Source organism: Passer montanus, unplaced genomic scaffold, assembly GCF_014805655.1.
Source record: "Passer montanus isolate IOZ18808 unplaced genomic scaffold, ASM1480565v1 scaffold2, whole genome shotgun sequence".
NCBI lineage: Eukaryota > Metazoa > Chordata > Aves > Passeriformes > Passeridae > Passer > Passer montanus.
This window is the reverse complement of record NW_024366591.1, coordinates 15,144,470-15,216,558: the sequence shown is the minus strand read 5'-3', so window position 1 is coordinate 15,216,558 and position 72,089 is coordinate 15,144,470. Positions and strand designations below refer to the sequence as shown.

Here is a 72,089-nt window from a genome sequence, read left to right as displayed (position 1 = left end):
CAATTTGAAGTGTGCAGCCTTCTGGCTACAGTTAAAATCACAAGAACAGGAAAACATTCTTGAGATTTGTCCAGGTTTTAGTCCAGGTCTTCACAACCTTTTCTCCCTGTTTAAAGCTGAAACTTAACTCAAGGCAGTGGCAACAACCATGCTTTTCAGCCAGACCCATATCAAATGAGAGAAAGAATCAAAAATCTTCACTCCATCGTGCACTGCCTTCAGAGTCCAGAAAAATAAATTCTAGGAGAGAAATCCCACAAGGCTGCATATGCGCACACACATGTGAATGCAACAAATCCGCAAACCCAGATTTTTATGAGCTGTGCTGTCAGCAGGGAGATTGTTTATAGTTGCCAGTAATTTATTGCTTTTAAATGTAATGTGGGAATGCAAATAACTTTCGCCATGCCTTTCCCTCAGTTATCTGCTCATGAATAGGGCTGAGAATCAGAGACACCACTAGGGAGGATAAGGAGACAGGGAATGACTCAGCCTGTTCTCACTTTCTCCCAGCCTCTGGAGATGTCATCCCCTCACCATGGGATCTGCTCCCAGCTCAGTGTGAAGATTTACTTGGTGCACAGCTGTGTGGGGCATGATGCTTAAAAACTCCTATCCCAGGCAATGAAATGGGAATAGTGCTCAACCTACCCTGCAGCAAAAATACTTGAAATGGCATTAAGCAAAAAAGAGCCCACGCTTCTGGATTTTTGATGGGAAGTAAAGGTTTTTCCTTTTCCCGCAGGATAAATATCCATCCTGATGCTTCTCTCTTTCTGCTACCTTTTCAGATCACGAGGATGGAGGAGGTATTGAAAAATGCCTTTCCATGCCTTTGGTGCCATTCAACATCAGAGCTGCAGACATCAATTCTATCACTGTTTTGCGCTGGCACTACAATTTGTTATCACTATCAGAAATGTGCTTTCTCTTTATGCAGTTACAGACTGATTAAAAACCTTCCCAAGGGTGCTCTCCCAGGCAGATGCCTTTGCCCAGCCTGCCCAAAAGACCAGATTGAAACCAACTGCTTTGCTTGCAGATCTCTGCCAGGTTTGAATGCAGACTCACAGGAAGATATACAAAATAGGGAGGTCAGCGAGTTACTGTAGTACTGTAGTACTGTAGTCACGCTCACAGTGCTAACAAAAAAGGTTGTCTGCAGAGCTTTTAATCTCCATTCTCTGGTGATTTCATTGTTGGGTTTTTTTTCCTCCTCCCTCCTCCCACAATGTCAGACATTTCTATTCATTTATATCTATGACAAGTTACAGTTTAGATTCCATAAAACATTTTTGGGACCTACAGGTAAAAAGGCAGGATAGCCTGTCAGATACTTCTGAATAAACACAGAACTAAAAAGATCTGCCTCATCTCTCAAACTGGTGAAAAACAGAAAGCAATGAAAGAGTTAATGGGATCAGGCAGATGTGAACAAAACTGTCGGACTTATCACAATCAAAAATAGCAATAGCTCATTAACAAACATTTGAGTTGTCAGGCATCTTAGAGAAATAATGAAGAAGAACTCTGGGCCATTAACTGTTTAAAAACAAAACACCAAACCACAAAATAAACCAAAACAAACCATAGTGAGTGTTTTAAAATGCTTAAAAAATGAACAATATTTTGAGCTTAATTGAACACCTATGAAAAATCTGAAAGTTTTTTTGGAGGGCAGAACTTTGGAGCCAACTTTTTCACCTTCTCTTCACCACTTTGTGGACAAGAAAATCCTGTCTCATTTTGAAGCCCAGGCTTTGCTGTGCTCACATGGTGGCAGGGATTGGGTTGAAGGACGCAATTGGATTGGATTGGTGAAGGATTTGAAGGGAGGCAATAACATCCCAGCAGCTGGCAGTGCTGGGAAGAGCTGCAGGGCAAGGGAGTGGCAGCTGGCTGGGGAAGGCCAAGGGGAAAGGCTGCTGGAGACCGAAGAGGGACACAGACTTCATGGTCACCATGTCACTTTGTGACTCAGTATTTTTTTATGCATGCCAATATACACATGGATAAGGTCAGAGCAACACTCTCATGCTAGAGCTAGCGTGAATGGGCCTTGGTCTGATGAGTTTTGGTTTTGTCACATGGCAAAAGAAATTACACTATCAACCCCTTAATTATTTTTATTTAAAGATAACAAGTCCAGGGTTTTAAGCACTTCAAACAATTTGAACTACCACAAGTAAACTATCTATATTGTTGCTTCAATTGCTTCAGATAGATGAGTAGAAAATGAATTTTGCTGGTTCTGCTAAACTGAAAATCTCTGCAGAAGTCATCTTTTCACAGAAGACTATCAAGACCTTTATTATAATTTTAAAAAACCTGAAAAGCAAATAAAGTGGACACTAAAAACTACAACATCCAGCAAGTTCATTTACAATCAGGAAATTGTAAATATTTACCTACCACCTAAAAAATTCAATTTGTCTGTTAGAGGTAATTTAAATTTCTTTTTCATTTTTCTCATTTTCCTTCATTTGTTTTTCTATAAGGACCCCCAATCTATGAGGAAGTTCAGAATTTAAAGCTATGCCTTTTGGGAGAAGTGCAACAACAGGGAGATGGTGAGAAGTGTGACTGTTCTCACCACTACCAGGGCACTTGCAGGTTATGGTGGTGACTTAGGCCCTGGAAAATCAACCTCCAAGACTCACTCGTGAGCTCAATCCAGTCTTATTGAGATTTGCTTGGACCTGTATTTCTTGGGAATATTTCAGATTTGTCAATTCCTCTGCTTCCAAGGTCTTTATGGAATTCTAAAAGTCACAAGTACTTTGTAACCCCTACATATATGTAATATGTAGAAAGAGGGTTTGCTGTAGAAATGTATGCAAACTGGAGCTGGATTGATCAGACAGAATGAAGGTAAAGAAACCAAATTAAATATGTCATTTGCCACAGAGGAAACTCTATAGTGTGCATTTGTTCATTTTTAATTATACAGATAGTGGAAATTATGCTATGCAGCAGAGACAAATTAGGCTTCAGATGGAAAGCATAATTCAGGTCAAGTATGTAGCTAAAGGAAAAAAAAGGATATAATTATATATTGCCATTTGCATCCTTAAGATTCAGATCTACTAGTTATATGGAAGAGGTATTCAGATTCCTCCAGACACTGTGGAAGTCTCCATTTTGGCATCCTCCTGCACAACACAGCAGGCTGTTCTGTCCTTGGAACACTGCAAAATACTGATGTTCTATTCTGTGGTAAGTAAGCAAATTTATAGAAGTATTCACGATGGAATCCTCTGGTTTCTTTGAGCACATTCTGCTGACAAGATCACTGTTATGACAGTCATTTAAACTTTAATGTCGAAAACAATTTCAAATAAATGAATCATTCCTAAACATACTGTAATGTTAATCAAAATAAAATAAATATATGTGAGGATATAATTATGTGATGATTATTGTTAAACAGCTTTTTGGTTTTTGGTGAGTGAAATAACTTTTTAATCTATTATTATTTCATCACTCTGGCAGAAATAGAATATATTCTTTATTCAGAATATATTATTCAGAATAACAAGGGTTGATGTGTATTTTTAAAGTCAGATTCAAAAAATCTCTTGCTTTTAATAGGCTAAAGGCAGCAGCTTCCTTCCTATTCAGCATTTTACACCACGTTTACCCTTCTGACGAACGCTGTTAAATACCAATTGCCACAGCCTCTCTGGGACTGCCCAGAGAATTGCAGCCTGTGCCCGCAGTCTGCTCAGCATCAGTTCTGTATTCTGGTTTGATCCTTTGCTAAACTAACTCCATGTGTATTTGTCTGGTGGCTTAGGATATTGTTCAGAAGATACCTATGAAATTATAACGCTCGAGACAAAAACACACAGAGCAACTATGGCAGCAGAGCTACTGTAAATGTCTCATTTGATACTTTGGCAAACGGTAATGTGGAGAAGGGACAGAGGATAGCAGAGTATTTCACGAGAAACATGACTATGCTGTTCCTGCCCAGGGAAAATCATCCCATCTCTGAAATACACCCAAGATTTCTTTATGAAACTGAAATGGATTCATATCCATTCAAGTAATTTTTAGTGACTGAAACTGTAAGATAATCATTGAATAGACTTTCAATACTGATCCTTACAGCTATTATGCTTTCTTTTCTCTGCCAACAAAACCATTGAAAATAATTTATTTTAATGTTCATTTGTTATATAGCATGTTTTCTTGTTAAAGAGCATGCTAAAAACACATTGCATCAAATTAGGCTGTTGTGCAGTGTACACTGCTTTTTGTTGTAATCCTTTGTAACCTTTGCTGCATTTGTGAGATTTACTGTATAACAGTAGCAGAAAAAATGAAGGAAGTTTTAAATTAAAATTCTTAGGTAAAATACACTGTTCACTGTGTACCGCTCAAAACCCAAAGACAATGCGCTTCTCAGTAATTGTGCTCTGTCACTCTCTGTCCATTTTTGCAATCTTTATTTGAGAAGAGAGCTGGGTTCTTTCCCAGTCACGTCTCCTTCTCTCCCAAAGCTTCCAGCTCCGCAGAAGCATGTGTCTGCAGAAACGGGATTGTATGATCAACCCCATCCCCTCCATGGGACGGTGCACCCCTTATGAGCACATACCTCAGTGCACAAGCAGTAATGAAATAATTGCTTTTCCTAACAAATTAATGCTTTTCTTTTACACTACTCTGCAAAGCATAAAGATATCCCTCAAAATCCAGAAGAAAGCATTTCGCCAACATCTTCTTTCATAACCATAAGCTGAAGCACATCGCAAGGCACGTGTAGCAGGGTTTATCCGATGTTCACCAGCACTCGGACCTGGGCGGTCAGTGCCGCTGCCCGCAGGAGCGCCCTCGGGGGATGCGGGGATGGAGCCCGGCTCTGCGCTCCCCGGCCGGCCCGGCCTGGCCGCTGTGTTACAGTGACTCCAAGTGGATTTGGGGAGATACTGCCGTGCCCGAGAAAGGAAAGGATACTTTGGGGCAGTTTCAGATACTTCACTTTACTGCCTCCTTAAGACCCTGCACGGCTTTATCCAGCAGTGGCGACACCGGGGTTATTGGCCCCACTGATTTGAAGTTTATGTTTAGGTGCATGCCTGCTTCTGAGTCCTTCCATTCGGGTTATATGTAGAGAGAGATGCAGACACAAAGAGGTTCTGAAATCTAATTTTGTAAACTCTTAAGCACATCTCTGTCTGTTGAGATTGTACACCAGGACTGGCTGTGGGAGGTGGCAGGCACGGGTCTGCCCAGCTATGGGCCGCCTGATATCCCCTAAATACTCTATGGCCTCTAGCAACCAACTTGCCATGAATTTGCCCCTGTAACCTTCATTCATTACTTCCTGAGATTTTCTGAAAGGAATGGTCCATACTGATAGATGTCGAGGTGGTATCTAGGCCATTTTTCTTGGATAATTTTTCGTCCATGATCTTACAGGAATGGCATCTTTATAGAAAATGTCCACATTTTAAAGCAGAAAGGAATACCTTTCACAGCCACCTCTGGAGGTAGACTCTGGTACTTCTCCATATAATTTATGAATAAGTTTGTTATGATAAACAAGCAGTGAGCAACCTACAGAACTTCACAAGATCCACTGTACTTTAAAAGGCTTCTTTGGGCACTGCCAAAAAAGTATTTATAGAGAGAATGGATTTTTTGAAGCATTCATTAGTGTCCAGGTAGCTTGCTGGGATTTTCAGCCCCAGGTGAAAGATATTATTCACCTAGCAAGCACGGCCTCTGTCAACATTTGTAATTGAAGCTGCAGGTGTTTGTGGTAGGCAGTTGTCTGCTATCCTTTCATAGACCTGCACCCAAATCCAGATCTGCAGACCAGAGCCTTCCAAGGGGAACGTACATGCAGTAGCAGGACATCACAGCCAGCTGTGAGCTACCCCTGCCCAGCTGGGGAACCTCTGGAGGCAGAGGCAGTATGCCCCTGGGGGTCCTTACCCATCCACCACTGCCATCAAGATAGCAGGGCTGGCCACCAAAAGTCTCTCTGAATGTGCTCAGGTCATGGGTTACAAAAACTAAGTGGTGCATCTGCATTCTCTGTCTTTGCCCTTATATGAAATAGGTATGAATAATTTCAAAGGCCTGGAAAATTCTGATATGGGAGAGCCTTAGGTGCCTTTTGCACAGGTCTAAAATACACTCCACACAACTTCTCTGGCAGCTGTGCTATGCAGTCCAGGTTTCTTCAGGTTTCTCTTACCAACAAGTTTCAGGAAGAATTTTAGGCACAATAAATATCCACCTCCTGATCTTCCAAGGTAAGAGCAAGAGTGTGCCTCCAGTAAATTGTTGGCACCTAATAAAAAGGCTAAATCATTCCATGGAGCCCAGCTTGGCTCATTTAAAACAGAAAACAACTCACAGAGCCACTACTGCTCCATAGTGAGCAGTCATTATTAAACGAATTCTCAGGGGCAAACTTGGTTGCGGTTGGTCAGTCATTTAAATATTCCTGTTCGGCAGCCTTCATGCTGTCCAGGACATGAAGCAAATGAAGCCTGGCTGTTACCCAGATGATCCACGATGTTGTGACCAGATGGAACTTCACTTACAACATGTGTAGGTGCCTGCTGGACAATAAACAGGCTTTCGCTGTCTTTTGCTCTGATGAACTCAAGGGGGTTACTGGCAGGTTAAAACAATCACAGCCCCAAAAGATTTATTATTATTTTTCAAATTTATGCCAGATGAACAGAACAGCAACAACAAAAACAAAAGGTTAAATGGATGTTTATTTTTTGTATTAGTGCTGATTTCTAGTTTTCCCACTTAACCTGGAATCAGTAAAAAAACCAAACCGGTGTATCTTTGCCCATATGTTTGAAAAGGTTAAATGGATGTTTATTTTTTGTATTAGTGCTGATTTCTAGTTTTCCCACTTAACCCGGAATCAGTAAAAAAACCAAACTGGTGTATCTTGCCCATATGTTTGTGTTTGGGTTGTTTTTTTTTTTTTATCACAAAAATGTTGTGATAGCTGCAAACACAGTTTACTGATAAAACAAAAAATGTTTATAGCCTCATTTCCATTTGAGGAGGAGTGCTTGTGTATGTGCACACAGGAGTGACAGTCCCCCCGCCCCCACCATGTGTACTTCTGCACTAGTGGTCATCCTCTTGTCCAAAAGCTTGGAAGTTAATTGGACAACTTTCATTAAATACCATGTGAATTCTTACAAATATAATGAAATTTTTAAAAATAAATAAATAAATAAATAAACAAAACAGAGATAGAAGGAAGAAAGATATTCTAGCTTCTGCTGGAAGGAAAACTCTCCCCTTGCTATGCAGCAGAAATTTGAGAAAAGGGAGAGATGTGCACATAAACACATTGGGACTCTTCCAGTAGCAGGAAAGACCTTATTAGACACCAGAGGAGATGCAGATCCATGGCTAAATAAGCTACAATGGCCCTACTGTGCTGTTCCTCACACCATGGGCGTGCCAGAGGATCACAGCACCATTTATGTTGGAAAAGACCTCTAAGATCAAGTCTATCCTTTGACAGATCATCACCTTGTCTACTAGATCACAACATCCAGTAATTTCTTGAACATCTCTAGGGGTGGCAACTCTACCACTTTCCTGGGAACTCTATTCCAATGTTTAATAACCCTTTCCAGAGTTGTTCCATCACAACTTCTCCCTGATGTCTAACATGAACCTCCTCTGGTGCAACTTGAAGGCTGTGTTCTCTTGTCCTCTTGCTGGTTGCCCAGGAGAAGAGGTCAAACCCCACCTGGCTACAGCCTTCGTTGAGTGACTTGTAGACAATGGTCAGGTCCCCCCTGAGCCTCCTTTTCTCCAGGTTAAACACCCCCAACTCCCTCAGCTGCCCCTCGTAGCACTTGTACTCCAGACCCTTCACCAGCTCTGTTGCCCTTCTCTGGACTTGCTCCAGGACCTCAATGTCTTTATTATAGTGAGGGGCACAAAAGTGGGCACAGGATTCAAGGTGGGGCCTCACCAGTGGTCAGTACAGTGGGACAGTCACTGCCCTGATCTTGGTGGCCACAGCATTCCTGATACAGGTCAGGATGCCATTGGCCTTCTTGGCCACCTGGGCACAGCTGGCTCATGTTCAGACACTTTCAATCAGCATCCCCAGGTCCTTTTCTGCTGGACAGCTGTTCTGCCCCCAGCCTGTAGCACTGCAAGGGATTGCTGTGACCAAGGGCAGGACCTGGCACTGGGCCTTGTTGAATCCCACACAGTTGACCTTGGCCCATTGATCCAGCCTGTCCAGATCCCTCTGCAGAGCCTTCCTGCCAGAAGATCAACACTCCTACACAACTTAGTGTCATATGTGAACTTACTGGGAGTGCACTTGATCCCCTCACCCAGATCATCAACAAAGATATGAAAAATATGAAAGAGGACTAGGTGTAGAAGACAAGAAGGACTGGGCAGAGATCAAAGCTTATGCAGAAACACCAGTTGTTCTCTGCACCCTCAGGGTTTTTTTGTTAGTTAATGAAGTCTCTGGCTATTCTCAGGCACAGAAGGGATAGAACCAAACAACTTTTAAATTTAATTTCCCCACTCATTCAAAGGGTGCAAAAGCTAATCCCAACACCCACACTTTAAATGAAACTTTAAAGGTCAGTTGTTTTATTGCCCTCTGCTCAGCTGTAACACCCAGCTGAACACTGATGGGTTGTATGAGCACCCCCAACCTGCTCCAGGAAGAATTAGTCTTGCTTAGCCGAAACCACTGTTGAAACTTGCACTAATATGTCCAGTTATTAATGTAGAGAACACCCTTCAGATCTGTTCCAGCAGCTCAGCTGTGTGGGGACCAATATCCAAATGAAAAGTTGTAATGAACAGCTGGCAATTTTTTCAAATGCTTCTGCTGGCTCTCAAACAATTACGTAACAATATCTCTGCAAGAACTGAAATATCTGCTTATTTCAAGAAAGAAGGTGGAAAACAGGCACTGTTCACTATAAATCATGTTATTATCCTGTAGATCTTCACAAAGGATATGTTGATGTCTGAAAATGCCTCATTTGTACTGCAATGATTAAAAACAAATCACAGTTGCCAGAGCAGATGAACTTGGCAGCCTATGCCTTTTAGTGATGCCATTCTGATGCTAAATGTGTTGCGAGCATGTATCAATTTAATTTCCATATTTTCCTGCTGTTAAATTTTATTCTGCTAATATTAACTGTGCTGTTCTTCCTTAAAAAAAAAAAAAATCTAAAGAGGTATCACATGTTTGTGAGGTTGAGAAGGACAATGTTCAAAGGTGACTGGTGCATTTGTATTTTCATTTCCTTAAGCCAGAAGGAGTAGCATAAGATGACAGGAAAAGTTTAAGCAATAGTAGTATCTAAAACACCAAGACTTATACAGGCAGACTAAGTTTCTTGTTGCCATGGATAGCTGGTGCCAGAATGGAAATCATGCCATAGAAAACAAGGTGTACTGTTGTCAGGGTTGTGTCAGGGTTTCCTAAGGAAGGTATCTGTGATGGATGCCTGATCAGTCAGAAGGGGGAAAAGATTTGTCTTTTATACTAGTAAATTCAAACACTTTTAGTAAGAAATGATGGAGTAGAAACTAGTTTCTAAAACCAGATAAATCTTGGCTTAGAAGTGTTTCCACATCGAATGTTTAGCTCAGAGGGATAAATTACTTCAAACAAGTGGATATCCAGGAAGAATGCTCATTTGAAATGCTCTTGCCATTTGGAAGTAGAGAAGATCTTCAAGACAGGATGATCAGCCTTGGAGACAAAAGAAGACAGAGGTTAAAGATACATGGGAAAGAGGTATGCAGAGATGAAATTACCTGTCTCGTGTGTGTGAGATGCTGTTCCCTCTCTGTTGGACAGAACACTGCAGCACCAGACACTCAAGTCCATTAGAGATGTGCAGGTAGGCAGTGGGCAGTGAAACCCTTGTCTATGGCTGCGGTGTGCACATTATGCACAAACTGTTCATACCAAGCCTGCTTTCTGAAGCCACTTCTGACCAGACTCCAGCACCAGCTCATGTCCGTCTAATCCTGAGTGAGCAAAACCTCCTTTCAGTTCTGTGGGATAGAAGCCAATGGTAAGGAAAGTGATGGAGGAGGTCAGTCAGGCTTTGAGAAGCTGAGGGGAACCAGCTTCTAAACTTTGGAGGACTGAGCTTGTAGGCCAACACAAGACAGAGATTTTGGGTAATAGTGATCTGTGGGTAAAGGTATCTCCCGTTTCTGCAAAGCTAGCATGAGGACCAGGTCTCCCAAGCTACATTGCTACAGTCTGGGCAATAAGGCGCAGCTCCCAGCAGGAAAAAAAGTACAAAAGCTACATGTACACTGCATGAAAGCAAGTTGCATGAGAGCAGTAATCTAAACCTTTTGCTACTGTATAAATAGCATCATCAAGCATTTTGCCATCACCACAGCACCTCTCTTGTCTCAAGAGACAACTGCAATGGTTTTAAGAACTCGGAAAAAATGCCACACGCGCACACAAGACCCCAAGAACAAACAGGAAGATTTCCTCCAGCCCTTCATTGATATATAAGTGTACCAGGACTCTGGCCTGGAATGTGGTCAAGGGACAATGTCCTATTTGCAAGGATTGAGAGGGGGAATCACGTGGTGCTTTTGGTGTTTGTGAATTATGCTAAAACCAGTCTGGGTCTCCAACCTCAAATCAACATACTGATAGTGAGGAAACTGGAGACCTGTGACTGGAAGTCAGTCACTTTATACTATGAAAGTCCAGTCTACTCTCATATGGTTCGGTTCTTCTAACATATTCCTCCTTGGAATGGGTGGGGATTCCTCCCTTGGGTAGGGGACCTCCCCCAAGGAGACCGCCTCAAAGACTGAAAGAGATTACGGCCTTGGTTGTTGGTATGGGTGAGTTACATCAATCTCTCCTTTAACAATTGTTTCTTTTTGCTAGCTTTAATATAATTGCTTTGATATAGTGCACTAGCCTATCCACTATGAGTAATTTAAACTTCTACTAGCAAATAATTCTGATTAAGATCTTTTTGTCTAATCATTTGTTATAAGAAATAATTCATTTTCATAGATTTGCCATCACTAAGACTGTGGGACAAAGTGTACAAAGATCACACCTCTCTAATTCCTTAAACTTAAACCATTGACAAAGTGTAGGGCTAAGATTGGATGTAGCTGCACCTAACACTTTTCTCTGATAAAGCATTTAGAAAGCAAGAATGTGCTTTCTAAATGCTTTATCAGAGAACTGTGGTTGAGCCATTTCTCTGATAAAGCATTTAGAAAGCAAGAATGTTTCTGCACCTCATGGCTCAACCACAGGGCTTCTCTAATAAACTTCATCTGAAGTCTACCACTCTCCCCACACCAACAAGTTAAACAAACCAAAGCAAAATAAAGAAGTTGTGAGACATTATTGCAAATAAACATGTTTTTGTCAGGAAAATAACATGCTCTGTCATCAGTTCTCCTTCCTACAAGAAGCCTAGAAATCTCTAAGGGTTCTCATGTCTTCTGCATGTCCTGTGGTGTGTAATCTCACTTTATTTAGGAACTGAGGTTCTCTTCTATTTTTTTACAGTTCTGCAGACAACACAGAAAAAGGATTTCAAAACTTCTTAAGGGAAGTGGTAGTTGAAATGTTCCCTATCATGTAACATTCTTGCACAACTCTTTACCAACCACAGTTGGTAATTTTTGCAGATTCTCATGTATTCTTGTATAATTGAATTGAAGAGACAATCATGATCACCTAGTCCACCTTCATACAGTGTGACCACTTCTTAATTCCTGCATTACACTTCTTAGTTTCTGGACTAATCCTAGAACTTCTGTTAGGCTATGGCATATTTTCAAGAAAGATTCTTGATCTTGATTTAATATTAAGCACTAAAGATCTTGTCTGTTTTCTGCTTAATTTGTTCTGATAGGACATACTGTTAATAAATATGTAAATACCTTTTATGAATTGCATCTGTTTACAACATTTTCCCTAGGCTGAAGATCTATCTTCTGTCAGAAAACTCTTCACATCTAGGGAGACCACAATTTGCCCTTTGCAAGATAAACTGCACTAACCAACTTGTTTGCTTTCTTTTCACCAGAAGCAATTTGCAGATCTCAAATTACTCTTTCCTGGATGCACTTAAATTTTTAAGCCATATAGGCAGCATAAACAGTCACGACATTGAAGCATGCAACAGCACAAAGGCCTCATGATCCTCTTCAGAACTCTGGGGCATGCAGTGCATCGCTAATACATCAACATTCAGATTGCAGCACAAGACATGGTGAAATATTTCAGGACATGGTAGGCTGCCATAGGAAAAAAAAAATTACAGAAGCATTTTTGGCTTCCACCCAGAAAGAAAAAAAGTTAATGGATAGCACAGTTTTGCAAACAGGGACTGTTTTGCAGCCCAAAATTGCTGGCAAACTTCAGACTTAGCCCAACACCACTGACACATACTATCCTGTGAAAAGCAGTACTTTCATGCCGTGGCTTAACAGCTGAGTAGTTTCATTGTATGTCTTAACATTTATTAAATTTTTTTCAAAATGCATAGCATTAGGAGAAAAAAGATGAAAATTTAAAAAAACCCATTTTTTTCCTTCATAGCACATTATTGGTATTTTGAGACCAATATGAAAATGAAGAATTTGTCCTTGATCTGTAAAGTGAAAGTAAAGTTCATATTTACTTTATATTAACATGATTCACAGTGTATGAAATGCTGTCTTGGGTCTTCATCTCGTATCTGCTATTATTTACTGAACACATTGGTACTGCTTTTGATTCTAACTTACAGAAACTTTCAGGGATTTTGGTTTCCTTTATAAGCAAAAAATTAAGATTGAGCATTGTTTCTTTTCTATCAGAACCTGAAAATAGTAAGAAGCAAACCTCAAGAAAAAATGTGTTTTCTAATACAGTCAAGCTCCCTCCAAAGCACTGCTCTTCCTAAAATGTTCCTGTTCTTTGTTTAATTCCCTATTAATTATTTCCTCTGTTCATAGTTTCAGGGAGTTTTCTACTTTTCCTTCCTCTTCTTCATACCCTTCTGAGTATTGTTTTCTGCCACATGTCCCTTACCACCGTGTTCACAAAGTTCATCTGACTTGCACAGGGCCTCTGTTTGAGCAGTAGCTCTGGCTGTTTCCACCGCAAAAGGTATGCATGCCCTTGGTGCACCACTGCAGTTGTGTCTGCCAGCTGCAGTGAACTTTTGCAGTCTCAGCAATTAAAACACCTTCTCCCTCAGTTCTGCCCATCTTCCCAGTGAAGTTCAGAGGCATGACATTCTGTATGGATCAAAGAAAGTGGAGGGAAAAGAAATAACAACAGATTGCAAATAACAAAAACTATTATAGAGAAGCCAAAACTCTTAAGAGCATTCATGTACAAACACCCCGCCACACACAGCCTTCAAAAATTATACATTTTTGCTGAGCAAAACCTTGCTGTTGTCCAAGGGGCTCCAATGGAGGCATCTATGCAGGATTCCAGAGGGTGGCACTCCCCATGCTGAAGATGCACCTGGCCAGGGAGAGGGGAAGCCTGGCTGTGAACGCCGGTGATCAGAGGCCTTCAGTAAAGGGGAGTTCTGGTCCTTACTGGCAGCAGGATTACACTTTTTATGTACTCGTTAGCATACCAGGGAACAGTGTGGCAGCAACCTAGTTCACCACCCCTTCTAGCCAGCAAGCATCAATGCTGTGCCTTTTGTCCTCAAAAATATCTGGAAACAGTATCGTCCCATGAACACTCTTCAAATTTTCTTGATCTTCACTCTTTGCTACACAATCCTGAGCCTCCCCATACATTGTCAACCTCCTTCAACAGACTAAAATGCACCTGACCAAAGGTAGCTGCATGCCCACACACTTTAATTTCTTCCCAGTCCAATCTCAATGTCTTTATTTTTATCTGATATCTCAGGAAAGCAAAATTCTCTACAGATCAATCAGACTTTCAAGTTATGCCTCTTATTTTTCTCTGTCAGATTAATTTCTGGTTCCTATTAAAGTCTTATCCCAAACTGGATTAGTAAGATACTTTCCTGTGTTTAAATTCTCCTGGATCTCTCCAGCTAACATTGACATTTTCTATTCATTTTCACTGATGTTTATTTGCACCATGAAGTCTAGTTGAGCTGAACAAACCTCATAGAGAAACCAGACCTGTGCTAACAATTTTTTTATTAAGTAAGTGTTGGAAAATGGGCTCACCTTTGCTTTGTTTGGGTTGGAAGGGATCTAGTTCCAAAACCCTAGATTTTGCAACAGCTGGGACTGTAGGCCAGGGGGAGATCTGGACTAGGATAGCTACAGGAATGGGATAAGGTGTGCAAATCCCTGTGGGAACACAGGCAAAGCGATGCATGGAGGAGCAAAGAGGGAAGTAGGCAGAAAAGGCTATGAAGAGACCTGTGAAATATAAACGGGTCCTATGAGTGTGTTTGTCTGTCTGAGCCCTGTGCATGAGCAGTCTGTCCCTCCTAGGGGTGAGTGAGCTGAGTGGGGCTTTGCACCAAGGGCGGGGAAGTAGGCAGAAAAGGCTATGAAGAGACCTGTGAAATATAAACGGGTCCTATGAGTGTGTTTGTCTGTCTGAGCCCTGGCTCTGCACCAAGGGCTGGAGCAGGGCTGTGGGTCACAGCCTGGATGCCTGTGCCAGCTGCTGGGGGTGAGTGTCTGTATCTTCCCCAAAGCAGGGGGAAAGGGGTGCGTGTGCTTACCAGCAAACTTCAAGCTGGACCAGGCAGTGAGTAAGGGGGCCTGAGGCTGGGGCATCACACTGACAGGGAGTCAGTGCTGCCATGCCTGAGGGCCTTGTGAACAAGGGGTGTCTGTGGAATGAGATGTGAGTGCACGCATGGGTGTTTGCAGTGAGCCTCAATCCGGACCAACCAGCAACTGGGAGACCTGTGGGAGAGGCAAGGGAGGGCTGGATGCAGGCAAGTGACCATCAGAGGGGTCATGCTGGTGCTTGAATGAATGCATGTGTGCTTATGCACCAGAGAGCATGATGTGTATGTCTGCACCAGTGACTTTTTGCCTCTGCCAGTCCAAGCACAGGGGACTTAACTGTCTCTATTCTATGTCAGCTGTTGAAGGCAGTGCCTTACCTTGTTGCCACATTTCTCTTCATAGAGAAAAGCAAGGCACAATTCTTCCCAGGAATATTTCTGGGTTTCACATTCTCTGAACATCGGAGAAAGAAAACACAATGCTTATATTACTTGCTGCGCCTGTGTTGTGCCAGAGTAGAATGCAATATAGGGATTATTTACCCAAAGTAAGGATGTTTTGTTCTCTTGGTCTATCAGGGCCAAGAGTTGTGTGTGTCAGACTGCCTGCTGACAGTCACGAGTTGATGGCAGTTCTGTGCAGTTGTATGCAGAGTGAGTGCATGGCAGATTCAGTCTAGATTAAATGTATATAGCATAGTATAATAAAGTAATTAATTACCCTTCTGATAAGACAGATGCATCATTCTCTCTCCCTCACCAACGTCTGGGACGTTATTGTCTTGAAACTGCCTGGAGGAGGAGGCCACTCAACATCACTTGACACCTTATTTCCCTTCCAGACAGCAGAAGGAATTAGTGATTTGTGCATCTGACTTGCATTTTTTTCCATGCTCATCTTCCATTTTTACTCTGCAGATGATTATAAGAGAGAGTAGATGACTCTAATTAGGAATATCAGGCAAAGAATAATTGCTTCTCTACAACCTATTCTGTATGCTTATGAACCTTCATGTGTCTCTACAAAAGCATGTACTTGCATACTGAACATTTGTACTGGAACAAGAAGTTCAAAGGTGCATTTCTTATCAAGGATACCAGAATTTTTTTTCCTGGTTGACTTCCACAAAAATAAATGATGAGAACAAAGACTTTGATGAGAACAAAGATTGGCATATGATTTTCTGATGTGATTGTGGGTATTTTTTCTTACTCATTCACTGTGTAGATTCAACTATTTGCTGAAATGTCAGTGAACAGTTTTCCTTTGGGAAGAGGGTGGTCAGGGAACCAAATTGTGAAATGGTCCATATATGCAGCCAGCAGCTCTACAACATGGTTTTCAAGGGTGTTGTTTGATTTATAGAAAGCTTTTTCTCCCAAATAAAATACACTAGAATGCAAAAGTTGCAGTTTCACCTTGTGGTGCTGTAGCTACAGTATGCACACATCCCTCTGTGATGTCTGGTTCCTATTCTCTCTCCTGTAAAACTGACTATTAACTCTGCGACTGAACATCAATAGTTTAGAGAAAAAGCAATAAAAATCTGTACCCGTGTAGTCTGGCATGGCCCTGCCAGCTTTACACATTTCAGAGGAGTGATTTTATCTTCGCACATCATTTCAGAGATCCTCTTGTTGTTCCAAAATGGTTCTTTCACCTGGCGTGCAAGAAGCTGATTCTCACACAGGACTGAGGTGTTTGATGTACTTACAGCTCTGAGCAGAAAGTGGTGCTGGGTGGCAAACCCACAAAATCAGCACATTGACTCAAAAATTTTTACTATTTATTGCATTTCAGCAAACAAAGGCATTAATGTTCACTGGCTACAGATTACCTACTTTTCTTATTAATTAATACTCTATCTTAATTGGTTGAACGATTTCTTTGCTTCTTATGCTAATTAGTGAGTATGCTCAATCTTTCTCTTCAGTCAGTGGGTTTCTTGCGTTGGTGGTTCATGAGTTGGTGGTTGTGGTCTCTCCCTGCGAGAATTCCTTTTTAACCAGCTGGAGAGGATTCAGCACAATTGCTGAGTTGGCTCTGTTAGTTTATTCCTTGTTTTGTGAGTTTGTAACAACCCACCCTTAGGAGTTCTCCAAATGTCCCTGTGGCCTGTAAATTCTGTATTCCTTCTGTCCACTATCAGTTGTTCATCCTTCTTCCTAAGCTTTGGTAACCTCCACCGAGGACTGAGATCACTGAAGCATGTCAAGCCCTAAACTTTAACAAAACAATTCTGCCAACAAGCAATTTACCTTTCAAAAACCCGGACACCACTCCATTTCCTGACATGTGCATGATGTTTAATTCCTTGTCTTTATAAGGCTCTCCTCCCAACAACAGAAAACCACCACAAATTTTGTGCTGTTCTTTAGCAAAACCAAAAACTGTAGAAAAGTTTAGGAAAGTTTTTTCCTCAGGAAAAAATCAGGAAAACAAAAGCACACAAACTACTAACTGCCTGTTTGTTGAGTAGCAATTATGTTCTACTTATGTTCTACAATATGCTTTATAAGTTTGTTACAGATCAGTCTCAGGCACAATTCCACAATCTAAACCATTCCTGACATTTTTCTTTTTAACAACAAATTTCTTAGTTGGTGTAATGAGATATGCACCCCTTAATTGATCTTACTATGTCAGAATTGTGCCAGTCTGTGTGCAACTCTGCAGGGCATTTTGTTTCAGTATGCTTAAATGAAAAACATGTTCAGTAGAAATCAGAAATACTTCTTATTAAATAAAGTGCTTTTCTTCTTCTTTTACCAAGTTTTAGTTCTCTTTTGGCATTATTTCAAAGTATTGTCAGAAGAATTTTTTTATTTATGGAGATGTAGTTTGCTTTTTGTCTACAAATTCAAAAAGAAAAGGTTTGGAGGCTAGCAATAATAGACTTTACAAGAAAAAGAAGTTCTAAAATACAATACTCTTAGCAGCTAATATTTATATACATTCTTCAATTCACTAGTAATCCAGATCGATTACCAGAAATCTTTTCACTGCCATAGCAGTGAAACATTCTTTAATAATTATTCGTTAATAATTAGTTATAATATAAACAAACTTTATTACACCTAACTAGATTTTTATTCCCATTAATCTTAGTCTGAAGCTGTTCCAAGATCTAATCTCATGAAAATTAGAAACTTTCTTGTAATTTTCAGCCTTAATTCAGGCAGGAACATTTTGTATTTCATAATTATGTTTAAACTTTATCTTTTGGTTTAAAAATTATGAACATAATTGCAGAGAGGAGATGTTTCCATTTCAGCTTTTTCTTTTACCAGACTAGACAAGACAAGCACTTTTAGCCTCTCCTCAGAGCACCCACTTTCAACTGTTGATCAGAATAGCTCCTTTCAGCCCTTTTTCCTGACTGTAACATCCTTTTGGGACAGACATGGGCAGTCCAGTGCACTGCTGCAGAAAATATCTGCTTCCTCAAATGCTGGACTTGCTGTTTCCCTCTCTCTACTGGATTGAACACATTTATAATTTATTAGCCTGCTGCTAATAAATAAACAGCATCTGATAACATTTTTCATAATTAATTTTCATTAATTATCACACAGTTCAATTGTGGCAAGTCTCCCAACACAATAAATTATTGGATAGAATAAAGAACAGGTGTCCTGGCTTCAGATGAAGTCACAGTTTCCTGACCCACCACTAATTTATCAAATATCCTTTTGTTATTTTTAAACAACAGAAGCCAAACAAATTATACCTAATAAATGGCCAAGATAACAAAAAAATGTTGATAAATTTCGAAATGTAGGTATCTCTGTAAGTCTCTGCCATCTGAGTTTTCTCCAAGACTATCTCTTACGTCCTGGAAAAGCCCAATCATCTCCTGCTCAGGAATAATCCCTTTCCCTGTAGGATCCTGAACTGATCCCTACTCCATCTCAACCTCACCCAAGGGTAACAGCTTAACATTGTGCTCAAATGAGTAACTGAAGATCTTTATTTTCCTCTTCCTGTTCCTATTCAACTGCAGGACACCCATTGCAATGGCTGCTTAATTCTCCTTGGGCATTTATGAAAAAGAATGAAAGCTTGGCTGGTATCAGTGCGCACACTGGCCCTTTCACTTATTGCTTCATCTATTTGACTTCACCTCTGCTACTCATTCCAGTTACTGTTTATTTGGCCTTCTCCCTTTCCACATAATAGAACTTGCTTCAGCAAACACATATTCACATAACAAAACATTTAATGAACAGTAGAATTAATGAAGCCTGCTTTTCTAGTGATTGATGTTGCTGATTCCCAAGTTCCAACATTTAATGAACAGTAGAATTAATGAAGCCTGCTTTTCTAGTGATGTTGCTGATTCCCAAGTTCCGTGCTCACATGTTGTGCTCCATGATACTTTCACTATGCAAAACCAGCACTTTAAATGCCCAGTGTGAGTCATATACCTGCTGCTTGGCTCAGCACTCTACAGCCATTGCACAGTCAGTCAGATATCAAGATCTTATGGTTGTTGTCAAGGAGAATGTGCTGCATTCCTTTGCTGACCAGATAATATTTTTTAAAATATCTTAAAATTAAGGGGGCTCCAATGGAGTTCTCTGTTTCCTGGAACTGTGAATTTAGAAAGAATGGGTACCAAGGAAAATAAAATTGTGCATGCCTTTGAAATGACTGCTGGAGAGTTAGGAATGATGCTCCTGGAAGATCAAATGTGTATTTTACTGCAAGTGTACATAAGAAGATTACTAAACTTCCCGATAGATTAATGGGATGTATAGAAGTGAAATTATTACAAATGAGCACTTTTTAATTTTATTTCATTTGGGGCTGTGTATGTGTTTAATTGCTTTTACCTTTGGAAGGCGAGCACAGCTAGTGCTTTTAATCACTAGGGGAAGTTCTGGTTAGACATAACTTCTCTGTGTTTGTGATTTCTCTTTATGATAGCATTTAAAGAAAATGTGGTGCTATGACTGTGATATTGAATCAAAGTAGCAGCCATTTCAGTCTAAGTGAGGTGAAAATCCCGTACCCACCTCTTCAAGGATGGCAAAATCACATGGAGGGCTACTGCACATGCACATGAAGGCACAGTAGTCCTGTGAGACAACTAAGGACTAGCTAAGAAAACAAACAAGCAAACAAACAAGCATGCAAAAGGCTGTGGAAATTTGTCCCATGATGTGTGAACTTGCTTGTCTTGTCAGGACCTTTTCTGGCAGAAAGGCACATGACAAGCACTTGGGCTGAGAGTGTGAAGAGCAAAGGAGGAAGTTACAAGACAGTTCACATATTAGCCTTTTTTTTTATCCCAATGTGTAATACTTCAAGACAAGGATAAATCTGAGCAAGTTGGCAATGTTCTTTGGTGGTGACAGACTACATTTTCTGCACAGTGAGAACACCCCCTGCCAGGAACTGTATTCATGGTTCTGGTGGCACAGGCAGCAGGTACACCAGGAACAGCTCCCATAAGTGGAATCATATTTACTTTCTCCATACAGAGCTGGCTTAAATTGATTTCCCCTTTCATGTTTTTTCAAGTCTCTGAAGAATTTTCATAAAACACCCACAACCTTATCGAGCTCTGTTTATGTGACAGCCACCTTAGATACACTGTCAGCCTTTGATACAACTGTCAGAACACCTGAACTTCATCCAGGGCTGGTGATGCCTTGTTCTTAATTAATTTTGTGTAAAATATAATTTCAATCACAAAATCATGTAGGTTGGAAAAAAAATGTTACTATCACCAAATCCAGCTGTTATTGAAATCTTGCTAAGTCCACCACTAAACCCTGTCTCTAAGTGTAACATATGCACTTCCTTTATCCAGGGATAGTGACTCAATCACTTTCCTGGGAAGCAGTGTTCTAATGTTTGGCAACTGCATTGACGTAGAAATTTTTCCTCATATCTGATCCACACCTTCTCTGTCACAATGTGAGGCAGTTTTCTTCTCTTCCTGTCATTATGTGCCAGAAAACACCATGCAAGCATGACATCATTCAGGCAGTTGAAATCCACAGGCCAGTGCATGCTCAATATTTCAGTCAAGGCAGTTAAGTGCTTGTTGGCTGTAAAAAGTTTGCTATTGCACTGCATTCAGCACAGAGGTCAGTCTATGAGGGTGGTTTGCTACAAAAAGTCAGTGTATTTTCACAATCCATTTTCTTCAGCCTTAGATCAGCTGGGAGGAGATGTTAGCTCTGTACCCCACACTGATTCTACACCCCACAGCACCCCTTCATCACCTCTGGGAACACTTGATTTCTGAGGCCATAACAGTGAGGTGTTTTCTTCAGCATCCCTTGCTAGCTTGTGACCTCCTCTCTCCTTGCTACTCATTCCTTCCCACACAGCAAATTGTGGTGTCTCGAATTTTTCCAGTGTGGATATTAGATGGCAAGAAAATCAATTTCTCCACACCTTTCCCTAGGGAGTGAACTAATGCTTGGGACAGGAAATAAAGATGAGGGAGCAGCTGAACTCTTTCAAAGAGAGGTATGGGAAAGGGGAAGCATAATGGCTCTGGCAAGCAGCTCTGTTTCCTCCTTCCTTGCAAGCCTGAGAAGATGTGTTTATGTCAAGGATCCATCAAGGTGCCTCCATTTTAGGTCTGAAAAAAGCACTATTTGCAAAGTCACTGACAAGAGCTTATATGGCTGCTACACCTGCATCACAGCTGCAGAGACATGGAGCAGAACAGGGTTCTTCTGTCTCCTTCTACTCATCTGGCCCAGGGTGGCCTGGACTCTGAAAGGTTAAGCTGCAGAATTACCTGGCATTGGGACCCTGGATGGGAGACACAGGAACAGTAAGGTGGCAAAAACTGCAGTCTCCATCCTGCTCAGCAAACTTCAATTTTTTGAAAGGTATATACATTTAGGTTATTTCCAAGAAAGAATAAAACCTCCCAGCCGAAGTTAGGATTCCTCTACGTGTGAGAGTTCAGTGTGCTGTTTCTGGACCACTCCACAGGGTGAACACCTCGTGTTTTTTAAGAAACGGGGAGCGAGCACAAGTCTCAACACGACGAGCTGGCCGGTGCTTTCCAAGCAGCTGGGGCTGGCAGGTACGGCCCACCACCAGCACTTAGAGCATTGACAAAGCCAGCGCAGGCTTTGTCAATCGCGGAGCACAACATCCTCATTCCCGGGGCCGGGGCCAGCCCACACTTCCGCGGCTCCCCCTCTTCCCCTTCCCCCGGCGCCCCCCGGGCGCTGCCCGGCTGTGACCTCCTCCCGCCCCCGCAGTACCATTGCCGGGCATCCCGCCCCTTCCTGCCCGGCGCAGGCGCCGCGGCGGAGCGGGGCGGGAGCAGGAGCGGGCGTGGGAGCGCCGCGGGGCTGGCTCTGTGTGCGGGGCGGCCTGCGCTGGGTCCCCGCGGGCGCCATGCGGGTGCCGCTGTCCCTCCTGGCTGTCGCGGCGCTGCTGGCGCCCCGCCGGAGCGCGGCTTCCCAGGGGCAGCAGCCGCCCGCAGGTAACGGGCGGGGCGAGACGGGGGGGATGGGGCGGCCCGGGCAGGCCGAGCGGCTGGTGGGCAGCGCGGCTCACCTGAGGGGCGGCGGCTGCGGCCGCGCCCTGTCCCGGAACCCGCCGGGAGCGAGCACCGCCGCTGAGGCCGCCTGGCTGCCGCCGCGCGGCGGGAGGAGCCCCCGCTCCCCGGGGCCGTGCCGTGCCGCCCCGCCGAGGGGCCCGGCCCCGGCCGAGCTCTCTGCGGTGCGCGCTCCAGCCTGGCCCCGGAGGGCGTCTGGAGGCGCGCCGGCGGCGCGCTGGTGACATCAGCCTTGCTTCGGGTGTTCGAAAGCATCGCACGGGCCTGCTGTGCTGTGCTTTATGACTTCGTGTGTCCAAAGAAGTAGAGAAACTGGGAAATTCGGATCGAAAATGGGGAGCACGGGACTGGGGAGTGTAAAAAAGGTGTCGGGATCGCGGCCTGGGGCGCGCACCTTTTGGCCAAGCGCTCCTGGGGAGGAGTGGCTTGCCAAAGGCGAGCAGCGCTGTGTCTCTGTTTGCACGGCAAGTAAATTACGAAAGAATTAGTCAGGCTTACTAGTTTTATTTTAAACTGGAGAAGTTCATTACAAGCAGAGATTGCTGTCTAATAGACATGCATTTAATTTCTATTGAGACTGCTGAGAGCTGGGCTGTGTGCCCAGGCTCCTTGGATTCTGCAAATGGAGGTTTCTTGGAGTTCAGATCCATGCCCAGGTGAAGTGACTGAACTTAGTTGCCCCAATAATGGGCCACACCATGCTTTGAAGTCTGCTTAGCTTTGTCTGATTTGGACTAGCGGTGCTAAAACCAGTAATCTGCCTGAATTATTGTCCCTTAATAATTTTGAATATCCATTTGTTTGACTTGGTGTCTGATTATAACTGGCAAACTTTGCAGGGAAACTTCTTTCCTCATTGAATCAGTAAAATAGCTTGATATGTTAAATGTTTTCTTGTTTGCTCTGACTTAGTCTCTTTTAAGGGCATGCTTTAATTGCTAGTAAAATATGCCATTTCTACATTGTATTAAGCATTTTCAGGGTAAAAAACACAGTACCAGTAAGTTACTTGTGAAACAAACCTGCTCTAATCCAGCCTAGTCCAGCACAGCAGTTACCTCTGTAAGCATAGAGAGTGCTGCTGTGGTGTAGATCATAGAACAGGCTGCCTCGGAGCAGAAAGCTCACTTTTCTGCATGGAAGTGCAGCAAACCCTCAGCTCAAAGGAGCAGAATGTATTTTTGAGTTAGGTTTTGAAAACTCCAGCAGTATTTGCTTGGTGACTTGCACTCAGCTTGGTCACAGCCACTGTAAGGAAACCCTTCTTTTGTAGTGAACAAAAGCATCATGAAGGGAAATACTTCTAATTGAAAATTCTTTGTATTAGTTGAATGAAAACGCTGGTTTTATATGTAATGACTAATAACATGTCCTTACTTCGTTACAATATTGATGCAAGTAGATGTGCTGAACTGCAGGGAAAGAATTAAGGTAGAAAGGGAAGTCTAAACCACGTTTATGATGCTGTCACGTATAGAATAGCATAATGGGTCAGGTTGGAAGTGACCACAGTGGGTCATCTGGTCCCACCTTTTCCTGCTCAGTCACGGTCATCCTAGAGCACATAGCACAGGATAGCATCCAGGTTAGCATAATGGGTCAGGTTGGAAGTGACCACAGTGGGTCATCGGGTCCCACCTTTTCCTGCTCAGTCACGGTCATCCTAGAGCACATAGCACAGGATAGCATCCAGATGGCTCTTGAGTATTTCCAGTGAGGGAGACTCTACAGCCTTCCAGGAATCCAGGTGGTTCTTGAGTATTTCCAGTGAGGGAGACTCCACAGCCTTCCAGGGCAATCTATTCCAGTGCTTGGTCACTCACATAGTAAAGAAGTTCTTCCTCATACTGTAGATATGGTGGAGCTTTCTGTGTGTTAGTTTCTGCCTGTTGTCTCTGGTTCTGTTGCTCAGTACCACTGTGAAACTGGCTTCTTGTCACTCCTCCTTCAGAGACTTGTAGATATTGATGAAGTCCCCTCTTGGTCAGCTCCTCATGAGACTGAACAGGCCCAGCACCCTCAGCCTTTCCTCATAATGGAGATGTCCCAATTCCTTGATCAGTCTTGTAGCTCTCTGCTGGACCTGTTTGTGAACTCCATGTCTCTTGTGTACTGAGGAGCCCAGAATTTCCATGACAATAGTTTTATGGTTATTTTTTTTCGCTTAAATCTTACAGGGCTTTCAATGTGCCAGTAGTATAATACATATATCAGGGCTTAGTGTGTAATGAGGAAATGTTCAGTCATCTTCTGTTGTAGGACACAGTTTTCCTTAGAAAAGGAATGAAGCCAGACAATCCAGCAGCTGCTGGAACACCTCCTGTTCCTGCAGCTGGGTGCCTAATGTGCCTGCATTGACAGGCCTCTGACTCCACAGTGAGCTGGGCACTTGTTGGGAACTCTCAGTCTGTATTTTAGTATCGTGGAAGACAAGGTCTGTGGTCAAGGTGAGGAAGATTTAGAGGCTGTGGTAGCAGCTCAGGTGCTTACTGCACATTGTGAGCCGCATTTCCAAGGATGTGTATAGTTCATTTAGGCAGCTGGCTTCCTGTTGTGTGCGATAGTATTGGTGGCCGTGAGTTGTTGTTTATGATTCAGATTACTGCCATTCATAGCAACTTACTGTCAAGCTGCAAACAAAAACAAACTAGATGGTAGAAAGTGCTGTATTTAAATATCACCTATTACAACACTTCTCAGCTATAACAAAAGGGACGAACACTCATAAAATAGATAAAACAATATTTAGCTTGTATGATTACATCTGGTTTTTTAAGTGTCCATCTTGTGCAACTTGCTGTGGTTTTTCTCAAGATGGTGATCTCAGTCTATCTCTCTTCTTAGTACAGCCTACAACCTTGTGGAGATTTTTATCATAAACAATTATTTTAAGAACTCCATAGAACAATCTCAAACCTCTGATCCCTTAGAAAATAAAATTCTGTTGTAAATAGAAGCTGTAAAAATGCTCTATCTACTGTGTATAATGTTTATTCATGATACTTGAGAAATCATTTAGGATCATGCCAGTAAATATTTTTAAAATTAATAGCTTTAAATTTTACTCCAGTCATGGTACTAATTTAATTTGTAAACTAATTCCTTTGTGGTTTTGAGATCTTTTGAGAACTTCTGGTAGAACCTTCTGCATAAATTGTTTTACAGGCATTAATTTAAGCTTGTTTTCAGTAAATTTTTTAAGGAAGTACCATCACCATCAAGGTATGGGAGTGGCATTACGAGAGAAATGCATATCCTGGGTTTCGTTTGGAGGGATAAATGAAAGCTGGCCAAGGCAAGCACATGCAGGCATTTTCACATACACTTCATGGCTGCTGCCTGTTAAAAGAAAGCCGGTCAGCTAGTAGATAAAAAATTTCTTCATTGCCTTGCTCTTGGGTGCTTGCCAGTCTCCCAGGCTCCCAACCAAGCACAGCCAACAGGCAACTTCCCTCCAGCAGTCCTACAGGAGCAGGACCTGTTTGGTGCCTGGCCTGCCAGAAGTGCTCAGAGAGGGGGCACGCTAACCCAGCTGTGCTGCCCTGAAGGGGAGGAGGCAGGAGGCAGAACCACTGCTCTGACAGACATTGCCTGTTCCTCCCCAAGTCACGGGCTTGGTGCTCCTGCAGCCTGTGGTGACAGTGACCTCCTCCTGCTCAGTTTTGGTCCTGAGGTGCTGGGCAGTGCTCCTAACTCTCCTCTAGCTCCCAGATGGCTGGACTCTGCTTTTAGTGCAGGCTGATTTTGTTTGATTTAGAACAGATTGAAGTCAGGATATAAATAATTAGGAGGGCCATTTTGTCAAGGTTTAACCAAACCCCACGCAGATGCTTGTTCACTGTGTTACCAGCAGGATTGGGGAGAGAATCAAGAGGATAAAGCTGGAGAACTCATGGGATTGATTTAAAGACAGTTTAATAGGGAAAGCAAAAGCTGTGCACATAAGCAAAGCAAGGAATTAATCCACTGCTTCCCATGGGCAGGCAGGTGTTCAGCCATCTCCAGGAGAGCAGGGCCCATCATGGTAAGGGTTTCTTGGGAAGACAAACATCATCACTCCAAATGTCCCGTGCTTCCTCCTTCTTCCTCCCACTTTATGTACTGGGTGTGATAGAGCACAGAAAGCAGCAATACCCTGGCCACTTGCCAGCCCATGTGTATCACCATGGTTGAATGTTTTCCCAGACACACTACTGTGAGTTGATAAGCAGTTCTGCAAGCAGTGAAAGCAACAAGCACTGGACCTAAATATGCCTCCGGGCAAGCCACAGGAGCTAAACAGCACTAGCAGTTGTAAATTCAGTCTAGTACATCCCAGTCAAGAATGTTATCTCAAACCCTTTGAATCCCAAGTTGGGCACAAAATAAAATTAAGGAAATGCAGCCTTCAGAGGTAGGCTAAATTCTTTTTATGTAGTATTTTCATCCTTAGCATTAACTTGCTGCCTTCTGAATCCATCTTTCAGAGTATTGGTTGCCTTATTGCCACCTTTTTTTCTGTTTGGGTTTTTTTTTCAATGCATGTGGCTGCAGAGTACCGCAGAAGCATTCAAAGGTAGTGCAAATTTATCTGATCTCTTTTCTGTTTTCTTCATTTTTATGGGCGGCAAAATCTGGAGAGAGTGACTTTTTTGCATTTGTGAAGTCATCAGAACTGCTACCCTTTCTGGGTGTAGTTTAAGTGGTTATGTGAGCTCAGACCCCCCTGTGGGCCACTTACATTCCGTGATCCTTGTGGGATCCCTTCCAACTCAGAATATTCTGTGAATCCGTGAGCTGAAACAACTGTAGGTAGAGGACAGGGCTGGCACAAGGAAGGCACATTTCTCCCAGTCAGGGGCCCAGAAGGGACTGACAGGTTACTGTTGCAGCTGTCTATCTAAATTATGAGTGAACCTAAACTCTACAACAGAGTTCAAACTGTTGTCCCTCTTGGCCTGTTGAAGTGGTTTCTAAGCGTCTTCCTATGATGTGTCACTTGGGGAGTATAATGATTTGTTTGTTTTTAATGGAAACCTGAAAAAGGAACAAACTTTCTTTTCAAAATACATTTTTACTTGTTATTTTTTCACAGTTTGTCTTTTCAAGCTTTCAGTTTGTGCTTTCAGTCTGTATTTCAGTGCCTAAATGATGTTTAAAAGTCACATATGACTTGAATGAATTTCTGTGGCTTTTAGGGCTGCTGTTGTCTCAGATGGCTGTACCACAAACTCTGCCTTGTGGATTCATCAGGCCCTGTTCTATTATATACATTATTGCACTTCACCTGAATTCCGCTTGCATAAGCAGTGGTGACAAATCCCTCTGTGTATACAATAATGCCAGAATGAGGGAAAGAGTTACAGTCTTGCACAAGGTGCAAGTGTCAGGCTTTGAAGACTGTCTCATTTTTACATCTCGTAAATGTCCAATTCATTGAATTAATTTTTGCCTTAGATAGTGCATTGATAGCACTACCTAGCAATATGTATGTATATTACAGTCAGCAGGGACCTACCTCCCCAAGCCTTGGGCAGATGATGGGGGGGCCATACTATAATATTTGCTACCTCCTTCAGTGCTTTCAGGTCAACCCCTTATGTTAAGCAGGCTTTTTTTGTGTAATAGTACACAAAAGTTAAACTTTTGTAAGGCTAGCTACACTTAAAAGTGCATATTTGAAGTAACAATTATGTGCTTTCACCTATCTGTGTGCTTGACACCTCTTCTGTCAAATTGTCACCTTTTTTTTTTCTTGTGGTTGTGAATTTGATTATTATGTTCCTTTTCTTCCAATAGCTGAAATACCACTGTTATTAAAACAAACCACAGTACTGCTTGCAGAATGACCTATATTACATCAAACCTTTGTGGTTGTCAATAGCATGTCTCAGCCTCAGCATATCACTTTCAGTAATGTGTTATATTTGTGGTCTTGTTCTCAGAATGTGAAAATTGTATGCTTTCCCTAAATATATCACAGAGTGAAGTTGTATTACTTGCTTTGTGAACAAGAGCAGGAGCAGGTCTAATATGAGTTCCCTCAGCATTTTGTTAAAGCCACATTGAGAATACTAGGGGTGCCAAACCAGACATCGAGAAGCTGAGATGCAATAGTTGAATTCAGTTGAGTGACTTAATTTCTCTTCTCTTCCTGAGTGTCATGTGGCAGCCTTCAGCATTTACAGGATCCTGTAATATTCCTTCCCCTGCAGCTGCTCCCTTGATACCCTCTTGAGGTTGCTGCTTGAAACAGATACTTGCTGCACGTGGAAGACTGTCAGTGTTGCTTCTTATTTTTGGATTGCTTTACTGCATTACCTCTGATGTTGTTTGTTAAGTATACTTCAAATGTGCTTCTTCAAATGGAACTACATTATATCTTGCTGCACGTGGAAGACTGTCAGTGTTGCTTCTTATTTTTGGATTGTTTTACTGCGTTACCTCTGATGTTGTTTAAGGATACTTCAAATGTGCTCCTTCAAATGGAACTACATTATGGCTTCAGTGTTCAAATTCCTTACAAATGTTTGTAGTTTATTTTGGTCATCACAGCTTACTGAAGATACTGCTGGAGTGGTAGAAGCATCACTGTTAGGAATTCATAGGGAATCCAGGCTTACCCTAGGAGGCCTGTTGTATTATGGCCTTGATACTCTAGCTCTGGTACTATTTCCTAGCCCATCCACTCCAATTTCATTTCTGAACAGCAAGAGAAATCTACAGGAACAAGGCTAATCTCCTCTAACTTGAGTAAAGTCTTACAACCTGTCTTGCTGTTATATCTGTAAAAGACCAAATGGGTATAATCGTCACTGCTTATGGACCTGATACAGGCTTTCTGAGGGACTTGCTTTCAGTGGGCATGGGTTATCTGATGTTGCAAAGAGTACAGAAGCTGTCTCTGCAGGAGAGGTGAGTAATAAGTCAGCTTACAGGGCTCATGAGTGTTTGTACTGGTGACAGACTAGCTCATTTGGGGGAAGTATTTGTGATTTTTATGCCTAGCACGTTGCCTTTTCCAAATAATTTAGAAGTACATTTGGCTGTTCTTGTGTTTGCAAAGGTATGTTTATCAAAGTGCAATTGTTCTCTTCATTCTAGTGCCTTCACCAACAGGGATTGTAGTAACATCTGAAAATTTCAAAACAGTTTTGCATTGGCAGTACCCGTCTATGTCTGAAACTCCTCGTTTTATTGTGGAAATCAAGCCTTACAAGTAAGTTCTTACTATTTTATTATTTCCTATACCTGATGTTCTCTAGAAGCACATAAAAGTAGTCAGTCCATGGCAAATTCTCTTGTTTCTATGCAGTGAAATCACGTAGGGTGAAGGTTGCTCAAGTGTAAATTTAGGCAAAATTTGTCAGGTAATAGAATGGTTGAGGTTGGCAGGGATCTCTGAAGGTCATCTGTCCGAGCCCCTTGCTTGAGCAGGTCATCCATGATTATGTCCAGGTGGCTTTTGAATATCCCTAGGGGAGGAGACTCCACATCCCCCTGATCAACCTGTGCCCTCACAGCTCCTGGCCACCCTCACAGTTTTTTGTTACAGGCAGTGTATTGTACAGAATTGTGCAGTTGAAATTGTATTAATTGTTACTTGTTCTGTTTTACAGTTTAGGTCACTATAAGAATGTCTCAACCTGTGTGAACATTTCAGCTCATTTTTGTGATCTCTCAGAGGAAATATGTGACCCTTATTCTTCTCATTGGCTTCAAGTTAAAGCTGTTGTTGGGTCACAACAGTCTGAATATGTTGAGGCAAATGAGTTTATTTTGCAAAGGCATGGTAAGTTGTATCTGAACTAAACCTAGTAATTTTTTCCAAAAATTTAGAGAGTTAGTAATTATTCATTTTCTTCTGTTACTGCATTGCATTTGGGGAATACCTTAAAGCCAGGAGTCCAGGATGAAATGAAGCATGATGATTGCTTAGTAGGGACTTTATGGTGCTTGCTAGCTCTTACTCTTTGGCGTCCTAGTATTTGTTTCAAAATGTCTAAAGGCATGGTGATGCTGATGGTGCACTCTGAATCCTTCCCATGTTCCAGACACCAGTTTAGGGTAGGAAACTGTCACCAGCAAACATGGACCTTTAGGCAGCACTGAAGTAGCAATGTATTGGTTGACACTAGAATGCCATGAACTGATAGCTTCAGGTATCTAGGTAATACTAAAAGCTGTAATTGGATAACTGAGTTACTAGTTCTTTATGTAAATCCTTCAGGCTGCTTTGGAAAAAATCAGACTTTAACATCAGTACTGTAAAAGCAAATTTTGTGTGTACAGTCCAGTGTGGCAGGCCCTGGCATTGCATAGGCAGTGCAAAGGAAATGCAACAGAGTCAGGAAAGACCAAGGGACTTCTTACCATGCTTGCTCTGTTCCCAACATACAGCTTGCAGGGAGAAGCTGGCCCATGAGATTCTATTTGAATTCTATCTATTTCTGCATTTCTGGAGCCAAAGGAGTGGAGTCCCTCCCATAGCTTTCTGCTATGATTCTGTTCCCACTCAGCAGTCCTATTACTTGAAATAGTGGCTGATTTCTATAGTTTGACAAAAGGACACAAGTCTTGGTAATAATGCTCAGTGTGACAGTTTCCAGAAAATTGGTAGCCATGTATGGAGAAAAGAGACAAAATCCTTTTCCCATTGAACAAGAAACTTGTGTTCAGTCAGACCATTAGACATGAAAAATTCACATAGGCCATTGCCATGGGAAATCCAAAGTTTCCAAATGGCGCTCATGGTGAGATTTGTTTATCTTTTCATATAGGCTTTGTTTCAGTGCAGTATTGTTTTTAACTGAGGTGATTTATGGTGGGATCTAGTCAGCAGGATCTTGTGTTTGGTTCTCATTCATGTATATGTTTAATTGCTGTTAGTATTTTCTGTTGTCAGCTGAATTTTTATAGCCTTATGTGTGTAGGAAAGTTAAATTGCTTAACAGTGAAATTCATCATGGACAGTCTGTTTCCATTTTAGAAGCTGATTAGTTTATGTATCCAAATGCCTCCATTACTTCTAAGCAACAGAGAAGTCTTACCACAGCTATGCAATATTCACAGCATGGAAATAGACGTAATTCTTCTCAAATCTCTGATGAATTTTGGAAAACTAACAATAAATACCATGTTTTATGTTAAAAGCTTTGGCCTAATAGCAATGGTGCAATGTGTTGCAGGAAAACTAGGACCGCCAAAACTGAATGTCTCAACACATGGTGATAAAATCATGGTTGATATTCACCATCCTGTATTCCCTCTTTCTTGTATTAAAGACATTTATTCAAGTCTTGCCTACTTGGTGACTGTTCGGAATAGTAAAAATGAGGTAGGTTCCAAAAATAAAATTTAAATTTAAAAACACTTGTTTGCCTTAAATGCCTATACAAGGGATTTATGCCTATGGCACATGGAGCTAACAGGTACCAAGAAAACAGTTGAGCACCTGAAATGTTGAGCGCATTATAATGAAATATGTGAATGAAAGGTTTGTATTGTAGTTGTCCGAATGAGTGCTTACAATGAAAATTAGATTATTGCATTAACTGTACACAAGATAAATGTTACTGGATCACATGCTGCTGTTTCTGCATACATGCTAAAACATTAATAACTTAACTTGGGCCCTTCTCATTTGTCTAAAGAGACATTTGACTTGAGAAAATGGCCTTTCAAGGTATTTATACCAGTTTATTTAGCAATCACGGAGGGTGAAGGCAAGAAAAATTACAACAGGTGTGTTTACTTACTTGGCTTTTCATATGCATCCAGGTGCAAGTTTTATAAATGTGAATCTCTACTATGAACAACAGAAATTTTAGCTGGAAAATACCATGCTCTGATCAAATATAACATCTTAAGGTAGCCAGTAACCTGATGGTCACACAGCTTTTGCAAAGCATATGAGTGATGTAGAAGCACATCTAATAGTGTTTTAACATTTTTGGAAGTAGTGGAAGGTACTGGAATGTTGTTCTAGTGAGTCAAATGATATAACATGTCTTCCATTTTTTTTCAGACTGAAGAGTTCTACGAGGACAACTGTACAATGCCTAAGTGTAGCCTCAAAATCCCAATTCTTACTGAAGGTTCCACTTACTGTGTTTCAGCAATAGGAATTTTTGATTCTCTGATGGTTGGCACTCCATCAGAGGAAAGATGCATTCCTGTTCCTCTCAGGCAGACATTGAGTAAGAGGATTCAAATGCTATATTAAGAACATACTGAATCTGAAGACACATCTGATCTAGCAAGCATTTGATGCTTGGGGTGCCTTTGGGAGAATAGAAAAACATAGGGAAAGCTTAGTCAGTCTTTTCCAAATGCACTTGGACAGTTCTGACCTTTACAAATTATGTATTATTTTCAAGTGACCCTGAATCTTTTTGGGGCAGTTTTCCTGTGTTGATATTACAAACCCTATTTCTATTGCACATGAACACTGGTGTGATTACAAAATCACAAATGGATCATTCACAGAGCTGTATGGTATTCATAGGCATTGTCTTCTAGCAACTAGCTTTTTGCTCAGCCTCATCACTGAGGGTAATGTGTATATACTTTTAACTGGAAGCAACTATAAACTTGTGGTCATTAAGATATTACTGTCTTTTTTGTAATTAAGAGAACAAAAGGCAAATAGTGACCCAAATTTTTATCTCTGAACCTCTTACAAACATTGTGATTGTACTTCATCATGGCCTGTAATTTCAGCAAAGAGATGAAATAGATAGAAGCAGTCAGTCTTCTTGAATGCTCAGGAGCAGCTGGATGAGGGAGGGCATTGAGGAGAGTCAGACTAATGGAGTCCTACTGTAATCATTAACAATTCTGTGTTTTGGAAGATACCATAGTTTATTTTTATTGTACATAACCTCTGTGTAGTTATGTCAGTTAATATGCTATCACATAGGAGGTGTACAAGTCTCATTATCCCCATCCGTCATGTCTAAGGAACAAAAAATTAATTGCAAAATTCCTTTATTTCTATAAAAAAATTGATTATGTTTATATAAACTGAAAAGCTTCTGTCATTCTAATTTTTATGTACTCCATAAAAGTGTTATGGATTAAGTTTTCATGAGTGAAAAAAGGTAGTAGATTGACAAATTCACACATTACAGCTAAGCAGTCTGAGCTATTACAATTTCTGAAATTCTTCTAAATGATACAGCAGTGGCTTGTTCTTCCAAATTCCTAGTAGATTTTGCTTTAACTTCTTAGGTACACATGTTATCATCATCCTGTGTGTTGTTATTGGGATCTTGACGGTAATTCCGACTGTATATTGTGGCTGCAAGAAACTGAGGAAAAACAACATACAGCTGCCTAAGTCTTTGGTAAGTTCTGTAACTACTGTGTGTTTATGCCAATCTCTTGTGTTTGTTTGGTTGGGTTTTTTTGACTTCTTTCCCATGGTCTCGTAGATATTTAGAATTTATGCTGGTCTAATATTCTAATAGCCTTTGCAACCAGATGCTTCTTAGTTTTTTAGGGCTAGACTTCAGTCTCTCTTTGACTGAAGTAGCAGTAGTTGGTCTAGTTTGAGAACTTGGTTCTTAAAAACTCAGCGTGTGCATACCTAGGCAGGTTTGTATTCACTGTAGTAGCAGAGACACAAAACCACAGAATCACTGATGTGAGAAGAGGCATTTTGAGGTCATCTACCCAAAGCCTTTTGCTCAAGCCCAAGAGCACGTTAGCCATGAGCACATCCAGATGGCTTTTGAATACCTGCAAGGAAGGAGACTCCACAGCTACTGTGGGCAATCTATTCCAATGTTAAACCACCCTCACAGTTTTTCTTACATTCAGACAAAATTCCGTGTGTTTCAGTTTGTGCCCATTTCCCTTTGTCCTGTCACAAGAGCTGTGAGATTCCGTCATTAAACGGTGGTATTGGCTATTCTGCTGATTGCTACTATATTTGTAATTTGCAGAGTAAGGGGAGGGGGTAATAGTTCTGTAGGAATAGGGAAGGAGGACATATGGAAGTCTGTTCTCACACTGAGCAGTCACAGGGAAGAGATGTCAACAGCTGCTTTATCTTAAAAACTTCCTGTATCCACACCTAAGAAACAGAGGGGACATTCCTTAAAAGCAGCAGCACTCCTTGGTTTCTTGTCAGGCCAGAGTGGAGTATCTAAGAACTACTGTTGTAATGTTCTCCTGGTGTTGTGTTAGTCACAACAAGTGAACTACCACAACTTCAAAGAGCAGCCACCTGAGGAAGTAGTAAACAGAAATCACAGCAAGAGTATATTCTCAGGGAATGGAGGAAGTCTCATTTATAGAGAGAGTAGACAACAATCTTCGATTCCATGGTCTTCAGTTTCAAAACCCTTTAAAATGACCTCTCCATAGTGAGTGCCCAAGATTCCTCTGGAATTTGTGTTCTTTAGAATAGAATATCAGGAGGCAAGATTGCTCTGACTAAATGGAGATACCAAGCCAGAGGTGGTCCCTTTGTAGTAAAGCAGTGATCTAGTCCACCAACTTGTGCAGCACGAGATGATTCATCTTGTTCTGAAATTATGTGCACTTCTGGTCAGACAAAATGCTTTCTAAAATTCCTGTTTCTTTCCATGGACTGTGATGGAGCCAGGGGACTAGTTTGGGGGTAGACGTTCACACTGTAGGCTTTAAAAAATAGATGAGAGAAATCTCTCTGACATCTCCAGCTAGGCCCCAATACCAAAGCAGATGCTGGAGACTTTGTCATGTTCACACCAGGGTGTACTTGCCTGAATATGTAACATTGTGTCCTATGTACATGCAACAGTAATTTCTGTGAAGACCATTCATCCTAGCAAAAGATGGATCATGCAGGATTACAGTGCTGTGCACGATGGAAACATTTCTTTTGGCTTTCCAGTAGCACTGGGATATCTCATCTAAAGGATTAGGAAGCAGAATATCACAAATAGAATGTGTGCTCCTTGACACCTGTGAGCTTCCTGAGGCATGCTCCAAATTCAAACTTGAGCTCACCTTGTAGAAACTCCTGTTCGTGCCCATGTTCTCATTTTACTGGGCTAGATGTTACTTTGTGGTTCCTAGGTTCCAGTATCACAGTATGGTTCACATACTACATCATATTTTATTGCTAAGGAGCTGAACAAAGCCTATAACTATTTATAAATATTGTTAGCTAGGTGGTCAGGCACTGAGACAAGCTCCCCTGAGAAGTGGTCACTGCCCAAATCCTATTCAAGAAGCATTTGGCCCATGCTCTGCGATGTGTGGTTTAACTCCTAGGTTGCTCTGGATGGAGTCAGGAAGTAGACACTGATTCTTGTGAGTCCCTTCCAAATCAGGATATTCAGTGTTTCTGCCTATTCCAATGAAGTTCTAATGTCAAATATAAGTTGTAGAGCTCATAGAGGTAGTTTCAATATAGGTAATGTGAGTACTATGGGAATGTAAAATAAGCAATAAATAACTTAAGCATAATTATTTTATGGTTAATAATTTCAAGTAATGAACAGACAATTTAATTAATATGAACGATAAGTTTAATTATGTTACATTATCTCTATAGGCTTAATGACACTTAGAGCCTGTCACTGACCTTTGAATATGTACTAGGCATTTCTTTCTGTACAGGTTATGATTATTGTGCCTTACTTGAGCTTGTCTGAAAATAAAACGTCTAGGGGTTTTTCCATCTGTTAAAAGGCTGGGTAAGGTTTCCTACCTTAGGACTGCTGTTTTTCTGTGATCTCCTTCCTGGCACCTTCAAGTAGATACGAAAATATCATTTGAGTGACTTCCAGCAACTTGGAATTTCCCAAGAGAGGGAAAAATTAGAAAGAGTACCCATCAAGCAGCTACCTTTGCAAGTCTTATACTCAGAGAAAGGAAAAAAAATCCATTGCCAATTAGAGCTCCAGAGCTTTTATATTGTCTTCTCTGTGCTGTTTGTGACTCCCAAGAATTACATATGAGTCATGTCTTGGTCCTACTTCCACAGTGCAGGTGTCATTTGATATAGGCAATGAATGATTGTCTTCATTAGAAAACATGTTTGTTTAAATGTTTAAACATCATTATAAACAGTAGGATCCTACCAGGAATATGCATATGTGAAATGGGACAGATGCCTTTACAAGATATCCTGTTAGTGTTCTGCCTGGATCAAAGGAATGTGGTCTTTCAGCAGTTCAGCTGTAGTTAAAACTCCCTTTCATTTATCTTACAAAAAGTATTGCAGGAGGCTGTCTCTTTCCACCCATTGTCTTCAGTCATTGCAGTTTGTCCTGTGGCTATTCCTGTACTAGATTTTTGTTCTAAGATATGTGATAAGGGCTTACCCACTTTTAAAGGAACCTGACCATAATTTTCTGATGTGCTGTGGGCATCTCTCTCTCTCTGCTTTAACTTCCCTGTCTTTTTCATCAATGTCTTTTATCTTTGAATTTTGGCAAATATTTTTGGGAGTAGAAAGCATCTACACTCAAGAGAAAAGCGAAAGTTGAGTCTTACTTAAACCTACTTTTCTGTTTTCTGCTGGTGGTTTTTCTGGTTCTGACAGGAATGACAAAAGCTTTGCTCTTTGGTTATGCAACATATATTTTTGATGTGGAGAAACTAATTGTTCCTGTAAATATTGACCAACGCTTGCCACAAATAATTGTCATCTTACAAGAGAGAAGCTGCTTCATTGCTTTTGTGAGAACTTTTTTTTTCTCCTGTGAGCAACTTTAGGGGGCAGCAACATCTTCTCTTTATAAATTCACATAGCATTAATGCTTTGTGGAACCATGCAAAGACCACAAAGATTTTTGCTGTCATTCTAATAAGATTTGAAATGGAGTTCTCAAACTCTCCTTCATGAAATGTGCACCTGAAAATTACTTGGAATTCATAGGTGGACACATCATTAGGAAAGGAAGTTAAGAAAGAATTGGTAATTACCTTAGCTGTTATGGATTCTTTGGGATATGTTATTTATCTGTGTCCTTGAGCCTGACTTTCAGCAGTGTGTCTCACTAGTCTCTTGAGACAGTGAAAGACCTGAAAGCTCAGGTGCTGTTATTGGAGCCAGGAAGTTATGTGAGTACCTGCACATGTCAGGAAATACTGCTGATACCCATCACTGGCTGTCAGTTTGCTAGGTAATGTGAATAAAAGAAAAATATTAACTTATCTATAGTAAATACTTTTCTTCAAATAGCAACCATATCATAATTACCCTTGTAACTTGAGATCTTTTGAATGTTACTGTAATAAGCATTCAGTTACTGTAATAAACTGATTCTTATCTTTGAAGCTAGAAACACCTGCATGAGTTGTTAAATCATCTTGTTGTCATGACTCAGTGGCTTTTAAAAAACCTTTGATACCAGGAACCGCACGGGAGTTTTTTCTTCTGATCGCTTCCTTCTTTCATGAATGGGAATAGGAGTGTCTTTGCACTGTCTTGCCTAGGTCAGAAACTTGTCAAGAGAAAATGGGTTTCCTTTTTTTGAGAAGTCTTGGATGTAGTTGTACAGAGAATATTTTATCCCAAAGTCTCAGTGTTGCCAGTGCTCACTGTGAAATGTGCTGGACCTGTGTAGAATGCAAGGTGATCCCTTAACACATTTTAGGATTGTGATTTTTTTAGAGCTGTGTGAAATCCTAAAGGACAGAAACAAGAACTCACTGGGTTTTGTTTTTAACTTCAGTTTAGCATGTACTAGTATGGGGAGAGATGGAAAGCTGGAAATGCAGCTTTTGACTGTGGTTTCTGTAATACTTTGTTGTAATTCACATTCTTCAAGTATCCCACCTTACACAGAGAATTACCTTCTCTTGTTACTTGCTGTGTGGTTATTGGAGTCAGATGTTTGCTAACTCCCACCCCAAAAACTATAGATGCTGCTCCCTTCAAGATCAGTGTTGTATAGCATAAGTACCCAATATTTTGGATATATATCCAATATACCTATATAAAGGGATTCTAAAAAAGTATATTAATCCTTTAAGGTATTCTTAACATTTTCAGTATCTACCCATTATTGGGTGTTACCTGTTACTTGCAACTAACTTTTAAGCATCTGCTTCTTATGAATGAGTGGTTTCCATGAATTCTCATGGAAATTACTCTGGATATTCTTTATGTAATATTCTGTTTCCATAACAGAATATGAAGATCCTGAGACACTGATGGTTGAGTGGCAGCTGGTTGTAGTGTGTCAGGAGCCGCCTGAATGCACTTTTCAGTGGCAACCCTTGATTCCCTGGGGGATTGTCTCACCTTAGTGATGTGCACACAGCTGTTTGTAAAACTAACTTAGGTGACCAGTAACTGCTCTTCAGGGAGTGTTTGCTTCACTTGTGGTGTTGTTTGGCTGGTTGGTTTTCCTAAATTGTAATGCTTTTATTGGTCCAGCCTTAGTCACACAGTAGCATCAACAGGTATCAGGGCTACTGAGGGGTAAGATAATCAGACTGAAGTGAGAGATGAAAACAGTTTCTAATGAAGTCAACACACTCTGAAGGTATGAATGTAAAGCTACAGTCTCACAACCTTTTAATCAGAGAAGACTCCTGAAAAGCAGAGGCAGATTGGATCATCTGGTTTTGATGGCTCTCTCAGTTCTTACACTAGTGCAGACTGGGAGGTTCTTTGTGTCTACTTGTAATTTTTCTTAATGCTATTTTACTTTGTCTTTCCTTCTCCTGTATACATCTCTTTCTTCCAAATTTGCTACCATCTGAATTTCAGGCAGATTATTTTTTTCACAAAGTATCTGAAAAAACAGTGATTGTGTATTTTATTAAGAAATTCATGGATCTGTAATACTTGATATTGTGTGATACACGTACATAGTGAATTACAAAATTTGTGAAAGTACACCATTAACTCTTTCTCCCAAGGCATTTTATTAGCTTTAGGGAACACCATCAAATCACTGAAAGTTTACCCTCCTTTGTTTTCATTTGTATGTACTCTTGAAAAGACATTTTTTAAAAAGTCTAAAGAATCTAAGCAGCCTGAAGGCATATTGTAAATGTTTAAAACAAGCTGGGGCCTGGCCATTGAAAGAATTGATATGATCACCCTGTGGAGCGATTTCAAAGTGAAATATGAAAGTTTGTTACAGCACTGAGGCACTGCTTAGTGGCTCTGTGAAATAAGTTGATAGACTTCAGCATAGAAGCAGTTACTGGGTGTGTTGTTCATTTCCCTCCTGGTTGGGACAGGTGCCAGAAATTATCACAGGCACTGTAAGTTACACTCATTAGCTACAGAGTATGAAAGGTTTCCCCAGCTGAAGAGTATGACATTGTTGTCTTTTGCTGTTTTCCTCTAAGTTGAAAACTTCACAGTGTAGTGGGTGACATGAAATGGAATTGGTCCTCGCAAATGTGCTTGCCCAAAGTAAGCATTTTTGAGATCTTGCATACAAGTGTTACTGGAACAGTTAAACTCATGGACGTAGGCCAGTGACTGTGCCAGATTTTAATTTGTTTTGGAATTGGTTATAATGATGTTAAATTTGTTATTATCAACTTACATATTTTTCCAACTTTTAAACTCAAAGTTTGTTGGGTTTTTTTTCCCCCATTTAGGTCAGTGTGATGAGAAACCTGAACACAGGCACCTTAGCGGGACCAAGATCAGAGGGGAAGTACATACCTGTGACATCAGGCCAGTCGGAGTTGCCAGTGAATGGAGAAGTAAACTTGCTGGAGATAGAGCCAAAAGAACAAACTGTTAGTCCTGTGAATTCCTGTGATGGAGAATCTTCTGTCCCTTCCCCAGAGGCACCAGCCAAAGTAGAAGAGGTGCCTGTGCAGGAAAGCAGAGAGGAGAGCTCTTTTAATACTGATGAACAAAACTGTGAAGGAAAAGAGAATTACTTCATTTCTAATAGTAGCCAAATGGATATATGCAATAAGTCTTCAGGATCAGAGATTCCCACCACAGAAACACAGCAAGCAGTCATTCCTAGCAGCTGCTTCAAGTTTTCTGGCTATGACAAGCCTCATGTTCCGTTGGATATGTTGATGATAGATGTTGGTGAAGAACAGCCTGTGAATGCTTACAGGCCAACTGAGTAGCCAGGATAACTGATGTGCTTAACCACAACTCAGAAAGAACAGCATTACTGAAGGTTATGTAAAGTCTGGGTTAAATTGTGAACATCTACAAGTTGTACTTGTTCTAATCAGTACACAATTGAAAATAGTACCTGAAAATGGCATAAAAAGTGTGGGGAAATTTCATAATAACCACTTTTAAAAATGCTTTTATATATGATACAGCTCATTATTTCCTATTTGAAATAGTGCTGTTTTTTAACAATACTCTATAGAAAACATACCATTGACTATAAAATAGCAGCTGTACCATTATTCACTTCTGCTTCAAATCTTGTTCAAAATTAGTTCAATGAACATAATGCTTAAGAAATCCTTCACTTGATTATGATAGACATGTGCAAGAAATGTTTGAGAGATTTTACTATTATTGGAGGTATCCTCTTGCTTATCTTTTTCTTTTGAAGAGTATTTTCGTATTAAATTAAGTGCTCTTATTTCTTTTAAATAAGATTATGCCTATAAGTTCTTCCTGTATCTCTTAAGAATTTGATTCCATGTCAAAAAAGGAATGGCTATAAACGAAGAGCACAAGAAGTTCACCTCAACATGAGGAAGAACTTTGCTTTGAGGGTGTGTGGCAGGGCACTGGAAGGGGCTGCCCAAGGAGATCATGGGGTCTCCCTCTCTGAAGACATTCAAAACCCACCTGAACTCATTCCTGTGTCAGCTGCTCTAGGTGACCCTTGCCTTGCCAGGAAGTTGGACTGGATGATTTCCAGAGGTTCCTTCCAACCCTAACAATTCTGTGAATTTGTAGTCTTTGCTGTTAACTTCAGTACAGCAGCACCCATGTGGGTCACCTGGTGACATTCTGGCAGAACATATTAGCAAGCTGACTGATCATCACTGAGAAAAAAAAAGTCTAATGGGTGGTTGCACAAATTCTTTAGAAAATGTCCTTAAAATTCAAAAGGCTGGTTTCTTCTGGGACACTTTTATCCTAATTTTTAGAACAATATGTTCTCTAAAAAGAAATTAATAGAGCTACTTCTAAGCATGTTTTCTAGCAGGATGAAAATCACTGTAATTTCCTCTGTTTTAATTACATAACTCAGGAACTATGTAAAATTACCCTCTGAAAATATGTCTCAAGACAATAGAAAAATAGTGTGATTGAGTTGTACTTCGTAAGTTTTGTTGTCATCTGACAGCCTTCTGAATTTTGTATCCTAGAGTTATAGTTTTGAAAACTGAGGAATAAGAATTTATTTTTATATAAAATTTTTCATATTGAAATCATGCAATCAATTTATTTCCCTTTAATCAAGATTTGATAGGTATTTCTATTTGTAGGAAATGTTTATAACAATTATTAATGAAGGAGAAAAGAACACACTACGGGTACAAGTTGGTCCATTTAAAAAGACATTTCTATAGGATTATCAGAATTGTTAGGCTGTTACAGCAGGTGGTTTTAAAGGAAAACCTGTGTCATAGTACTTCTGTCCTTAGATTTCTCAGTGGCATGAGTATTTTTAAGGTGAAGTTAGTTTATACAGGAGTTTCAGGAGTGCTTCCGTTCTTGTATATATCAGATATTGACCACAATGGTGCAAAAGATTTAAAGACAATAATTTTTCCCATCACTACTCACAGGAAGGTAACAGATTGGTTACCAGGGTTTTGATAATTTTAGGAAAAGCCAAATCAAGCAGGTGAATTTTGTAGTTACGATGCACGGAAAGCCCAGTTAATAATTGTTAGCTGGCTGTGATTTATTTCTGCATTCTATTCAAACATAATGAGACCCCCTTGCAATTTTTTCAATGTCATGTTCTGGGTTGATTTCCCAGAAGGCAGTGCTTAGTGACTTACTGCTCAGGATGCACCAGTGTGTAGGTCTCCCCATGGCAGAGGTGCAGAAAATAACACTCTTGGTGTTACAAGTATGCTTTTTAGCATTAATTGCACTTGAAACTTCAACTAAACTGACTTTCCAGGTAGTGATTTGGTTCATCATTGAAGCTTCTAGCAGGCTGTCTACAAAGTAGATGAGCAGCTGTGTCTTGTGCAAAGATTGGAGTTGATGCAATTTCTTTCTGAGTTTGGAGGTTTGTTGATGAATATGAATTGCACTAAATACCTCAGGAATTTATAAGTGTCAGAGAAGTGTTTAAGTTAAACTTGGCTCTGAAGGGATAAAGAGAACATTAGAAACTGTAAGATTAGTCTTGTTTTTTGGGAATAAGTTTCTGACCAGACAATTTGCTGAGTATTTTCTTTGCAACTGCTCAGAGTATTTAACCTTGCACTTGGTAGCTTATTTTCCTTCTGTCAGTTTTGTCAAAAAAAAAAATGTTATCCAAGAACATCAGGAATTTAGGAATTAGCTCTGGCAGTTGTTGGATTTGATATATCTGCTACAAAACCAATATTCTATCAGAAGCATGTATTTTTTTTTTTATTAGGTTTACATTCTTAGCAGTGCATGAGGAACCCCTGGTGCTGTTAGAACTAAGGCTTGGCATCTTGGATTTGTGTGAGCTGTGTTTCATTGCTCTGGAAGATTTTCCTTTGCTGGCACAGTGGAAGAGGAGTGCAGATAGACACATTTTAAAACCAAGTTACTGTCTCCGGTTCTTTTCTCTTTACCCTGCAGTACAGCTACATTGTACATTCTTCTGAATCTTTCAACTCACGCGGAGTCAAATGTGAGTAAAAGGACTCAGCCGGGAACTATGATATCATTAAGAACAGCGATGTTAATATCAATAAGAAATTACACAAAAATATATCATAACATTTGGGAAAAATTTGTCATGGCAGATAGTCACATGTATTGGAAAGGTGGTGTTATTTTAGAAGCTGAAAATCAAGAACAGCTGAGTGCTATGTACTGTATCCCATATATGTACAACAGACCTGTTCTTGAAATAAAACAAGGTTAAATGTACTTTTAAACCAAAATTTCTGAGCTGTAAATACAGCACCACACCTACAGTCGGTCTTCTGTATGCTGCATACTTACCTAGTGGCACAGGGATAGTTTAGATGTTTAAATTGCTCAGGCCAGTTTAGAGCTTTTGTAGTTGTGAAATAAAGAAGTTTAAGGGTGCAGGATTCTTTTACTAGCTGTGACTAGCTGAAAATGTGAGGCCACAGTGAGACAAAATGTGTTTCTGGGTCAGTAAGCTCTGTTACCACCAGTCCTGTTCTTAGCAGTTGCCTGTAGTGGTGTTGAAAGCCTAAGAGTAGGGCAAGTCATGGTGGTAATCTGTGTTTGGATACAATCCAGCAGCTTGCAGTGTGAGGATTTCTTGGGATGGGAAGGGAAATGCCTTTCCAGCTACAGCTAGTTAGCCTTGCTTTTGCAGTTCTGTAATACTAAATATCTGAATAATGTCATTGGCAACCTGTCCGGCAGTATTTATCTATGTATTTTCACCTGAGTTTGTTTAATTGATTAATATTCTTGTGATGAAGTAGCTTGCTTGAGCTTCTGAATATTCATACACAGCACCTTGATTCAGAATGTGGAAGTGCCTAACATTTATACACTGAAAATAATTTAATATTCATGCCTTTTATAGACCTATCAGCTATCCAGTATGACACGTACAAGGTTTTGCCACTTCAAACATTTTCAGCAGATTTTTACTCTTGTCCTGGCTGCTTAGCACTCCTCCCTTCATCACGCTTTAAGGTAATTTGGGTGATAAGTTAAGACTCCAAAACATTATATCCTGGGAATGAGAACTTCACAAAACTTTGGCCTCATACCTGCCAACATTTCTGAGAACTTCTTTAGTTCTTGTCCTTGAGGGACATTGTAATTTTTATTATTAGATCTGCAGTTAACAATGAGGTATTGTGGCAGTACTGTGTGCTGGCACAGAAACATCAAATCTGCTTTTGGTGCTTTTCCACATAAGTCAATAATGTAGTTTAAAAAAAAAATTGTTAAATCTACTGACATGTGTGGAAACAAGACAGTTGTCTGGAACAGATGCACATACTTTTTTTTTTTTTTTAATCCTTCATAGAAGATTGCAGAAAAATAAACTTGCATGAGAAAACCTGCTTTTCTCAGGGTTAGGAATAACCAGCTGCTCTGGAGGTGTTCCATGTAAACAGTTGAATATTAGTAAGTAAGAGATGTTGTACTTTATTCACATTAATAGTTTCAGCACGTCTTAAACCAAAAACCTAAAAGCAAAAACACACAACCAAAATAACAAGCCAAATACTAAGCACCTTTTATCTTAGGAAAAGGTGACCTATGTAGATTCTTTTAGTGTGGGGTTTTTTTGTAGTTCAGTCCTTTAACTGTGAAGTTCTTGTTTATTAATACTCTTTCTATATTCTCTAAATGGATGCCATTATTTGGCTGAAATCTGTAATGAAATTCCTGTAAATACTGTACAGTTTAAATGTTTTTATATGCAAATAAAAAAAATATAAGAAAAAAAATGTGTCCTGGCCTCTTTATGACTGTTAGCGTTTGTTCTGAAGACTAATTTTGATTTTGAAGCTATCTCAGTTCATGTTACTTACATTGTGTATGCTTGAGCTTTATTGAGAATCAAAACACTGTTTGGGGGAGATGTGTGTGGCCCATCTGTGTGTGTGGCTATGTGCAGCAATTCCTGGATCCTACTGACCATCATCATCCTCAGCATTGCAGCTTCTCTTTTGCCCTTTGACGCTGTTGATGCAGCCTGCAGTAACTTAAGTCCAGTCCTATTACTTCAGCCTGGGGCTGCTTCCTTATGTTCTATTTTAAAGCTATGGCCAAGGATTAAATGGTCAAACCATTTGAATTGATTAATTAGTAGAGTGAGGAAAGCTGGCCTTTCTTGGAACTTACTACTGTTCATTAGAAGTTTAAAGAGCACAGAAGTCTTACTTGTGTGATGTTTTAATTTCTGCTGTCTAGCCACAGTTTGAAAGAGGAAAAGCATTACAAGCAGAGCAAACAATGAGCAGGCAAACCAAGAGGTTCTGCCTGCCAGCTTGTTATGTGTCCTGCAAAATTAATCCTGCACTTGTCAAATCCTTGCAACGTGCACAGTACAGCAGTAACAATATTGACTCTGGTACAGCTTTTCATTCTGTGCCAACATTGCTTGAATAACAAACTCAAAAACTTAACATCCCTTCAAAAATGCCCTTTCAGACAGTAAATACAATCCCTTCAGACTGAAAATAGAGGGCAAAAAGAACAAAAATAAATACACTTTGTTTTCTTTCTGGACATGACTGTTTTGTGTTATGTTTTGTGGCACATTTAAGTTTATAGCAGCTCAGTTAATAGCAGGAAGGGTGGAGGGCATGTGCAGTTCCATTCCAGAAGACAGGAACTGTATGTACTGTGTGTGCTTTCTGCTACCAGGTTTGGTGGAGTTGAGGCTTGTGCTAACCTTCTGAAAATATGATCAAGTGTGACATAAATTATAACAAGGAAGGAAGGAAGGGTTGCAAAAGCTTGCCTGAATGGCTAGAGGGCAGTGGTAGCAAGGAGGTGGAGAGCATCTATGCCATTTCTCAGTCCCTGCTTCCATGTGGCTTCATTTCAAGTAACAATCTGGCCTTGTCTCAGCTTTTAATACAGTACTAGTTTATGCTCACCACCCAAATCTGACTAGTAATTGCAATAAAGTACTGTGAATTTGGATGGTAAATTACAAAGAATTAATTTGTCAATTGCTTCAGGGTGTGCAGCAAAACTAGCAATTTTATTTGAGGTACACCAAACTTCATTTAAGACGAATATGGAACAAAGCTTTTTTATCTTTAAGAATCACAGAATGATCTTATTGGTTAAACAGTCATGTTGCAGTAGACTCGAAACTAACACCTCTGAGAAGTGTGAAAACCAGTTAAGTGTGAAGGGTCCTGTCCTGAAAAGCTCAGAACACTGATTCCTGAATACTTAGAGACTATCCACACAAGATCTTCAACGTTGTATTTATTAAGGAAAACAAAAAAGGCTTGTAAAATGGTGTATATACAAATACAGGAGGTATTTGGAGACGGTGGTAAAGATCATTGTAAGAATGGACTTCTCGGTCTAGAGTTTGCACTTCTTGGGTGATGGAGAATGATACTGAGAATTCGAAAGACAATCTGAGAACTGACCCACAGGCTAGAAAGTGTGATGCTTGCAAATTTCTCCTTGCAGAAGAGATGAGTGAAAGGCAGATTCTCTTTTTTCTTCTTTCTATTTCTTTTTTCCCTTGGCCATGGAAACCCTGGAACTTGGCAGCTTTCCAGGTTTTATTATCCAAAGTAGCTTCCAGAAGTGTTTGCTCCTTCTGCAGCCCAATTTTTGATGACAAATGTGAAGGTTGGCATCCCAGTTCTGTGTGTCTTTTCCCAAGTGCAGGCCTGCCAGCCCCTTGCCCTTCTTGTGCCATGTGCTGAGTCAGCCCAGTGTCGTCTGGACTTGATGATTAGACACAGAGGCTTCGAACCACTCCCTACTAAAAAAAAATAAAATAATAAAAAAAAAACCAAAAACCCAATACATCAGGAGTTGCCTCAGCTGCCTCTGGTGGCAGTGTGTCAGAGAGCATTGGCATTACCAGAATTGAGCCTTTCTTTACTTTAGTAGGTGGACCAAGAAAGCATGAGCAATGTTTGTGATGTACCTCTCCAGTTTTATTTGTGGGTTCTGTTGGCTGAGTGAGCACTTGGCACCTTTACTAGGCTAGGAAGATTACCTAAGAAAAACCAACTAATTCTGGAATATTAATTTCACATGTCTCGAAGTTGGTAGTTTTTTGTCTGCAGATGATTTGGTGAGGGATCCACAACCTAAAAAGTGTGTCTTAATGGGCTTAAACAAGCTACAGCACTCAGTGGTAGGACAAAATATAATTCTATTATATCTTTTCAAGTGAGAAAAACAGACAATTTTAAAACTTGGCACCTTTACTAGGCTAGGAAGATTACCTAAGAAAAACCAACTAATTCTGGAATATTAATTTCACATGTCTCGAAGTTGGTAGTTTTTTGTCTGCAGATGATTTGGTGAGGGATCCACAACCTAAAAAGTGTGTCTTAATGGGCTTAAACAAGCTACAGCACTCAGTGGTAGGAAAAAATATAATTCTATGGCTTTGCAAGTGAGAAAAACAGACAATTTTAAGGGAACTTGTCATTTAAATGAAAGACTTGGAGCTATTTTGGGGGTTGGTATTAATTTCAGTTCCTAATGAATGTTAGTGTTGGTTACTAACTTCCCGGTCACATCAGTGTGTCGCACATTGTTAAATAAATACTGCATGTGCAAATGATGACTTGCTACTTTTGAGCCTTCAGGAGATCTTCATCTTTAATATGGTCAAAAGTCTCCCTATGTAGATGCAGCTGGAATTTCTAACTGCAATCTTTAAAATGTTGACCCAAGCTCTTTAACAGTGAGAGATGAAGCCAGTGTGCAAAAAGCAGGGAAGGCACACACTGTGCAGTGAAAGTCTGCCTTGCTTCCTCAGAAACTTCTCAGCAAGAACTCGTGTGATGCAATGTCTCTTCCCTACAGAGCAGGGAAGAAAAATCTAAAAAGTCCCTCCTGCCTGACTATAGGGGTTTTCTTTGCTTTCATTTTAATTTTTGTGTGCAGTGTAGTGATTCACTTTCCCAGTCCCCACTGAGCTGGTGAAGGGCTGTCCTGCTGCACATCACGTGCCAGAAGAAGCTGAGGGAGCTGGATCCCTTCAGACAGGAGAGGTAGCGCTTGGGAGGAATCTAATTGCCAACTATAGCAAACTGTAGCATTTGCAGAAATGGCAGATCTGGAGTAAAAGCACAATAAAAGCACAAAAAACATCTGTCATAAATTGCAGCAGAGGAATCCCACTAGGATATGCAGGAGGAAATTCAAGTTAAAAGTGGTTAACAGTGGGATAAAATTGGCACTATCCCTGTGCTGAGGCTGGATGGAATGTCCTCCAGAGTCCCCTCCCAAGACAGGTTTTCCTCTGAGTCCATTGGCTGTTTAGAAAAGACTGAAAACTGTGGCTCCAATTGCGAATAGTCTTCAGAGTAACGTGAACCACTCACATTTTTTATTTTTGTGTGAAATGCCACACACGAGAGAGAATTGCCTTGCCTCTGGCAGGTACTAGAAGTTTTCCCTGTATGCTTTGCATATGCTTTCTTCATTTTCCCACATCCTCATCCAGGCATGTAAGCAAAACTGACCCTCACAACCACTGCAAATATCAGACTCGCATCTGAAAAGCCAAAGGTGGTGCTACAGTAGCAGTTTCAGGGTTACATTTTCCTCTCTTATGTATGGGAAACAACTCTTTCAAGGGCAAAAGGAAAAAAAAAAGGAGTAACAAGGAGGTGGTCCTTTCTAATGAAATGAGCCAAGCAGCTTTCAGCAGAAATACTTGACTTTACTGTGTGTAAAAGTGTGTGTAAAAGTCTGTGTGTAAAAATAATCTGTCCTCAAGAGAAAGCAAGCTGTTTACACAGCATTCAGATAGGTTTCTATTCCAGCAATGGAAAAAATTTTCATACCCGTGGTTTTCTATGTTGGGTCACAAAAATATCAGTTCTGCTGTTTCACAGTGGTTTGGATCAGAAAGATGCTGCAGTGTAAGCTAGGATGAGCTAGTAGCATAACTACTTATGTGGATTCTGCTGGCCTAAATAATACACTTCAACTTTCCATTTCTTCATGAAGTACTGTTCAGAGTACCCTTAATATTGTTTATAGGAGTTCTCATATTTTAAATAGCACTGCAGTGTGCATCGTCCTGTGTTCCTCAATAGTTTACATTTTAAAATGTGCTATATACACTATATATACACTGTATATGCAGTATATATATGTATTCTGTGAGGCTGCAGGCATACATGCATGTACATGTCTGCATGTGTGTGTGTGTGCAGCAGGTCCTTGTGGTTGTGGTGATTTTTATCACATAAATGACTGAGGCCAATGAGTAGCACAGGTGCTATTAGCCTGCTATTGCAACAGCGGCTGTTTCAATGACAACAGAAAGTATGTGAAGAGTTACTGATTACTGCAGAGCGCCGAGCTCAGCTGCAGATAAAACACTCTGGAGCGCAGTGTGCAGGAAACCCTGGGTGTTTTCCAGCACCCATGTGACAGGCATTTCTTGCCCCATCTCACCACATCACACAGCAGCCTTTTCCGAGCAAAACTCACTGGTGCCCGCAGGCTGGCCCTCAGCTCTGCTTTGCTAGGAGGAGCCACCATCAAAAGGAACTTTGACAAAGGTCCACACTTCATCTCCTGGCAATGGGCTCCTTCTTGGGATATGGGAAGGTGTGTACAATTCAAGTAAACAAATTCATGACCTGTGACTAAACACTGATGACTTTTCAGTCTAGTGATTGGTTTGTAAAAGTTCCCTATTCCCGTACTTGAGCTCATATAACATGATGAAATACCAATTGAGTTTGGTGTGGGGAACTATTTAAAGTAAATAAACTATTTAAAGTTTTTTTAATGGATCCATTTCCATGGGGAAAGGGATAAACAAAAAATCTGCAGCTGGAGATAGAATTTCTGACTTCTGCCTGCATTTTGGTGGGGGGGTTTTCCTTCATTTTTTCTCAGTTCTTTAATTACCTTAATTGGTTTGACTAATTCATTATTCAAAGCTACACAGTTAGCATTTTTCTATATATGGAGCAGGTTTGGTGCTAGTATAATGAGATATAGGTGATCAGCTGAACAGAGACCCTGTGCCCATCTATCTGACCAAAATCAGCTTCTTGACTAGGTGTTGTTCAGTTTGTTCAATATAACTAGTGGCCTTTAAATAAGTTCATTTGGATCAGAACTTGCACTTGTTTTGACCTGACAAGTCTTCTGTTTCCACATTTTCCCAAAGTAAAGATGATTTCATAACAATTATTTGTTAGTAGACAGGTAGTCTTCACATCCATTAATTACTCCTTTTGTGAAAGCTGTTACACAGGGCTTCACTAAGTCTTATAAAATTAGTATTTTTCTCCTCTTGCTTACCATCATGAGTTTGCAGAGAGAAAGCATCCTGACTTTTGCTGAGCTGCACTAGTGCATGAGCAGTGAAGTACCAGTGGGTGTCAGCATCGGGGAGCTTTCGGGAGGGAAGAGTGAGGGGCAAGCCTAGGCAGTAGCTTGGTGTTCATGTTCACCACCAGCAACAGAATTGTCTGAGCTTTCCACACTACCCGGGAGCACAAAACACATCTCCCACCAGGCAGACGTGCACGTGGCATTAAAGCATTTGCAAGAACAAAGTGAGATTTTTTTCCCACCAGAGAGCCCCAGCGTCCCCAGCCCTGGAGTCAAGCTTGTAGGGATGGACATATTGGGCAGGCAGGATGCAGAGGATAACACACACTGACAAATGGCAATATTTGTGCAGGCAGTGTTGCAGCACACCTGCACCAATTGGGGCATACGATTCCGAGCAGTCTGAAAGTCCAACCCAGAGTGGCACTTTGCCCTGTGGGCTGGGCTTATCTTCCTAATTCCAGTCTGGAGGCTGTCAGTCCTACAACTTCCCCAGCATCCCAGCATCTCCCCTGCAGCCAGCATGGGATGATGCCAGCATATGCTGCCCAACAGCCAGAAGTGATTTCAGAGCCCCTCATTCCTCCAGCGACAGCCCCCTAGATGATGTCCTGCCACCAGCATACCTGCAAATTCCAGCTCTTGCTTTTGGCCCAGAGGCAGTCCATCAAACCTAAAGCACATCCCATGGGTAGGTCTTTTATATCTTTGGAGCAAAATTTTTTGTGTTCTTCAGCTCTGAGCAACTAGTGAACTGAAAATAATTAAACAAATAAATAAATAAATAAAAATTAAAATATTAAAAATCTTAGCATGGCAAACAAGAAAGTCTTCTGTGACAAATTTATGGGGTAAAGCAATATTGGCAGACATCATGTGGGAATTAGTGTCTTAAAAAGAGGACCTTTGTCATAATGGCTTGGTTCATAATTAGTTCCAAACTCTGCATGACCACAGCTGCCAAGAAAGAACAATTGGTCATGTTTAATTTAGAGCTACTCATATGTTTTGCAGCTAAATTAAACCAAAGCCAAACCGGGGAATTTGGAAACCACTGAAAATAAGGGGAACTCTGGAGTGCTTAACAATTACTTCCTCATAGGACATGCCCAAGAGGAAGAGAGGTGCTTTTCAGTCATGGAGCTGCTCTCCTAAGCATGAGGAGGATCATGCTTTCCTTCCTCTGCTTACTGATGCACCTGCTTCAGGATGAGACAACTTGTAAGTAAGGGCTTTTTGCTCTTTTTCTGTATGGGAAGGGGTGGGAGGACAGAGCTTGTTATTGAATTTTTGGATGAGTCAAGAAATCTCTGTATCCTTTGGTGGGTTTCAAAAGCTAGTCACTTTCAAATTAGTTTGTAATTTTATCTTCCCAGGTTCCGAAATGCAGATAAAATGAACGTGTTTCCCATTAGATTTTTTCATGGTTGTATTACGAGTTTTAGTTCAGCCAGTACAAGTCTTATCTGATTCTGTGCTATGCCAGGGTAAAAGCTGCTGTCATCTGGTTTGTAAAACCCACAAAAATATTAGGGTTTGAATGATTCAGAGAGGTTGTTAACTGAATCTGTTATAAATAATATAACAGTTTGAAAAGAGATGATCTTGAAAACTGTCAGACAGCTTTTCCACTGTCTCAGTGGTACAGACAGGAAAAGAAGTGAATTTTAGGTGGTTGTTTAATAGGCAGGAGCTGGTAAACATGACTGTGGCAACAGTTAAAAGAGCTGTATCTCTTCAGGTTAAAGTTGAGTTGTGTAGTAAAGAGCACTTGACTTTTAAGTATTGATGGGATGCTCACTGCAGACTCTGTGAAGAGATCTGAAGGGTTTATTTCCTGGGATGGTTGTGCAGCATCTTTCACAGCAGCAAACTCACTAAGGAAAAATATACCAATAAACCAACAAAAAAGAAAAAAAAAGAAAAAGAAAACTAAAATAACAATGAAAGAACAAACAAACCCAAAACAAACAGCAAAAAAAGCCCCAACTCAAACACTCAGACCACATAAAAGTATTTCTTTCATAGTTCTAAAGGTGGTTTTTTTGTAACTGCTTGACTTCGTGACTTGGAAAGTTTTGAATGTGAGATCCAGGAGATTTAATTTCCCTGTGGTCTGCTAGTCATGAAAAAAAAATGGTCTGTAGCAATACTCTCAGATTCCAATGTGGAGGAGTGTGTCTGTGACAAGCACCTTATGTTATCATTCCTTCTTGTCTGCAGCGCTTTTAGTTTTGGAAAACCAAGACCTGCAAGATTCGATTAAGCCACAGAAGGTAGAGTTCCATTCGTTAAATTTCAACACCACTTTGCATTGGCAGCCTGGGTGGGCCAGAGAGGCAAGAGATGCGCTCTACTTTGTGCAGTATAAAGTGTAAGTACCAGAGCCTCCCACTGTGCTGGGGCTTAGCCCTGCTGGGGCTAAAATGACTTCTCAGGTGACAGGAGGTTCTCATTCCTGGGGAACAGCCACGTCCTGCTTGGCTGCCAGCTCTCAGTTGTTTCTGCACTTACCAATCCCACAAGGTGCAGTCAAGCAGCACGAGGTGGGCAAGGAGTAAGCACCTCCAGCACCATGCTCTGCACCCTCATTGCACCAGGGATTTGAAGCAAAATGTAGTTTGCAGAGGACCTCTGAAAGTCACTGGGTCCAGCCACCTGCCTCAAGCAGGTCTAGCCAGGTCAAGTTATTCTGTAATAGAACATTAAAGGTATTTCAGTGGCTTACCTTGCCCACAGCACTGTCTCAGGGTACCTTGCATGGAAAGATTGAGGCAACATTAGGGGCTGGTCTCCAGGATCTGCTCCATCCCTGGCACACTGGTGAGTGCCTGCAATCATTATTGCCCTTGAGGAATCATTTGGTGAAATCTGGCATTCTTCCCATCAGTGAACACACTGGCTAAGCCAAAGCTTGCCCACCTCTCCCATGGGGCAGATAAGAGGTGGCTTCTGACAAGGCTGGTGACTCGTGTCTCTGCTTTAGATTGCTTTCAGAAAGGACAGAAATCTGTAGTTCCCAAACACCCATGAAATTAACCTTCCCTGTTATCAAATTGAAGGCAGTTAATTTCCATGGCAGGATGCTTGCCCATGGCCACGAGAGTAAAACAGATGGCTGAGAATCTGCATGGACACAGGCGATGATCCCTAAAATTTACATCCTTCCTCCTCTTTTCCATAGGTATGGGCAGAGCACCTGGCAAAACAAGCATGAGTGCTGGGGGATTTCAAGCCATGTCTGTGACCTAACACGTGAGACCTCTGACGTCCAGGAGCCTTACTACAGCAGAGTGAGAGCAGCCCTGGCTGGTGTCTATTCCGACTGGAGCCTCAGCTGCAGATTCACTCCTTGGCGAGAAAGTAAGTGCATGTCCCCTGGAAGGAATTTGATCTTCCCTGGCATGGAACACATAATTTCTGCTCACAATTTGCAAACAGGAGTTATCCATTTCTAGCCACAAAGCTGTATGTAAAGAAGTGAGTCAATAGCTCTCAGGTGAAGTGTTCTGCCAGAGTAATTCTCCACACACTTGAAAGCCAAGTGATTATGGCTAAATAGCCATTTACCAGTAATTAGGAGATCAAAAGATCCCTTTAATTTAACCTCTTCCTCTGGGCATGGAAGTACACAAATAATTTTCAGGCATTTTTGGAGCTGCTGGAAAGACAGGGCTTAGGACAATAAAAAAGGAAGCATATTTTCTTTGGAGGGAGAAGAGAGAACACACACTGTGTGGTGTGTCTATTCTTCTCACATTTATGTGTTATCCTGACTGCAGGATAGGACATAGAAAGGACATGTGCAGAGCTTTTGGTTAGCACTGTCATTGTAGTGCCACAGCATGTTAGAAACAGAGTGCCCAAACACTGAAGAGTAGCAGTCTACCTACCAGCAAGTTCACCATGAATTAACCCATTTTCCCTCACTGGCCAATGCAAAATCAAATTGTCAGTGTGGGTCACTCCACAGCCCTGAAGTGCAAACCACCTTGAGCCTCTTGCACAGATGAAACAACAAGCTTTGACATAAAGAAGTACCTTGCAGTAAAACCAGAACATCTTGTCTGTGCCACCTCCTCTTCCTGGAGAGATTTGTGTGGCAGCTGCTGCCTGTGTCCCCACATTGCTGGTGCTACACACACATGTATGCAGGCACTGGCTTCAAGCCTTAGCTGTGTTTAACCAAGCCAGTTGCAAAATATTTGAAAGTGGTGGTGTAAACTGCATCTTTGGCACAGCTGAAGTGGTTTAAATGGATGTTTTGTGCAGAAAGCACAGAGACAAATATGAGGGAAGAAGAAAATCAGGGCAATTTTTAAATTTTGCTTGACCAGTCAGCACATAGCAACATCAGCTCTAAGGGATTTCAAAGAGTTTGGCTCAAAGACAGATTTACAAACACAGGAAATGTCACCTCCAAAATAACAATAACCAAACCAAATAAACACCAAGAAGTAAGAATTTACAAAGTGTCGCTTCAGGAGTAAATATTGCATGATATATTGTTGGTAACATGAGCATTTGTTGAATGGATTCAAATTGCATTCTAGGAAATATTATTCATAAACTATAATTGTGTTTATAGCTTTGCTTTTTTTTTTCTATAGCTATGATAGGACCTCCAATGGTAACTGTGGTTCATAGCAACAAATCCATAACAGTAAAGCTCCAGGCTCCACGTTCTCCTTATAGAAGGAAGAGAGGCAGCAAAATACCAATGACAAATTATTATGAGCTGCTGTATCAAGTCTTCATAATTAACAACTTGCTAGATGAGGTAAGAGTATATTCAGATATGAACCCTTTATCATTGAATAGCCAGAAAAGTGTGGGCACACTATACTTGTTTTGCTGTTGAAACAGTCTTCTGGGATTGTGGGAGCAGCGATGACTGTGCAAGTGTTTGAAAACAAAGTAGGCTTATTTTTCAGGAATTGAATTTGATTGAATTGATTTGGAATTCCTCCCTCTATTGTTTTCCATCAACTTAATACTTCATAATCTATAACCTAGTTAAAAAAACTGGCACTAGAGAGGAATTTGGGGGGGGGAAGAGAATTTTCTTAAAAAAGCATAAATAAGTTATTAATGCTGTTGTATTTGTGTAAGTACACGTGCTGTTCTGGATCCTCTCTTCTCATCAAGCTTTTCTCACAGACACACTTGCTAGGGAAATGTGCTTGACTCGCTCTTCTTTTTCCACTGTCTATAAAGCAACACAGGGTCCTGGTGTATGAAGGGAAAGACAAGGTTGTTAAAATAGAAGATTTGAGGCCTGGAGTCAGCTACTGCATCGTGGCTAAAATGTACATGCCGCTGCTGGACCACAGCAGTGCCTACAGCAGCAGGCAATGCACCGTGCTGCAGTGACAGGGCTGGCACCTCTGGGACAGGTAAGTCACTGGCTGAAACTGGAGATGACTCTGGAAGTAAAGATCTATCCCTTCACCAAAGGCAGACACTCTCCAAAATTAGAGAAAAAAGTGTGTCATAGAAACTGCCATCCCACATGACAATATTAGCTGGAATACTTACACAATCTCAGATGCACACCAGATAAGAATGATAAGGCCAAGATGATCAGAGGAATGGGATAGATAATCATTTGCATGTCCTCTGAAATACCTGCTTCTTCCCTTTCTTTAAACAGTTGTACATAGTATAGTTAAATAGTTATACATAGCATCGCTTTCATAAATGCTTTCTTGTCAACTAATAATTAACTAGAAAAATGAGTGACCTCCAACTTTATTAACATGCAAGTCTTCTGCAAGCTCTGCCAGCCTTTTCTGCTCAGGAATTGATGTGATGGATTAATTAAAATGAGCCTGTCCCCTTTTCATGGACACTCTTTAGTGTAGTGTTTTTAAAAATAAATCAGTTCTCAAATGTCATGAGTTCCAGTGGGCCAAATGCAAGAATTATCTCTACTAGCTGATCTGAAAAATCTAGTTTTTTTACTTACATCAATCACTAGGCTATTGTCACATATCATATGCCTAGCCAAAATATGTGCTATCAATCCTGCCTTGCAGGTACAAAGGCATGGAGAGTACAAAGACCTAAACCAAACTTGACTTCATTGAAATTAGTCTTAGCAGGCTCAGATTTGGGGTAAGAGAGGAAAACTGGAAAAGTGTCAATTTTAACCTGGGCTTCTGTTCTCAGTTCTGTACCCTGAAATTATAGAAGTTTTCCTTTCTACTGCTTTATATTATGATATGTATCTTTGGTGTCTCTCGAGTTTTGGTCACTGGGTTTAGGCTAAGGAGGGAGTCACTTTCTAGGGGACTTGCCTCCATTTTCTCCTTGCTTGGCCTGTACTGTAAAGAGCTGGAAACTCAGGTTAGAGCTGGACTTCCAAACAACTTGCAGAGGGACAGGACAGATGCAGGTGAATGGCATGTGTTGAATGTCAGTTCAGTTGAATACCACCCAGCTTAAATGCAGCAATTCTCTTTCTCTTCCCCATTACAGGGACAATGACAGAAGATGCCTTCCATCACAGGTCCAGCCAGCTGTAAATCAACATCTGCTCTCTATGTCTGGAATACACACTTGGATACTGTTTAAACTAACCTTTGCTGCATTAAATTATTTGATTATTTGATCACAATCCTTTTATGCTACATGAAGGTCAAGGAGTATGTCCTGTATTACAATTTATGATGGTATATATTTGCATTTTCAAAGGTAAAAAGACTTGTAATATAAAAATAAAACTATGAAAAAGTCTTTGTGGAAATATCCTTAAGATTGCTTCTAGGGGTTTTATATTTTAAGTCTTGAAATTAAAATACTATCTATAAAATAGAAGTTTCAGATATTTCATGTTTTCTACAATGATTACAACAGCAAATGAAAAAAAGTGTCCTTCTTTTAAATTAAGAAATGTGCAATACAGGCGTAATTCCATGCTCACAGTGTCATTGTAGAGCCCTCAACATAATATTTCCCACAGTGAAACCAGTATGTGATTAGCCAGGACTGAATGTAAACTAAAACAGGAAAGATCTTCTTTTCCATTCAGTGAAAGATGGTTAAAGGAAAGAGACCCTCAGCAAGTTTGCTGATGAAACAGAACTGTGGGGAGTGGCTGATAAACCAGAAGGTTGTGCTGTCATCCAGTGGGACCTTGATAGGCTGGAAAATTGGGTGGAGACAAACATAATGAGGTTCAACAAGGCCAAGTGTAGGGTCCTGCACATGGGGAGGAATAACCCCAAGTACCAGCAGAGGCTGGGGACTGACCTCCTGGAGAGCAGATTGGCAGAGAAGGACCTGGGGGATGACCATGAGCTGGCACTGCCCTTGTGACCAGGAGGGCCAGTGTATCCTGGGCTGCATTGGGAGAGTGTGGCCAGCAGGTCAAGGGACATGGTCCTGACCCTCTACTCAGCCCTAGTGAGGCCACGTCTGGAGTGCTGTGCCCAATTCTGGGCTGCTCAGCACAAGAAATACAAGATGTGACTGGAGAGGGCCCAGTGGGGAACCACAAAGGTGATGAAGGCTCTGGAGCACCTCTTTTTTAAGAAGCATCTGAGGGAGTTGAGTCTGTTAGTCTAGAGGAGAGAAGGGATCTCATTAGTGCATGTAAATACCTCAAAGGTGGGTGCCAAGAGGATGGTGCCAGACTGTTGTCAGCGGTGCCCAGTGACAGGATGAGGAGCAACGGCCATTGGCTAAAACACAAGAATTTTCGCCTCAACATGTGAGAAAGCTTCCTTCCACTAAGGGTGGCAGAGCACTGAAAGAGGCTGCTCAGGGAGGTCATGGAGTTTTCCTCTCTGGAGACATTCTAACACACCTGGACACGTTCCTGTGTCACCCCTAGGTAGCCTTGCCTGGGCAGGGAGGATAGACTGAATGATTTCCAGAGGTTCCTTTCAGACCTAAGAATTCTGTGATTCTGTGACCTCAATTTTAGCCATTTCACAGTAAATGGTGACTGAATGCTGACCATTACCTGGGAATTCTGATTATTTTAGCCCTTAACCATACAAGGGAAAAAAATGGGCAAGGTCTGGCAGGAACTCACTAAGCCACTCCAGGAGGGAGGGGTGAATTAGCTTTTGCAGATATGCAAGGTCTGTAAGTAATGAGAATCTCAGTACTTGACTATGTTCTGTTATTGCAGATTAAATGAGAGGAGGTGAGAGTGGCCCAGACACAAAAGGGAAAAGAAAGCCCTGGGAAAATGGAGGTCCCAGCTACATAATCACTATCCACTTTTCCCTTAATTCACATACACAAAGGTGGATCAATTCAGTTTAAGGAACAGACATTGAATTCTCTGAAGCCAAATCCAAAGCATTTTTCATGGTCTGTCAATAGCACCTCCCCTGGAGGCATCAGAGCTGAGAGCCGCTTCAGGATGCTGGCAGTAGGCATTTGGGAAGAGGCTATGTTTAAGGAAGTTAATGCTGGTCACTCTTGCCTTTAACAGAATGAAAGAGGTCATCACATGATAAATATTTCCACCACCTGATTATAATACATGGTATATTGGGACAACTAGGTTTGCAGACATCCAGCCATATCCACACATCTAATCCATAAAACCAGGTTTCTTTCACCACATTTCCCTTTTTGCTCCTTTCTCAATTCTTTCAGTTGCTTTGCACACTCATATCCCACAGTTTCTTTATTTAGGCAAGAATTTTTTGAGAAGCAAGCCTTTACATCTCTGTGCAATACCTGGTGCCAAGACAAGTGTGAGATCCTGCTGCCTGTCTTGCACTGGCCAGAAAAACTGTCCAGGCAAACAATTAAAGAATAGTCTATCTTGTATTTCAGCAGTGGGTTTTCACAGCCTGAAAACAGTATCTGTAGTAATTGAAGTTCTTTCTCAAATTCATTTATTTCCTTAGGGCAGCTCATGTAGCCATTGTTACACAAAGATAAAGCTTTATCAGAGAACAGATTCTGACAATTCCAGATACTGCACCTATGTCAGATGCAGAGGATAATACTGCATTATAGAGAACATAAAAAAAAAAAAAAAGAGAGAGAGAAAAAAGAAGAGGCAGAGCCATAGGAGTACCTGCAGTATTCAGACCCAGCTAGAAATAGAGCAGTTGCCATGCTATGGGTCTATGAAGGCATTTGAAACCTGAAATTTTTTCAATTTGATAAAATTGTGAAAAATGTGCAGCATGAATTCTGGGAAAAGCAATAAAAGATCTGAAGAAGTCTTGCACAGTTGTGTGCTAAGTTGTGGGCTAACCAGATTTCACTTCCTCAGCAACAACACAGGCTTACAGAAAGCAGTGCAAGAGTTGCAGGAACCCACTCCCATTCTGACAGTACCATGATTTATTACTGCCAACCCCATGATGTTCTGCAAAAGCAAATTTTCCCTTTCCATTTGAAATGCTAATTTTCTTTCAGTGCTGTCCTGACATGTAATTTTACTGGGGAAAGGTTTGATAGAGTGATTGCTGCTGCTCTTTTTCGTCCCCTAAGGCTGAGTGATCTGGACTCAATTTCTAGGTAGACTCGGTAATGCTGTAACTTCAAAAAACTAATTTTTGTGCCTTAGAGTGCATGCTGCACTGCTGTTAACAACTCCACAACTATAGCTGGGACTTTCCTGCTGACAAGTCAGTTTGGAAATGCCTGGAAGAGTGAGTTCTAGCCCTCCTTTCTCTTTCTCCTCATGGGCACAAGCAAACCATTTGCTGTGGGTCCACATCTCTAGAACCACCCAGGCTGGCACACAGCTGCACAGGGGGGTTGATCATGTGCACCCCATTTAGTTCAGGATGCTTTCACATTGTTCACTTGGCTCCTTCTTGCAAAAAGTTTTCAAGACCCAACTGAGAACACTCGTCTCTTGTTTTTTTAGTCACTTACACAGCAGGTATTTTCTAACCAAAAGCCAGGTGCCAGGTGCCAGCTTCTGTTTCAGGAAAGAGAGAAATGCTGACTTCTAGGGCAATGGCGCTGGGAGGGAAAGATCAAGCAGTGTAACAAAAGCAGAAATTGAGACCTATTCTGTGAGCTCTCACCTGCCACACTGCTGAGGGATGTCTGCAGGGACGGCCACAGCCTGTCACAATGGCCTCATCTGGCCAAGCCTCTCTGTCACGGCTGAGGGTCCTGCCAGTGAGAAATAGATATTATTCTTTTAGAGTCTGCAGTTGTGGATTTTGTTGTGAAGTGGAACCCATCCCACAAGGGCCTACCCTTCTGTCTTTCGTGACTTTGTTTGAACTGATATCTGATCTGCCAGAGAGAATGAGAGCTGATCTCCTACTATAAATGGATTTAACTTCCCATGTTGCTGGCACTCAGAAGAGCGATATTCAGCTACCAGAAATTCAAGAACAGGCCTCCAGAAAAGCTGATAGAGCAACAGCAATGAACCAGATGCTCCAGCCTTATAAATTAGGAGAAGATTATGCATGGCCAGCTGTACCATATAAATGCCTGGTTTTATAGTATGCCATGGTCCTTGGTGTTCATCATATGGTGCAGCATCTGGCCAGTCCCCTTCATACCTCCCATGTATCTGCTGTAATCAGATGTGGACCTGGGGTTTTCACACTTGCATGGCTTGATCTCAGCTAAGAACCACTTTGTGGCCTAGGGTGGAGTTCTGTTGTGAAATGACATTTGGCTTTTGCCACAGATCTGTTAGACATTAGCAAGTATTTCAGACTGCGGGGAATTAATCATAAATAGGCGGGGTTTTCTCTGGATTCCAACGTTTGCTACAAGGATCAAAGATACTAATCTGTAAAACCTGTCTATAAAAAAAAAAAAGGAGAAATCTCAAACTCCTGAGCAGTAGTCTGTGACAAAGGACACAGGACACAAAAGAAGGGTACTTTCTGGAGAGAAGGGAAGGGAAAGAAATGACACTGGTGTTCATGATCAGGAAAGTTACAGTCTCCTTTGCAACTTGTTTTCAGAATCTTTTGTAAAAGGTTTCCAAAGGGGGAAAAAAACCCCTTTAAAATGTAATTCCCCAAATTATGAAGTCACTGTTTTATTGTGTTACGTGTTTATTCCACTGAAAACCCAGTTAAAGGAGTCATTGCTACCAGAATTTTGGCTTGGGATGGGGAAAAATAGGAAGCTTGAGCCCCGATGCTTACAAGGAAATAAATACCTGAAAATTTCTATGATCTGAGATAAATACTGAAGACAGTTTTAAATTTTTAAACATTTTTCTCTTTTCTAAGGAATTGGGGCCCTGATGCTGAGTTGCCTAAATATCCTCAATAATGAAAAAATGCATCCCAAGAGTATCACACTGAGGACCAGACTCTTCAGAAATGTCCTTACTTTTAAACACAGGAACAGGATGACAATGAAGAGCCATTGTGCTAATTGTTATACCCACAAAAGAGCATCATGAAAATTGATATTAATTTATTTATTTCAGGCAGTGTCTTTCTAATACTTTTTTTTTTCTTTTTTGAGTGTAAGAAATCATAAATCATACAAATTTCTAAGAAAGCTCTTGTTTTTCATTTTTTACAGCAGAGGAGTATTTTTTTAACATTGCTTGTTAGGTAACACTGGGTTTGTTGAATAGCTGACAAGAACATGATTGTTATAGGTCTAGTGTCTTATTTCTAGTCTAACTTCTTAATATAAACTCTTATATTTGGAAAAATAAAGCTCCTAAAAGATATCAGCAAAAAGATAAACAATAGCACTGTCTGTGTTAAATCAAACACTTCCAGAGGGTCTCTGAAATCATGTTCTGAGTGGAATGAGACTCAGAGACATAAACCTGGAGAAGAAATTGCTGGAAAAGACAGAAAAGGAAAGAAGACAAAGTGCACATAGACAGGGGCTGGGAAGAAGCATTAGAGCAGAAATGTGTATTTCAACAAGCATACAAAATAGGAGCAAAGTAATTTGATGAACAACACAGACATTAAGCAGTTTCTGCTTTTGAAAAGGAGACCCATACTTCTATGGAGCAAAATTCTTTCATATGTGTCCGTAGTCAAGGAGAAGATATACCTATAAGGACACAACATAGATGTGTTCTGATCAGAGAGGAAATTTCAGCTCTTTCAGCAGCAACCTTAGAGGAAGAAGAGTCATTACAGAGAAGATTTCTAAAGCCAGAGAGAGAAATTCATGCATGGTTGGCAGATTCAGTGAGGGAACTGCGTGAGATTCTCACTTCCTGGGGGTGGCAGCTGAAGTCATGCACACAACATCTGTGCTTGGGTGACTGAAGCTCTACTCCAGTCACTGAAATACTACTGTAATGTACTAATAGAATATTTAGCAGGTATAAGCTGGACCCTGAAGCCATGTGTATTTGATTTGTAGGGTTACATTAACAAATTTGAGGAAAAAAACTGGTAATGGGGATGAAATAATGCTGATATGTACACTGGAGTTGCAGGGTACCTTGGGCACAGTAGCCTTTCTAGTGCCAAGGACCTTCTCTTTGTCTTTGAATGATTGTGTTTATATTTGAATGATCACTTTAAAATTTGAACTATCTTGTGGAAAATAGAGTAGGATGAGTGAAACTCTGGAAAATGAATGTGAAGATACTCGAGAAACTGACTGACATCCCAGTTTGGTACTTCTTTTTATCATATTCATTCTGAATAATTTCTTGAAGCTGAAGCATTGTCTCACTCAATGAAATATTTCTCCATTCATAAGTACCATGAAAATTTATGCTAAAAGTGCAGAAACTTACTAAATAAATAGTAAAATCCTCTCAAGCTACACAAGATGTATCACTATGCCATCCCTGGGCACACAAGGACATTATGTCTTGCCAATTTGCTCCTCGCTGGTATTTGTGAGGAGCAAATTCCCTGTTATTTCAGATTCCCTGAAATAACAGGAGACAGACACAGTGATATAAAGTGCAATGTACTTTGAGCGCCGAAGATTTTAAAACACAAGAGGCTGGGGTCAAGCACAAGCAATGGGAAGAGCTGAGCAGGACATGCACAGAACTTGGAAAACCACCTGGGAGATGTAGTGAGATCAGTTATTCTGAATGTTCCAGCCATACACCTCCTTGCTCTACAAGCTCTGCTATGACCTCAAAAAGAACCAGAGGCACAAATAAGCAAGAGCTACTGCAGCTGTGTGATCCTTTCAGTGTGTGCAAACACAGTGTTTGTCATGCCTTGGAGGAAAGCCTGTTAGGACTGGGAAAAGGCACTTTGCTTGATTATTATACCTGCTGTATATTAAAGACAGCTGAAAGAACCAACTTAAATTACCATCAGTCATCCAAAGGAACATTATGTTGTCCATGTTTTTACCATGACTGACCATTACAACAAAAAAAGATTTTTTTTGTCTTCCAGATGAAGTAGGAAAACATTTCAGAGTGAAGCCTTCAATCTGACCAGACAGAAAAGCCATGCACTGAAACACAACCTCTCAAGGTCCAAGAATAGCCAGTTATGGTATGGTGTAAGGTGGGGAAATAAGCCAAACAGGGGAGGGCAAACTGAATAGCATAGAAGCTTCAGCTGATTTTCTATAAGCCTCTGCCCTGCATGTGGAGAGTATCAATGAAAACACTTCCAGAAAAATACTTTTAATGAAAAACTGAAATTTTTCTGAGAGGAAAAAATACCTTTTATTAAAATATCATTGACAGCATTTTGTTTTTTGAGTGCAAAAATAAAATAACATTCTCTTCTCTGTGGGAAAAAGCCCCTTGTGTTCTTAAATTTCCAGGCTGTGAGATTTCCAATGACATGTCTAAATTTCCTGGAGTAGGACAGGAATGAAAATTGTCCTTGACAGCTCTACTCAATCTTTATCTAACACATCCAGTCAGAGCTCATACTGCAATCAGTGACCTTTGGGAATGCTTTTAGTGAGGTGCTATTTCTCTGAAGGCAGTATAGTTCAGTATGTAATATTCAATGATCCTGCCTGGAATGCAGCACTAGCCACGTAATCCGAGGCAGGAGGCAAAAAGAGGACATTGCTCTGCACACTCATCAGCCTTACTTCAGGAGCTGAGTTGTTCCAGTCACCCTCAGCTTCTTGTTAGTGACAAGAGGCCCTGTGATTTCACCAACATTCAGATCAGCATTACAGTGGTAAGAGAACGAAGAGCCTCCCCTGCCTTGGATGAGGCCTCTTCCCTGCACCAGGGGCTCTGCTCCTGCTCAAAATGTGCAAGTTCCACAAGTTACACTTCACAACACCTTGTTTCCTGGCTGTGCTGGCTAGAAAAGGAAAAAAAAACAACACCCAAGAAACTTCTGCTGCATAAGCATGAGCACACAAACAGCTCACTGAGGTTTACGTGCAGCAAACTGAGTATTAACTCCCACTCTGCACTTCAGCTGGTGAACAGTGCAGAACAGGGTGTACTCCCACAAACAGTCAAGATTTAAAACATCTGCTTAATGTTTACAATCCAAACACCAGTGCTAGCATTTCTAATGAATCTCAAGACTTGAGCAAGCTGAAGACTGAAGTGACACAAACAGCAGGCCAAAAGAGGACACTGGAAGACATTACACCCACACATTATGCACATAGCAACCTACAAGCAGGCATAGCAGAACAAAGAAACTAGCTGCTTACATTACTAAACATACTGTATTAATGTAATATTCCTTAAGTAGAAGTATTAAACATACTGTATTTAATGTAATATTCCTTAAGTAGGCTTTTGCAGATTATGTTCTTCCAGCTTTAAAGCATTTTAAAGCACTTAGCTGGAGAACAGCATGGACAAACTCAGCAAGAGAAAGACAGCGGTTCCAATGGGTTCAAGTCCTAGGGCATCCTTGGGATTTGGAGAAGACAGCATTCCCTCGAACTATTATCAGTTTCCTAGTGGCAAAGTTGGAGAAAAGAGTGAGAGGTTTACTCTTCCCTCTTGGCCATTTTGCATTTACTGTCACAACTCAGGAGGCTGTGTATTTAATCCTCACAAAGCAAATTACTCATGGTTTTAGGCAAGGACTGAGCAGGTACTGGTGAGTGGTACTGGACATAATGGGTGTGGATGACCATAAGTCTGGGGTGGTGTCATAGTTATTTGGAGAGGCTCCCTGCTTGCTATAGGCTGTGCCAAAATCAGAGCCAGCTTTCACAGTCCAAAGGCTAACTTCACATAATGATACAGGTCATTTGTTCACTTGATTGGGGACAGCATTTTAGCCATGGTCTGCATGATGTGAACACCAGATGTGAATATTTCACTACTATGGAGAAATCAGAATTACTTTGTGAAGAAAATCCTAATTTCAAAACTTAAAATTAAAAAAAAAATCAAATCACAATAATAGGGTGTAATTTCATTTTTCATTGATAAGTATATCTAGCTTGGCAGGGGCCAGTCCTGGAAAAGTACATGTCAGAACTGAGCCTTTGATAAATACTTGAGCTGTGCTTTTTAAAAGGAAAGTATAAAAAGGAGGGATTTATTCCTGAAACAAGTCTGCATTACTTTTCTCAGAAGAGATACATTTCTAGTCAGTGCATGCAGCTGTTACTTCACAGATTGGAAAACAAATTAAAGCTGAAAAGAAAACAGCTAAATCCCAAATCCCAAGGCAATGTTTTCTAAATAAACCAAGGAACTATAAAAAGAATTGTGGCTGAACCATATATGGGATTATACTGACATGCTGTGGCAAGACAGGAGTAATGCAGTGCCTTAATCACAGCTGTGCCCATCTTCTGCTATGCTCTGCTCTTTCCTCTGCTTGGAAATTGTCCTCAGCCCCAGATCGAGGGCAGGAACAAGGAAACTGAGAAAATATACGAGCAAGACATCGTCACTAGATCCTTCCAATGTTTCCAACCACAGTATGTGGAACAGTGAAGTCATTTCCACATCTTAGCATCGAGAGATGCAAGCAGATTGCTTCCCTGTCTGAATCCAGAGCTGGAAACCCTCATCCCACACAGTTGCTGATATACATTTGGAGGCCTCCAATCTCTGAATTTTCAGCCAGTTGGGAATATCTCTGTTAAAAAAAAAAATCCTCTAATAATTCAGTTGAATAATCTTTCCTGTATCACTGATACTTCAAGGAAAAAAAAAGTTCAGGCACAAGCTGTGTCCTGAGACATGACATTTTCAGAGGAAAAAGGGAATGCAGAGAAAATAATTAACAGAACTGTAGAACTGTGGCAGTGAATGAACTCCTCAAGCATGGAATTATAAAGCCTTTCCATCTATGGAGTCCCAAGAATCAGTCTTAGTGCCAGAGAGCTACAACTCATCCTAACCAGCGAATAGTTGTGGTAGGGAGATAAAAGGCGACACAAAGCAAGGCTGACCACCCACAGTTCCACCGTGCCACCAGATCAGCAGCTGGAGGACTTCTGCAGAGTTATTTGCTGCACCTTCTTTCTGGGCCATGAGAAATGTCTGAAACATGGAGCATCTTTGCAGGACCACGAAGACCACAGTCATTGAAACAGCAAGGCAGCTAGAACAGCTCATCTTTCCTAGGCAAGAAAAAGCATGTTCATGTGGGGAACACATCATTCAAAAACTATTGACTTCAGTGGGAGTTAATCTTCTAAATACCCCTACTTTCAGAGTGCCTTAAATACTTTCATGTACTTGTGTTTGTACTATGCAAGTGAAACAGGGAAGGGCACTAATCCAGTTTGCAAAGGTATTCAGAGGTATTTGTAAAGATGTACAAGCAATCCCCTTTGAACTAAGTGATTGCTAGGATTAAACAGAGAGCTTGTGGGCAATGCAGGGAACTGGATTTTGTTTTCTGTGATTTCAGGACCTCAAATACTACACTTCTGTGATACTGCCTCTCACACAAAAATAATTGTCAAAGTAATACATGAATGCCAAATTTGAACATAAGTCTGCCTTTGCAAGAAGTATAATGGCAGAGTTTATATTACAGTCAACAGGTCCAGTGATTAAAGATCAGCCTAGACTGTAAGTGCCAAGTTATTTTAAGGGGAAATATCTACTCTGGCAAGCTGTGTTTCAAAAGGAAGTTACAGAACAGCTAGTTCAGCAACAGAAAGTCAGCCCTAGAGTAAGCCCTAGAATTACTAAAGAACATTCCTTTTTCTTTTTGCTACTTGGAAGAAAACACCAAAATTAACGTAGCTGGTTAGAACATGGCGCCAATAATACCAAGGTTGTGGGTTTGATCCCAGTATGGAACATTCACTTGAGAGTTAAACTTGATGATCCTTGTGGGTCCCTTCCAACTCAGAATATTCTGTGATTCTATTCTACACTACCGGGGGAAAAAAGCAGCAAGCTTTTTCAATCTTTCCCTCCCAAAAGTGTATTCTGTGTTTCAGCAGAAAACATCAATTCATTTACTTCTCAGGCCTGTAAAAATGTAGACACTCAACCTACAGTTTGAGATGTACCAACCACTGCTATGTCTTGACTTTTTTACTACTTCTGTAATTTAAAAACAGATTCCTATTAATGACACTATTACGTATGAAGCACTTGAATGAAGCATCAGCACCTTTGACTGGGCTGGACTTCATGTTGAGGTGAAATTAGTTTTATTATTCCCTGTTACCTTGCACAGTACTTGGCTCCTGACTGGGCTGGACTTCATGTTGAGGTGAAATTAGTTTTATTATTCCCTACCTTGCACAGTACTTGGCACAGACACAGAGAAGTATACAACTAAAGAAGAGCTGTGACTCCTGCAAAAAAATCTGCAGTCCACAGAAAATGTGCAGAAAATGCCTGTTGTGCCTACTGAGGAAATGTTTTGTAGAAGTGAATTACATGTGGTATTATTATCTGTAGTATAAAGAATACCTATTGTAAAAGGAATAATGTTATATTTTTCTGGCTGCTGGAACCTCATAATGTTGTTTCACATCCCTACCACTGTCTTGTGTATAATTCTTCTCTCCATCCTGACAGAAATGTTAGTTATCAGAATAAATATGGACACAGATACCAAATGGCTTGAAGTTTACTCACAAGAAAAATAAAAAGCATTATCTGCAAAACACTCAAAGTACACCAGAGGTGAGAGGGTTTAAATCAGTATTTCTTTTATTATACGTACAACTTCCTTGGTCAGAGACAAGAAAGTTGAAAGAAGTGCTTCTGGTTCTGATATGGCATTGTGCTCCCCTGCACTGGTAAATTTTTTGTATTTTATGTTACTGCAGAGACAAGAGAGAGCCACTCAACATGCTGGTTACCATGGCCCAATTTCACCCTCCCACTGTGCACATGCCACTGTCCACCTCCTGGAGTGTTGTGTTGCACTAAATAGTTTATTTAGTTGTTGTTTTGCACTGGGAGATTGGGAATTTGCACAGAGTTGTATTTATATTGCACAGTATAGCTTATGTATATCACGTGGTTTTTTACCCCTTTGCCCCATCTCATGGCCTTTCCCTCACCCACCCCAGTACCCCCTGGTGGTTACCCTTGGGTTACCCCTCCCCTTGCCACTCCTCACTGGTGGCCCTCACCCTCTGTCCCATTCCTGGGGTATAAAAGTTCCCTGCCACCAGGGAACGCTCTCTTTCTCCCATGGGTTTGTCCCCCTCGTGTGTCTCTTGGAATAAAGAAAGAACATTTTCCATGTAGAGAAGAGCACTTCTCAATCTTTTACCTTCGTCTATGAATTATCGTGTGGGCGAGGGTCCATAGCTAGCTGGAGTTGATCCCAACAGCCCGGCAGAAACCACATTAATTCACTGGAGGAGTGCATAAGTGGGCTGCTCCTGTCTGGCACAGCCCAGCAGGGCCTGGTGCAGCCCCTGACACACACTGCAGTGCCAGGAGCCTGATGTTGGTGACACCCATCTTTACCTCCTGAGGAGCTGCACAGCTGTCAGCAGTGCAGAGTCCCCTCTCAGACTGCCATAAAGGCTGCACCTGCAAGGGAGCAGCAGCATCCCTCCAGAATCCATGGACTCCCAGTCCTGCAAACAACAGGGATGAGATGAAAGCCCTGCCCTGTCACCTTTCCCCTTCAATAACTTGCTTCATGGACAGCTTCAGACTCCCTCCAGGCTCTCCAGCATGCCAGGAAGGCAAAGGCAAGGCACGAAAGCAGCAGTCAGGGTGTGCAAAAGTGCAAATTATAGCAAGAAAGGCAAGATACATAAAAATTCTAGTCTGGCATTATAGTAATAAGGAAGAGACTTCTCCCCAGCAATTCAGACCCTTCACTGAAGATTGTGCATTGCATGAAGCACGATGCCTAGAAACTACGTATCACAATATTGAATGCTGCAGTGCTGAGTTGCAGGGCATGAATCCTATTTGTCTCCCCATCCCATGGAGCCCTGTCAGAAGTGCAGAATTTTGCAGCCATGTTGTGACCAGCAACTCTCTGCAGAAAGCAGACAGAAGAAGAAAACACACCACATCAGGGCATCTTGTGAGTTATAGAGTTATAGTTATATACATACATGGTTATAAAGTTATAGTTATATATATATATAGTTATAAAGAATACATGTGCTTGAAAACAAGAACTGGTTTCGAAAAACAAGTTCTTGTTGACAAGAACAAGACAAGTTGGAAAACAGCTTATCTTGTTTTCGAAACTGTGTTTTGTTTCTGTCAGCATTTCAAATGTGGCCATTAGATACTGTATCCATTATCCTTCCAGAGAAACCTAAGGAGACAAAAACCCTTGCTTTCCTCTCGAACTTCTGCATCTCCTCAAAGGTGAAGTCATGGAGAAACAATGTGACAGTCCTCTGGTTTCTTGACGCTCACACCCTGACCATGCAAGGAAGTCTCTGTATGTGAACTGTGAATTTTAGATCTGATGAAGTTTTCCCACATAGCTAGTTCTACACTCTGATTTTTTTTCAGTTGTGTTTATAGGATGAGCTTAGCTCCCCACTCCTCTCCTGATCTGCTGAAATCAGCAGAGCACAAAGCAAATGTAGAAGTTGAAAATCTTATTTCCCAAGGGTGAAGCCTGTTACACGTGTACATGAGTACACATGCCAGTGACAGAAGATAACTGGTAGAAACTCAGATGTTTGTGATGCTTGCTGCTATTTAAATAATTTGCTTTTACACTATTAATACAACTAATAAAAGCTTTTGCACAGCAGGAAAACCAGACCAGTAAGGACATGACTTGAGAAAGTATAGAAATAAAAAGTTTCTTGAGATGAGATTAGTCAGGCAGTGGGCAAGTGGCAGCATACCCACTCGGGAATAACAGTAAAACACCTGGTGGGCAGAGTTAAACATGAATAGCCAAATCTTAAAAGAGAAATCTCTACCTAATATATGCTCAGAGGTTTTGTACAGAGTTTCATGAACACACACACAATCCAGGCATCCAAGCAACTGGCTAGATACTCAATCATCTCTGAAGCAGGCAGCCTCAGCAGTCAGTTGCCAGCTTTGGTCCATCTGTAAATTCCCCACTTTCCCATGTGATTTGTCAGAAAGAGGTGTTGCTATGACTAGAAACAAGTTTATGCCTTTTCTCCATTCCTTTAAAGTCAGATGGTTGCTCTGACCTCTTGTGCTATTGCCACTTGTCAGGAACACACCATAAGAGATGAGGAAGTACAAAATATCACAATTAGATTTTCATGGCATTGTTAATGTGAGGTGTAAGTCAGCTCAAATTGGCACACTTGCTACCTTTGACATTATTTTAGAAAATACCACAGCATCATCAATCAAGCTGAAAACATCTCAGATATTTTCCTGTGTTTTAGCACGGTACCAACAGTATAATGTAATGGGACTGTAACTTCTCTCTGAAGGCAGATGGCAAGACAACACACAAAGCATTATAATGACCAGTGTGGGGTGTTGTTAAGACATGAATTAAAGCTCCTGGAGCATAAAATCTTTTTTAAAATAGATTTTATAATTTTGAACTACATTATGGATGCATAAACTACATTATGTTTTCAGTGTGAGCTCATCAAAATTACCAGAAATTAAGAACATGCTTAGCTAGTACTTTTGAGGTTGATCTGATTATGTGTCACCCATCTAGCTTTGTCTACATCTAGCTGTTTTCTCTCATGGAAAGCCCTGTCAAGATGAGTCCTCTCACATACATTTTCAAGTGTTGCAGCACATGCTGTGAAGCAACTTCAAATCAAATGGATGTGAAACTGTACCTTTGAGCAGGCTCTTTCAGACCAAATATCCAACATGAGATGAGAAACTTTATTTATTTTCAACACTGAGTTCCAACTTTAATAGGACTCTATCATACTTCAGGCAGAGGATGTAGGTTGCCTTAATCAGGCAAGCAGGTACATTTTAGGTAGTGAGGGTATCCTCACTGGCCTGGTCTTCATCTGCCACTGCAAAAGAGATTTCAGCTCTCCCTGTAACACATAGGTCTCCGTATACGTGTTCTTGCAGGTGTCCTGGATACTCAAGGAAATGGTACTAGAGTATCTGATATTATCAGATACCAGAGTGCTGTGTATGGGTATCTCTGTCCTTTTAGGTGGTGATGTATTTTTCTCCTGAAAGTTCTTGGCTGAGGTCAAAAACTGCCATCAACATAAGTGCAGATCCTGCATCAGTGTTTAGGTGTCCACTCCTTGGCTGGCTTGAAACTAGCTAGTTTGGATGCTCTTACAAGGTAGTAATGAAAATGCCCCAAAAAGCAAACCACCTGACTACTTGCAGCGCACAAAGAGTTTCTATTCCCTCAGACACACTGCTATAGGCATCTCAGGTACCTCACATATAGGTCTAGATGACACCACAGGATGGCATAACCCTCTCACAGTGAGTGCCTAGCTCTGGCTGTGCTGTATGGAGAAAGCCATAGATGTGACATGTCCCTGTCTATGTTC

General features: G+C 41.0%; 2 protein-coding genes across 2 annotated transcripts; both read left to right on the top strand.

Moving 5' to 3' along the window:
* Positions 1-22,002: 22,002 nt before the first annotated feature.
* On the top strand, positions 22,003-44,761 carry IFNGR1 (interferon gamma receptor 1). The gene is made up of 7 exons (XM_039707006.1): positions 22,003-22,195; positions 29,354-29,468; positions 29,869-30,041; positions 31,438-31,586; positions 32,277-32,448; positions 33,482-33,597; positions 39,818-44,761. Exons 1-7 carry the CDS (start codon positions 22,108-22,110, stop codon positions 40,307-40,309), a joined length of 1,305 nt encoding a protein of 434 aa, XP_039562940.1. The 5' UTR covers positions 22,003-22,107; the 3' UTR covers positions 40,310-44,761.
* Positions 44,762-50,728: 5,967 nt separating this feature from the next.
* On the top strand, positions 50,729-57,246 carry IL22RA2 (interleukin 22 receptor subunit alpha 2). The gene is made up of 7 exons (XM_039707549.1): positions 50,729-51,024; positions 51,436-51,554; positions 52,557-52,707; positions 53,518-53,696; positions 54,944-55,113; positions 55,551-55,729; positions 56,814-57,246. The coding sequence occupies exons 2-6, from the start codon at positions 51,491-51,493 to the stop codon at positions 55,704-55,706; spliced, it is 720 nt and encodes a 239-aa protein (XP_039563483.1). The 5' UTR covers positions 50,729-51,024; positions 51,436-51,490; the 3' UTR covers positions 55,707-55,729; positions 56,814-57,246.
* The last annotated feature ends 14,843 nt before the right edge of the window (positions 57,247-72,089 follow it).

Coding starts and splice junctions, on each gene's coding strand:
- IFNGR1 (XM_039707006.1), top strand. CDS start 22,108: ATGCGGGTGCCGCTGTCCCTCCTGGCTGTCGCGGCGCTGCTGGCGCCC. Junction 22,196..29,353: donor GGGGCAGCAGCCGCCCGCAG/GTAACGGGCGGG, acceptor TCTTCATTCTAG/TGCCTTCACCAACAGGGATT. Junction 33,598..39,817: donor TACAGCTGCCTAAGTCTTTG/GTAAGTTCTGTA, acceptor TCCCCCATTTAG/GTCAGTGTGATGAGAAACCT.
- IL22RA2 (XM_039707549.1), top strand. CDS start 51,491: ATGAGGAGGATCATGCTTTCCTTCCTCTGCTTACTGATGCACCTGCTT. Junction 52,708..53,517: donor TACTTTGTGCAGTATAAAGT/GTAAGTACCAGA, acceptor TCTTTTCCATAG/GTATGGGCAGAGCACCTGGC. Junction 53,697..54,943: donor ATTCACTCCTTGGCGAGAAA/GTAAGTGCATGT, acceptor TTTTTTCTATAG/CTATGATAGGACCTCCAATG.